This window comes from Nicotiana tabacum, chromosome 24 (genome assembly GCF_000715075.1).
Source record: "Nicotiana tabacum cultivar K326 chromosome 24, ASM71507v2, whole genome shotgun sequence".
NCBI classification, from domain to species: Eukaryota; Viridiplantae; Streptophyta; class Magnoliopsida; order Solanales; family Solanaceae; genus Nicotiana; species Nicotiana tabacum.
Window position 1 is genome coordinate 17,003,303 of NC_134103.1, and position 72,089 is coordinate 17,075,391.

Sequence of the window (72,089 nt, forward strand, 5' to 3'; positions counted from 1 at the left end):
TGATACCCAAGTCATCCCGAGGAGGGGTAGTTTCAAGTATCTTGGGTCTATAATCCAAGGTTATGGGGAGATTGATAATGAGGCCTCCCACCGTATCGGTGCGGGGTGGATGAAATGAATGCTCGCATCCAGTATTTTGTGTGATAAGAAGGTGCCACCAAGACTTAAGGGTAAGTTTTACAGAGCAGTGGTTAGACCTACTATGTTGTATGTGGCTGAGTGTTGGCCAGTTAAGAACTCCCATGTTCAGAGGATAAAAGTATACCGGAGTAAGCCTAGTATTTAACAATCGATAATGAATTGAAAATATTTTTTGGAGGGTGTTAATCATGGAAAACCCTAAATATTTTATTTTCTTGCATGTTTTATGGATAGACAACTAGTAATAATATCTTTGTTCCGGCACGAGATATTATCCAAGAGAAGACATTAGATTTATTTTAAAGTTTATAGAGAGTTACTCTGTTATATTTGGATAAGGTTACTATTTTTAGAGAGTTACTTTAATAGGATAAGGTTATCCAATGTCTTAAAGTTTTACCCTTTTTGAGACTTAAAGTGGTCTTCATAAACTACACTATCCGAGGCTTTTCTCCCTTCGATAAAGTTGATTTGTGTAGGATGAATGATATTGGAAATCAAAAGTTCTATTCTATTAGCAATGATTTGATGATCACTTTGTAGGCAGTATTGCATAGGCTAGTAGGTTTATATTATCGAATAGTTCCAGTATTTTGACATTTAGGAATAAGACAAATGTAGGTATCCTTCATGTCTTCCAACATATTCCCACTTGAAAAGATATCTTTGCAGAAATTGACCAATTGCTTATTAGTTTCATTCCAATAGTTTTGGTTAAAAAAAAAGGGGGAAAGGCCAAATTTAACCCTCTACTTTAGTATATAGTTCGCATTTATCCTTCGTTTCAGTTTGCATCCAAATATGCCCCTACCGTCAACGAAGTAGACATATTCACCCCCAATCCTAACGAAGGTCCATGTAGCATGGGAACATGCGCTTAAAAATGCCAAGTGAATTTGTAATTTGCATGCCCAAGCGATGATGTACATGTGTTATTACCGAACCTTATCTCCTAAAGGATCGTTTGATACATGGGATAAAGATAATAATCTCACGATAGAATTTGAGATTATATTTATCACATATTTAATTATAGACATTAGCTCGTCTTGAGAGAAATTTTATAATAAATGACGGGATTAAGTATCCCTTATAGAAGGTGAGATAACTAATCTCACGGGATATTTCACCCCAAGGGATATCTCACCATTATATCAAGTGATCCCTAAATCTAAGAGGTTCGGTGCCATCTACTTCTAAGTGAGTTGTTACTATTGAATTATACTCCATCAGTTTCAATTATATGGCACTGCTCGAATTTCGAGAGTTACACGAAATTCTTTTGACCCCAATTTTCTTATATGCCTTTCAAAAATATTTTGAATTATTTATTACTATGACTTATAGTACTTTTACTAGTTTTCAAATATATAAATTTTGTTTCAATTTATTTAAAGGTTTTGTATCTGAAATCATCATCAAAATTAAAAAGTTTGACTCTCTAAATGTAAATTGTGCTACATAAATTGGACAGATTATGTTCCCAAGAAACAGTTGGATCTATACATTTTTGAGTTAATAAATAGGGAAAATGTACTAATATATCCCTCTACTGTAAGGCCCCGTAAAATTTTGCAAAAGAAAATAATGTTTCATGGTGCCGGACTAGGCTTACGTGTTTGAGGATGGTAGAAAAATGAACCGAAAAGTAAAGATAAATTTTTGGCAGAAAAATGCATTTTTACGGTCCAGTATGCGACAGCAGAATCACTCTGCGGGCCGCATAATGGCCGCAGAAGTGAGGCATGAGAGGGCCAGTTTGGATGCAATTCTGCAATCGACTATGCGGCCGCATAACTGTTCTGCGGTTCATTATGCGACCGTAGAACAGGTCTACGGGCGGCATAGTGACCGCAAATATAGTGTAACGACCCGGCTGGTCGTTCTGACTATTGCAATCCCGTTCCACCATTTACTGCTCAAATTGTGATTTACAATTGTTATTTGGATTGCCGGGATAATTGGTTTGGGTCCGGTGAGGTTTTGGAATGATTTAGAATACTTAGTTCCAAGGTTTAGAATTTAAGTTGAAAAGGTTGACCAGATGTTGATGTATGTGTAGTGACCCCGGAGAATTTTTGCTAAGGAAATTAATGTTTTATGGTGCCGAGGTAGATCAATTAGTACAACGATTATAGAACAATGCACCGATGTATAAAGAAAACTTTTTGCCGGAAAAAGGGTCATTTCTGCGACCACTATGCGGTCGCAGAATCACTCTGCGTACCGCATAATGGTCGTAGAGTGGATAAGGAGGGGGGCAAGATTTGAGGAAAATATGCGGTGCATTATGCGACCGCACACCTATTCTGCGGTGCATTATGCGACCGCATAACAGGTATGCAGACCGCATAATGACCGCAGACCGGGTCAGTCACGCCCAGTTTTGGAGGCCAAATTATGCGGCCGATATGCGGACCGCATAGGTGTTATGCGATCGCATAACTGCATCGGGGCTTCCATTCTTTCTAATTTTTAACCCGACCCAACTTCGATTTATAGCCCTTGAAGCTCATTATTTAGCCAAAATCTGACATTGTAGAGAGAGGTGAGAGTATTTTAGAGAGAGAAAGTGAAGATTTAGTCATTTATCCATCAATTCTAGTTCAAGGTTTGAAGATTTCACAAGGATCTTGCTAGGGCTTCAAAGAGGTAAGAATTTCTTTCTCCAATTCTTCAATTTCGGGTTTGGAGTAAAGATGGGTAATTAAAAGTATGATTCTTGGGTGTTAGAGTATTATTTATACATACACATACCAATAAGGTTTATGGAAGGATTATTAAGTTCAAATGGGTAAAGATTGGGTTGAAATGGTAGAAATCTTCAAAGATTTTAACTTAAGATTTGAGGGTCGAGTTGATGTCAGAATTTGGTGAAATTTATATGGTTGGACTCGTGGTTAGATGGGCGTTCATATTTTATAACTTTTGTTGGGTTCCGAGACGTGGGCCCCTCAGACAATTTTTGAGTTAATTTCGGATTTTATTGCAAAATTAGTATTTCCTTATGGAATTATTTACAATAATAGGTATTGACTGAATCGAATTAGTTATGGCTAGATACGAGGCTTTCAGAGACCAATTCTCGTGGAAAGGTCATAGCGTAATAAAGAATTACACGGGTTGAAGTGAGTAACAATTTTAAATTTGGTCCTGAGGGTATGAAACCCCGGATTATGTGTTATGTAAGTAGTTTTGAGGTAACGCACATGCTAGGTGACAGGCATGTGAGTGTGCACCGTAGGAATTGTGACTTGGTCAAATTCCTTGGAACAGTGTAGTTGAATTATTTATTGATATCCGTACATTCTCTATGTGACAGGGAAAAATTGAGCCGAGACTCGTATTAAAAATCATGTTTAGACATATGTTGTTATTATTGGTACCCACTTGGGTCATTTATGTGGTTGAATAATATGTTCAAATTGTAATTTTTCACTCAGTCATGTTTATTCATTTTATATCATACCTTAGTCTCTCTTATTTATTATTGATGCATCATATCACTATTTTTGGGCTGCTTATCATAATTTCTGAGAGCCCGAGAGACTGAAGAGGTTGATGACTGAGTGAGGCCGAGGGCCTAATTGTGAGGATATTTATGGATCGGGCTGCACGCCGCAACATGTTTATTGATTTATGCCATGATTGGCTTGATATGGTGCTTGGGCTTAAGGAGCCCCTCCGAAGTCTGTACACACCCCCAGTGAGCACAGGTACCTACTGAGTGCGAGTGTCGAGTGTCAAGTGATGAGTGACTATGAGGAATGAGTGACTGTGAGGAAAGAGTGAATGTGAGGTTGGAGTGAATGTGAGGACTGAGTGATAATTACTCCGAGAGGATGCATTGATTTCATTATCTGCTGCATTTCAGCTGTCATATATCACTATTTTGGAAATTTCGGAAAATATTATTTTCTATTCCGGTCAACCGTGATATGAAATTTTAGTGAAATCTTAAATGTTGAACTGAGAGCATGCCTACTCTTTTATATTGGAAAGTATTGTATTTGGACTTAGGTGTGAAGCTCGTCACTACTTTTAGTTCTTTATTTATTATTATTACTTACTGAGTTGGTTGTACTCATACTACACCCTGCACTTCGTGTGCAGATCCAGGTGATCCCGGATACAATGAGTGTTGATTCTTTCGCAGAGTTGGTTTTTATGGAGATTCAGAGGTAGCTGCCATATTTCGCAGACCTTGTCTCTCCTTCCCTATCCTTTTGTTATTTTATTTGGTCTCATATTATTATTATAGACCAGATTTTTCCCAGACTTATAATGTATAGATGCTCATGTACTCAGTGATAGCAGGTTTTGGGTGTGTGTTTATTTCTAATGTTTGTGGGATTTACTCTTAAACTTAATTATTATGTTTTCAGTATTTAAAATAAATTGTGGGTTATTGATATTGTCGGCTTGCCTAGTATCGAGATAGGCTCCATCACGACGGGTGAGATTTTGGGTCGTGACAAGTCGGTATCAGAGCCTAGGTTACATATGTCTCACGAGTCATGAGCATGTTTAGTAGAGTCTTGCGGATCGGTACAGAGACGTCTGTACTTATCTTTGAGAGGCTATCGAACCCTTAAGAAAATTTCACTTTCTTGTATTCTATCGTGCGAACTTGTTGATTTCGGAAAACTAAAAATTCTACTATTATATTCTCTCACAGATGGTGAGGACACGTACTGCCGGATCAGACGGTCAACCACCAATGCCACCAATTAGGGGTACGAGAGGTCGGGGCCATGGTAGAGGTCGGGGCCAAAGTAGAGGTCGAGGTGTCGCTAGCACAACAGTTGGAGCAGCACCTGTAGCACCACCAGTTGCTCTAGCTCAGGAGCAAATTCTGGATGTAGTCAAGCCGGCGGGACTGCTCAGGCACCAGCTATGCCCATTGAGATTCAAGGCCTACAAGAGGCTTTGACTTAGATATTGACAGTTTGCACTGGCCTTGCTCAGGTGGTTTCGGCTCAGGCCGCACCAGCCACTTCTCAGACCGAGAGAGGTACTCATACCCCTGTTGTCCTTGCTCCAGAGCATGTAGTGCAGGGACTTTAGATACTGGGGGCACTACCAGCCCAGCCGACTGCAGCTGCTCAGGCCCCGGTAGTCCCTGTTATGGTAGATGATGAGCAGAGGAGACTTGAAAGGTTTGGGAGGCTTCTACCTCCATCATTTAGCGGTGCTGAGTCAGAGGATGCTCAGGGATTTCTGGATAAGTGCCAGCGGATGCTGCAAACAGCGGTATTCTGGAGACCAGCGGGGTCTCGTTCACTACTTTTTAGTTTTCTGGGGCTGCCTTCAGATGGTGGGAGGCCTATGAGAGGCGCAGGCCGGTCGGTGCAGTACTACTTACATGGCAGGAATTCTCCGTTCTCTTTTTGGAGAAGGTCATGCCGCAGTCTCGCAAAGAGGAGCTGCGCAAATAATTTGAGTAGTTACGTCAGGATGGCATATCTGTGATGCAGTACGAGATGGGATTTTCTGAGTTGGCTCGTCACACAATTTGGTTGGTTCCCACTGATAGGGAGAGGATTAAGAGGTTCATTGATGGCCTCACATACCGGTTGCGGTTACTTATGACTTGAGAGAGAGAGAGTATCTGATGCTACATTTGATGAGGTAGTTGACATTGCTCGGTAGATAGAGATGGTACGTAGCCAAGAGTGTGGAGAGAGGGAGGCTAAGAGGTCTCGTGGTCCAGGTGATTTTAGCAGTGTTCCTTCCGGGGGTCAGTTTTACCGTGGTAGGGGTCGTCCTTACAGGCACGCTCAAACGAGTCGTCCAGTTCACCGTGGTGCATCATCCATCTAGGGTTCATATAGTTCTCATTAGGGTCATCCATCTCTCGGCGCCCTTCTAGCCCAGAGTTCATCCCGTGCTCCTTCAGTTCAGGGTTCATTTGCACCGGGTGCTTCTAGCAGTTATTCTGGTTCTCGAGGCCCGATTCAGTCCGCACCACCATCAGTACCGGGGAGCTGCTTTGAGTGCGGGGAATTTGGGCATATGTGGAGACAGTGTCCTTGTCGCTCGGGAGGTCCAGTGCAGCAGAGAAGTCAGAGTCAGACTACGACTTCAGCACCAGTTGTTTCACCACCCGCCCAGTCAGCACGGGGTGGGGGTCAGTCAGCTAGGGCCGCCCAAGGGGGGAAGGTCGATCAGGTGGCGGTCAGGCCCGATTCTATGCTTTTTCTGCCAAGCCAGATGTTGTTGCCTCAGATACAGTGATCACATGTATTGTCTCAATGTGCCATAGTGAGGCTTCTATATTATTTGACCCTGGTTCTACTTATTCGTATGTGTCATCGTACTTTACTCATTATCTGGATATGCCCCGTGAGTCCTTAGTTTCACTTGTTCGTTTATCTACGTCGGTGGGCGATACTATTATTGTGAACCGTGTGTATCAGTCATGTGTGGTAACTATTGGGGGACTGGAGACTAGAGTTGATCTTTTATTGCTTAATATGGTTGATTTCGATGTAATTCTGGGTATGGATTGGTTGTCTCCATGTCATGCTATTCTGGACTGTCACGCAAAAATCGTGACGTTGACAATGCCAGGGTTGCCAACGGTTGAATAGAGAGGTTCTCTAGATTATATTCCTAGCTGGGTAATTTCTTATTTGAAAGCCCAATGGATGGTTGGGAATGGTTGTTTGTCATACTTGGCTTTTGTGAGAGATGTTGATGCAGATACTCCTACTATTGATTCAGTACCGGTAGTGAGAGACTTTCCTGATATATTTCCTATAGACCTGCCGGGTATGCCGCCCGACAGGGATATTGATTTCGGTATTGACTTGGTGCAGGGCACTCAGCCCATTTCTATTCATCTGTATCGTATGGCACTAGCTGAGTTAAAGGAATTAAAAGAGAAACTTCAGGAACTTCTTGATAAGGGGTTTATTAGGCCTAGTGTGTCGTCTTGGGGTGCACTGGTTCTATTTGTAAAAAAAAAAGATGGTACTATGCGGATATGTATAGATTACAGGCATTTGAACAAAGTTACAATCAAGAATAAGTATCCTTTGCCGTGTATTGATGATTTATTTGACCAACCTCAGGGAGCGAGGGTATTCTCCAAAATTGATTTGAGATTTGGGTACCACCAGTTGAAAATTCGGGATTCGGATATTCTAAAGATGGCATTCAGGACTCGTTATGGTCACTATGAATTTCTTGTGATGTCATTTGGGCTAAAAAATGCCCCAACAGCATTCATGCACTTGATGAATAGTGTATTCTAACCATATCTTGACTCAATTGTCATAGTATTTATTGATGATATCCTGGTGTACTCACGTAGCCAGGAGGAGCATGCACGACACTTGAGTATTGTACAACAGATACTGAGAGAGGAGAAAGTTTATACCAAATTCTCTAAGTGTGAGTTCTGGCTTAGTTCAGTAGTATTTTTGGGACACATAGTGTCCAGTGAAGGGATTAAAGTGGATCCGAAGAAAATAGAGGCAGTTCAGAGTTGGCCCAGGCCATCTTCAATTACTGAGATTCGGAGTTTTCTCGGATTGGCCAGTTATTATCGTCGTTTCATGGAAGGTTTCTTGTCTATTGCATCTCCTATGACTAAATTGACCCAGAAAGGTGCTCCGTTCAGGTGTTCGGATGAATGTGAAGAGAGCTTTTAGAAGCTCAAGACAGCTTTGACTACAACTCCAGTATTGGTGTTGCCTACAAGTTCAGGATTTTATATTGTGTATTGTGACACGTCGCGTATTGGTCTCGGTACAGTATAGATACAAGACGGTAGGGTGATTGCCTATGCGTCCAGACAGTTAAAGGTACATGAGAAGAATAATCCGGTCCACGACCTCGAGTTAGCAACTATTGTTCATTCCCTAAAACTTTGGCGGCATTATTTGTACGGGGTCTATTGTGAGATTTGCATTGGTTGGAGTTGCTTAAGGATTATGATATCACAATTCTCTATCATCCCGAAAAGGCCAATGTGGTGGCCGATTCCTTGAGTCGTAAAGCGGAGAGTTTGGGCAGATTAGCATATTTATCGGTAGCAGAGAGGCCTTTAGCCTTGGATGTTCAGGCCTTGGCTAACCAGTTTGTTAAATTGGATGTTTCAAAGCCGAGTCTAGTTTTGGCTTGTGTGGTTTCTCGGTCTTCTATATATGATCGCATTAGGGAGCGCCAGTATGATGATCCCCATCTGCTTGTCCTTAAGGACACGGTTCAACACGGTGATGCCAATGAGGTCACTATTGGGGATGACGGTGTATTACGGATGCAGGGCAGGCTATGTGTGCCTAATGTAGATGGTTTGCGTGAGTTGATTTTCCAAGAAGCTCACAGTTCGCGGTACTCCATTCATCCAGGTGCCGTGAAGATGTATCAGGATTTGAGGCAATACTATTGGTGGAGGCGAATGAAGAAAGATATAGTTGGGTTTGTAGCTTGGTGTTTAAATTATCAACAGGTAAAGTACGAGCATCAGAGACCGGGCGAATTACTTCAGAGACTTGAAATTTTGGAATGGAAATAGGAGCGTATTACCATGGACTTCGTAGTTGGGCTTCCACGGACATTGAGGAAGTTTGATGTGGTTTGGGTGATTGTAGATCAATTGACCAAATCCGCACATTTTATTCCAGTTGGTACTAATTATTCTTCAGAGCGGTTGGCTGAGATTTATATCCGCGAGATTGTTCGCTTACACGGTGTGTCGGTGTCCATCATTTCAGATCGAGGCACGCAATGTACATCATAGTTTTGGAGAGCAGTGCAGCGAGAATTGGGCATACAGGTTCAGTTGAGTACAACATTTCACCCTCAGACAGACGGGCAGTCCGAGCGCACTATTCAAATATTGGAGTATATGCTACGTGCTTGTGTTATTGATTTTGGAGGTTCTTGGGATAAATTTCTGCCACTCGTGGAGTTTGCTTACAATAACAGCTACAAGTCGAGTATTCAAATGGCTCCGTATTTGGCATTATATGGGAGATAGTGTCGATCTTTGGTTGGTTGGTTTGAGCCGGGTGAGGCTAGGCTATTGGGTACTGACTTGGTTTAGGATGCTTTGGAGAAGGTTAAAGTGATTCAGGAGCGGCTTCGCACGGCGTAGTCTAGACATAAGAGTTATGTCGACAGGAAGGTCCGTGATGTTGCTTACATGGTTGGGGAAAAGGTTCTGCTCAAAATTTCACCAATGAAGGGTGTGTTGAGGTTCGGGAAGAAGGTCAAGTTGAGCCCTCGGTATATTGGGCCTTTTGAGATACTTAAGAAAATTGGAGAAGTGGCTTATGAACTTGCTTTGCCACCTAGTCTATCAGGTGTTCATCCAGTGTTCTATGTATCCATACTCCGAAAGTATGTCAGGGATCCGTCTCATATTTTAAATTTTAGTACAGTACAACTGGACGGTAATTTAACTTATGATGAGGAGCCGGTGGCCATTTTAGACCGGCAAGTTCGAAAGTTGAGATCAAAGAACATAGCTTCAATGAAGGTGCAGTGGATAGTCCGGCCTAAAGTGAGAGAGAGTGCCCTAGAGTGAGAAGGTGTTCCTCAATAATTGTTCTTCAATTCTTGCTCAAATGTTGGAAGATTAAGAAGGGAAACTCACTAGGTCTTCATACTAGAGGTAAGATTCTACACCCTCACCCCCAATTTCGAAATTATCTGAAAATGGGTAATTAGCAAGATAATTATTGGGCATGAGAGTTGTTTATTTTACACGCATGTGATATCAAGAGGTGTAGGAAAATTATTGAACTAAGCATGGTAAATGTTACGCGGTGCCTTCCTGAAGTTCCTTGGAAGGGCGACGTAAGGCTAAGCAACCGATGTCAGTGCAGTTGCTATGCGCCAACTGAGGTCCTCGCCATACGCTAGACTAGATTGTCAGTGCCGTACGGGAAAACCATTGTCGTGAGCAATTGAGTAGCGGAAAATGAGCAATTGATGATGAAAGTTGATGATTGTATTGATGATGATGAAAGCTATTACAAGATGTAATGCGGTGTCGGGGGGAGAGACACCAGTACAGAGAATTGTTTGAATGCTTGAATATTTGAATGCTTTGGTCCCCCTTAATAATGCTTAAAAAAAATAAATCAAAGTTACATGAGTTGACCTAAGAAAGCTGTTGAAGCACACTGAAAATGAATGAAGTAAAACTACTCTATAATTAAAATGAAAAGGACTTAGTCTTCTATGGAAGCAAGTCCGATGGCAGCAAATTTGTCTTGAGCATCAGGGTCTGCGCGCGCATTGCTGTGGGTGCGCGCGGCACTATTTGGATCTGCCAGCGGCGGGGCGCTGGTGCTTGGCATTGGGTCTGCGCGTGCGGCATTGTCGGTATGCGCGGCGCTGATGGCATTCGCCAGCCACTGGCACTGATTATCGGTGGGGCAACAGAGGCGCATGCTCGCTTGTCACTTGGCACTGCCAGGACCACGGGGCCGACCGTGGCGCTAGGCATTGGGAGGCTTGCTGGGATGCCATGGGACGCGTCCAAGGGGTCATGGGTCGATGATGGAAAGCAGCCCATGACATTCTCCCCCACCTGAGTTGGCGACGTCCTCGAAGCCTTACCTGCCGGATGATGATGATTGGTCAGGCTCTTGTTGGCTGGGAGGTCTGTTCCCCTCGATGTTGTGAGGTGTCTTTCTGAATGATCTTCCATGCATTTCTGAAATTGCCTGAAGCGGCTGACATGGAAGACTGGATGGATTTTCCACCAGGCTGGTGTGTTCAGCTTGTATGTGGATTTTCCGATGCACCTTTCAATGGAAAAAGGCCCGATGTAGCTTTGCAATAGGCGAGGATCTTGGGTCCTCTTTGCAAATAAGTTCTGCCTCGGGGTTATTACCATCACTTTGTCCCCTGCTTGATGTTGGGCAAAGCGACGGTTTTGTTCGGCATACCTCGTTGCCCTCTCTTGGGGTTTGACAAGATAGCTCCGCACTATCTTCAAAGTTTGCTCCCATTCTGTCGAGAAACTGGCAGCTCGATGAGATGATGGCATGTTTGGTGCATTCTCATTTTGTGGGAGTAGCGGTTGCTGTCCGGTAATAATTTCAAAAGCTCTTTTGTTTGTATGGGCGCATTTTTGTGAATTGAAACACAACTGAGCAGTATCCAGAAGCTTCACCCAATGTGTTTGTGACCCGGTTGTAAATTGGCGGAGATATTCCTCCAGCATGTCATTGAACCGGTCTGTTTGATCATATGTTTGCTGATGATGGTGGTTTGAGTTGTAACTCAATTTGGATCCGAGGCAACTGAAGAGTTGGGTCCAAAACTTGCTAGTGAAGCGTGGGTCGCAGTCACTAATGATGTTGCTGGGCATACCCCAATGTTTGACAACATGAGAGAAGAAGAGTCGAGTTGTATCTTCTGCCGATATGTTCTGTGGGGCTACGATGAAGGTAGCATACTTGGAAAATTGGTCTACTACCACCATGATGGTTGCATGATTTCCGACCTTAGGTAATCATGTGATGAAATTTAGGGAAATGCTTTCCCAAGGTCTCTGTGGGACAAGTAGCGGCTCCAAGAGTCCCGCTTGTGCTGAGTGATCCGACTTGTCCTTTTGGAATGCTTGACAAGTCTTCACACAATGAGGGGCGCCATGAGCTGTTGGACCCCGATGATGTGATGTCTGTTTGATGATGTTGAGGGCAGCCGGAACCGTGGGTTCAGGTCTATTGGTTCCCTCCTTAAACTGTATGGCCGTGATGTTTCCAGCGGCCATCTTCTTGGATATGCATGGTATGGTGTGGGATTTGGCCCCTTTGTCTCCCATCATTAGGAGCATGTTGGCATATGGTACCGGGATGGTGTTGGTCTGCCTGAGGAATTCCAATCCCACTATCAGTTCGAAGTCATCGATGATAGCTATGTGTAGGTCGAATATTCCCTTGTATGGGCCAAGCTGGATTGACGCTTCTTTGGCTATTCCACTCACTTGCTGAGATAGAGAGTTGATAGCCTTGACACGACCCTTGCATTTTTACACTGCTAGACCGAGGCGTTGCACCTGAGTTGAGGCTAGGTAGTTGTGGCTAGCACCCGTGTCTATCAATGCCCGAATAGGTCTGCTATTTACTTTTATGTCAACGAATATTAGGGTCCTCTTTATGATGTGGGAGGCCTCACGTCCGCCTTTCCTTTCCCTTTCTTGTCGATTGGGAATATCTTCTTCTTGGGTTGCCAGCACTGGTTCCCGCCAAGGTATCATGAATGGAGCCAACAAATGCGTTGAAGGCCCCTACCTGTTCTTCGCCGACTGAGCCATCCTGATCTGACTCATTATCGTCGACAGTTTGTTGAGCATTGATTTGTGTATTGGGGCATTGATTGTTCCAATGTTCCCCGCCGCAATGACGACATTCTGATGGGGGCTTTCTCCCCTGATTGTTGTTGACTGATGCAGCACTGTTGCTACTTGAAGAGGGAGTCTTAGATTTGGATGCACCTCGATCTCCTCCGTTTCTGTTGGGGCCACCGTTGCTAGGTGGGCTCCCATTATATCCTCCTCGGACAGGTGGCTGGGCCTATCCTTCTAAGTTTCCAATTGATAATCCCCAAGGCACTCTGCAGCTTGAATGGCCTTGGGCAGGGTATCTACCCGTTGTCTTTGCAGTTCCATACGAGCATGAGGTTTCAAACCTTCTATGAATGCGAACAGTTTGTCTTTGTCTCCCATATCCCGTATGTTTAGCATGAGTGCGGAGAATTCACGCACGTAGTCCCACACCGACCTGGTATGGCGGAGTTCACGCAAATTTCTTCTTGCATTGTATTCAACATTTTCGGGGAAGAACTGCAGGCGTATGGCGGCCTTCAGTTCTGCCCATGTCTGGAGAGTATCTTCACTGGCCCTGATGGCTTCGTATTTGACTCGCCACCAGAATTTTGCATCACCTTGAAGATACATGGCAGCAGTTGCTACCTTCTTGGATTCCTCCAACTGTCCAACGGCATCGAAGTATTGTTCGATGTCGAAGATGAAGTTTTCCACTTCTTTAGCATCCCGGGCTCCGTTGTACGGCTTGGGCTCCGGAATTTTCAGCTTTTGTGGCATGGGGGCAATGTTCATGGCACCCCTGATGTGGTTTTCGCCTCCTTTGAGCAGGCTTTGAAGGGCAACATTAACAACATTGAGCTATCCTGTCAAGTTGTCTATGGTTTGCTGCATGACGGTCAGTCAGTCTGCCTCTAGTTCCCGATGGGCTAAATCCTCAGCACGCTCCTGTTGGAGGTCCTCGAATTTTCCATGAATTTTGGTTGCCTCGACGGCAGCCGTTTCCCGGTCTTCCTCAGAGTCTTGACTGATGTTTGCTATGTCAATTTCTACCTGCCGCATTCTGCGGTCTAGGTCATCCAACCTTTGCACTAGGCTGGTTTTTAGATCAGGCAACGTATCCACGATGGGCTGTAATGCGTCAACCGTCTCTTCTAGGGTCGTGATGCGATCCCCGTAATTCACCATGGTCAGAAATGGTGATGATGATGCCAATGAGTTCCCTCGTCCAATGTCGAGCCTAGGCTTTGATACTAACTGTTACGCGGCGCCTTCCTGAAGTTCCTTGGAAGGGCGACGTAAGGCTAAGCAACCAATGTCAGTGCGGTTGCTATGCGCCAACTGAGGTCCTCGCCGTACGCTAGACTAGATTGTCAGTGCAATACGGGAAAACCAATGTCGTGAGAAATTGAGCAGTGGAAAATGAGCAATTGATGATAAAAGCTGATGATTGTATTGATGATGATGAAAGCTATTACAAGATGCAATGCGGTGTCGGAGGGGAGAGACACCAGTACAGAGAATTGTTTGAATGCTTGAATGTTTGAATGCTTGAATGTTTGAATGCTTTGGTCCCCCTTAATAATGCTTAAAAAAAATAAACCAAAGTTATATGAGTTGACCTAAGAAAGTTGTAGAAGCACACTGAAAATGAATGAAGTAAAACTACTCTATAATTATAATGAAAAGGACTTAGTTTTCTATGGAAGCAAGTCCGATGGCAGCAAATTTGTCTTGAGCATCAGGGTCTGCGCGCGCATTGCTGTGGCGCGCGTGACACTATTTGGATCTGCCAGCGGCGGGGCGCTGGTGCTTGGCATTGGGTCTGCGTGTGCGGCATTGTCAGTGCGCGCGGCGCTGATGGCATTCGCCAGCCATTGGGCGCTGGCACTGATTATCGGTGGGGCGACAGAGGCGCATGCTCGCTTGTCACTTGGTGCTGCCGGGACCACGGGACCGACCATGGCGCTAGGCATTAGGAGGATTGCCAGGACGCCACGGGGCACATCCAAGGGGTCATGGGTCGATGATGGAAAGCAGCCCATGACATAAATATTGGGTTGTGGGATGATGGAATCCTCCCTAAAAGGACCTTGAAATCTTATGCACACCTAGTGTTTGATAAAATGCTCAAATGATCTAGAACCATGATCATCTTCCTAATTTTAGTTTAATTTGTTATATTTCTAAAATAGATTGAAGTTGCTAAGAATTATAGAACATTTAGAGTGTAAGGAAGCTCAAGTGAGGCATGTTGGGTAAACTCTTCTTTAAGAATTGGAATTCCCATTATCCTTGTAAGTTCCAAGATGTTGATTACAAATCCAGTATTCCGATAAGTTTTGTGATAAAGATATATGTTCAATTTGTGTTTCAAATGCTCTTATCATATTGCATTATAAATTGAAAATGTGTTTCAAACTATGGATTGTGTATCCACATGTTATAATTTCAAGTCGTGATTTATATAAAGGTTATTATGCCAAGATGTGTAGAGATTGTGATTGTGATACACCTCCACCCGCATATATTGGGGTGAGGCGGCATGACCGCTTTGTGTAGGGATCATGGTATTGTGGGACTGCACCTCTACCCGCATACATTGGGGTGAGGTGGTACGACCACTTTGTGTATATTTTTGGTATTGTTGTGGCACCACAACAATACCAAATGTTATTGGTATTGGTATCGTTGATGCATTTTCACGCGCATACATTGGGGTGAGGTGGCATAGCCGCTTTGTGTAGGTTCTTGGTTCTGTGGTTATACATCCACCCGCATATATTGGGGTGAGGCGGCGGGGCCGCTTGAGTAGAGTTGTGGTATTGTACTTACACCTCCACCTGCATACATCGGATGATGCGGCAGGGCTTCCTTGTGTGAAGATAGTTATAGAGGATCTCATCTTAAATCCTATAAATGTTATTGATAGGTCTTAATAAGCTTGCTCTGGTTTAAACGGTTATCTATATTATTCTATTGTCGCCCTGATTCATCATATTCATATTGTGTTTCTAAATTCTTAAATTGGTGTTTGGTTTTCATACTAGTACTATTCGACGGTACTAATATCCTATTTTGCTGGGGGTGCTGCCACTTTAAATAGATGCAGGCGGTTCCATAGCAGGAAGTATTGATCAGTGATAGCAGTACATCTTCTTCCCAGTTGACTTGGTGAGCCCCACTTCATCCCGGGGTCATGTATCTATTATTTTTTGTGTATTCTGTTTGAGGTATAGCCGGGACCTTGTTGCCGGCATCATCATTGTACTCTTATTTATCTATAGAGGCTCTGTAGATATAGTGTGGGTTGTGTATTGGTGCTAAGAAAGACAAACTATGTTATGTTGTGGTTGTATTACTTATCCCATTTGGGACTTTAAAAATGATGAAAACTATTGGTAATGAATTTGTATTGTAGACATGATCACGTTTTTGTTTAACTAATGAAAATATGTATTATCTTCATTCGTGGATGAGTTTGGGTAGAAGAAAATCTAACAGGCTTGCTCGATCAGGTCCACTCGGTTGAGCGCTGGTCGCGCTCCTCGATTTTGGGACGTGACATCTACTTTGGTAAATAGTACATTTCTCTCCCCCGTTATACTATCAGGCCATTTATAGGCCTACCGTTAGGAAAGTGGGTAAAATTGACCTTATTTTTAACCCCTGTCCAACCAAGCAATTAAAACGCCATATGGAAAGCCACATTGGAAAGATCTGATCCAAGCCCTTTTAATATAACCCGTTCATCAGATGCCTTCTTCTTCCCAATACCACCACAAGCGTAAATTCTAGGGTTCAATTGAAGAGTGAAAATTTCTGCTCATCTATTCTCCTTTCTCGTCGAATGTGAAATGTCTCAAGGAAGCTCTTCATCTCAGATTAAGTGTCATTGTGATATGAAAGCCAGCCACTTAACTTCCACAACTATTTCTAATCCTAGAAGGAAGTTTTATAAATGTCCTAAGCCTGAGGTTAGTTGTTTTTGTTGTAAAGTTTTTTTTTTTCTCATTTGCATATGTTTTAGGCTTTTCAATTGTATAATTTATAAGTTTTTTAGTCTAAATGTAATTTAATGTTATTGACAAGTTTATTCATGCCAATTTTTCTTGTGGGAAGATGAAGTTTTTCCAGATTCACCTATGTATGCAATTAGAGAATTGGGGTCGTCAGTGGATGTTGTTAAGTTGGACATGGAGAAATTGAAGCAAGAAGTAGCTTCCATGGAGGCTAAAAACCATTCTCAAGTGGTTAAAGTTTTAACATTGGAAGAGAAAGTATCAAAGATGTGAATTAGTCTACTGATTTCATCGGCACTGTTTTTGGGATTCATTGCTGCTTTATTGAAGAAATGAATGGCTTAGGAGATGTGTTCATTGTAATGTTAGCTCTAGTTGGGTGTTAACTTGTAGGTGTCTAACTTGCGGGTATCTAATGTTAGGTTGCTTTTTTGCTTTGTATTGTTAAAATTTCCAACTAACAGTAACGTATATATCTTATGTTTTACTGGTTGTTTAAGTATACAGCTTTGTCACAATGTTAGTTCGTTGATATAGTTGTGATTTCCAAATATAACTTGTAGAGTATAATTCAACATTATTCATGAATGGACAATGAATTAGATAGCTGGACAATGAAATAGATAGCTGGACAGTGAATTTCATAGCTGGAAAATATGAATTGACATTAATTTTAGCAACATATCACAGCAATTACATAACTTCATTTATCAACAACATAATTCAACACCATTCAGTTAAAAGGACCCAAAAGGGATACCATTTTATAACCCCAAAAACTAATACCATCCAAGTAATAAAATGACATCAACATTAAATAGTTAAAAGGACCTAACACTTAAGTTAAAAGTACTGTCACGTGCAGTAATTACATCATATAAGATACTAAAAAGTATCACATGTTCAGAACTTGACTAGTTTTGTGAATTACCATTTCCCTTTCTTTACTTCAACTTGGATAGTCGTTGTCTCTCTAGTTCGTTTCCTGTTATGGCAGTTTTTTCTCTCCATGTAAGATTTTTGGGTGAGTAAAGAAATTGTGTTGGCAAACTCACACCATGTTATACCTGATACTTAAGTTAGGACATTTAAGTCATTAGCCTAATAAATAAAAGAAAAAAAATTACATGGGACAAGGCCCATCCTATTAACACATGACGAGAATTAGGGATTGGGAAAGCCAACTCCAAACTTAAAGAAACTAAAAAAGGTGTTGCTGGAACAACTACTTGGACCTCAACATCATTGACAAGCAAGTGAGGAAAAGATAAGTTGTTGGTAATAAAATTTACAATTAAAGGAAGGAGGATTGGACCTATATAACAGCTTCAAGTGAAAACTATTCTTCGGCAAACAAAAAAGGTTAATTTTTCCCTTTCGTTGATTCTTCTTTAGTTCTGTTGGATTCCTTTAAATCCCGATTTCTGTGTTTATGGGATTCTATTGGGTATTGAAAATTTAATACAAAACAGATGTTGTAGACAATAATATTTAAGTTTCAACTTATATACATGATTAAGAAAATTGAATAGTACAGGGAATAAACTATATAATTGCCTTTTTATTTGAAAGATTTTGGACTAATTTAAATTACTCATAGCATGAGTAAATATAATTCGACGAATTGATGATAAAATATAAAACTCGGAGGATTGGGTATTCTAAATTAGTGATGAATTTAGCCAAAATAAGGTAATTAACACGAGATCGATGTTGATGTAGTTATAGATTGATCGAAGAAAGTCGTACGGATCGCTCGATGTGTCGAGTTGGTATTTCATAGTACTGTGAGTAGTAATCTTATCGCAATTTATATTTTTATAACTTGCATGAGTTACACATAATTTTTAATATGAATATGTTACCGATTATTTTGAGTTGCATGTGGGACAAGTCTTTTACTCAATATTATACCAAAATAGTTATTTGAGATGATTATTGTTATTTTAAATATTCCTGTTGTCACTAGATCTGTTTTACCATTACTTGAATTTACTGTTATCGAAATGAATTACATGATTTGATAAGAACCGAAATGCCCTATATTGTTTTAAAATGGGAGTAGACATTGAAGGATCCCGTAGCTAACGGCGGGTTCGTTAGACTTGGTGCACCTTGTAATTATCGATTACCGTTACAGCCCTCACTAGTGAAAAGCTAGAACTAGCATACTGTTACTGATTCCCTCGAGTAGCAACTACCTTTATATTTGACTTCTTGCGAAGAACTTCACAGTTATATCGATTACATTATCCGTTCATTGAAACCTACCAAATATGAATATTGATATTATACGGTGGGTACCGAGCTTATTACTGAATTGTCAATTGTATTATACTACAAGAAAAATATGATGGGACTGAAAATTGTTTATTGTTTATTAAAAGGGCATTTTTATGATATTTTCTATTTAATATACTAACATATTTTCTGACTTGTACACAATAAAAACGGTTGTGGTTAAGTGTTATTACTCACTGAGCTAGCGACTCACTCTTCGCTATTTTTTTTTACCAAGACAGCAGTTGACGCAGACGAGGATTTCGTTAATTAGAGCGCACATGTTAATAGTTCTTGGTGAGCCTCAAACTTGTTCGCATGGACGAAGATTTTATTTATTGTTATAGTCTTTTATTTGAACTCTTAGAGTCACTCCATAGTCATTATTTTAATATCATGAGTATTCTTTTGTTATTATAGACTTATGATGAGTATTGCACTTTTTTATCGAATATGGAGATAAATTGTTATTTCTGATTATTAGTGGGTTGATTAGTAATGGAGGAGATTTGTTTTGGTTAATTGATAAGTTGTTGATTGTTTGGTTTGATTTTAGGATGGTTGGTTATTGATTTTGAGATAGGAAAAGCTTTTGTTGGATAGTCCAAAAATAGGAGAAACTCTGTCCGTTTATTTGAAATATACCGATAAGGCTTTCTTGGGAGAACTTGCTCCTGAGCGTCGGTCATGATCCTAAATTGGGTCGTGATACACCACTGGCATCAGGAACAAAGTTAATAGTCCTTATTCTAGTTGTTGTACCTAGTTTCTCCCCCCTTTGGAGTCTAGTCTTTGCCTCTAACACACGCCTTGGCAATATAGGTGGGTCTGGATTGTATGTTTCTGGATAGTCAAAATCTGCTGATGCATTACTGATGAATTTCTTCCTAGACAAAGATGGTGTTGGCATAAACATGTAATGAGGTCCAGAATTGTTGTTGGCTTGACTGGCTTGTGATGGTGTTAGTTGCAGCTCCTCTTCTAAGGACAGCCCTGCGGTAGCTGGAGATCTGGCCATGGTGTCCTCAACATCCTCATCAACTAGTGTTCTTGGCCTTTTTTTATTTTCTTACCAACTTGTGGCTGCTTTCCCTTGCATTGCTGTCAAAGTAATAAAGTAACAAAATTCGTACTGTATGTTAATTTAGTGAAGTAATATAGTAATGGTGTCAAGTTACCTTTTGACATCCCCTAGCATTATGTCCAGGCTTTCCACATGTAGAACAAGTCATCACCCTGCCTTTTCTGGATTGATACCACTCCCCTTGCCTATTTATTATCTCATTATTTTCTCTAGTCCTCTTCACTTTAGGCCTACCAGCCATATTCACTAGCAGGGGAGGATCCATTGCATGAGCTAGCTCTATCTTTTATAACTTCTCTCCTCTAATTGGTTCTAACTTATGTGCATAAGTGGAGAGATAAGCCTCCTTGGTGAACCACCAATGAATCTCACACAAAGGGTTCATTTATTTTTGTACAGTAATGCTCTAATGGCATGAGGACATGGGATTCCAGTGAGGTCTCATGTTCTGCAAGTGCATTTTTTCAGTAAGATATGCACTCTATGCTTTTCAAAAGTTCCTTCATTCACCTCATAACCATCTTGTCTATTAGAATCAACAATACCTTTTTGTGCACTATTCAAGAATTGATAATATAACTGCATGGTATGAGGACTTACATTTTCAGTCCATGTCATCACATCACCTTCATGCTCTCTCAACATATTCATCACCTTAACTCTTATGTCCTCAAGAATTCTAATAATTGGCTTGTGCATAACATCCAGTATCCATGAGTGTAAGGATTCGTTATTGTCCACTTGTTGGTTCTTGCATACTGTGTCAAAGTATGCTCTACACCATGATTGTGGAGGAAACCTCAACAAGTCTTCAACAGCTTCTTTATCAATTTCCCCCAAGTTTTTCAATTGATCCTTGAAGTCTTCTTCATAACTACTCCATGCACACCACCATAGGTACTTTTTTCTCAAATCTCCAGCACCACATCTTCTACACCAATTAGTCTCTATGTGCCTCACATAATATCTATGGTGTGCATCAGGAACTACTGCCTGAACTGCCTCAATCAAGCCTTACATATAAGAATGCAGAAAATTAAATATTTAAAATAAAAAGGAAATTGTTAATAATTTTAAAAGAATAACATTGAAATGAAATAGTATAAGTACCTTCTGCATGTCTGACATAAATGTGTATCCTCCCCCCAGCTTGAGGTCTAATAAATTGTTCAATAATGTCAAGAACCAGGTCCAGGTGACCTTTGTTTCTTTATCCACAACAGCCCGAGCAATAGGATAAAGATGATTCATTGAATCTAGAGCAACAACAATTAAAAGTTGTCTTTTGGCCTTTCCTTTCAAGAAAGTTCCATCCAAGCCAATAAAGGGTCTCAACCCATTCTTAAACCCCATTTTTAGAGTATGGAAACATATATACATCCAAGAAAATCTTCTTTTTCCTTCAGCAAGTGCATCCTTTTATAAGGTAATTATTACATCACTCCCTGGATTACTCGACCTCAATTCATTAGCATATGCCTCTATCTTATTATACTCATCAGTAAAACTATCAACAAGGGATTCAAGTATCATTCTCTTGGCCCTCTTACACTTTGCATGACTAACATTGATGTTGAATGTGTTTTCAATAGCACTCTCATCTCCTTAACTTTGATCATAGAATTCTCCTGCAGCTTGTTCTTAAAATATTATGCTATAGTATTAAAATCAATAATAGGGTTGTCATATGCAGGGCTACACCTATGTTTTAACTAAAGAGTTTTGATCTTGAGCCCGCTGCCATTCTTATCCTCAGAGATGAGACAAATAAAGGGGCAACCAACCTCACACATGTACCTTAGTCTTCTAGTGTCACTCTTGAGTTGTTTTAAACCATAACAGTTTGCTAAGCAATACAAATTTATTATTTTTCTAGCCTCGGGTATATCTTTGAATGTCATTCCTTTTTACAGTTGTTTGTATTCAATCAACTTATTAGAAATCCCCCTCTTTATTTGTAGTGCAAGTACTTCTAAATATTCAATCATAATCTTAAAAAAACAGTATCATTTTCACTCTCATTTGAACTACAATCAGTTGCAACCTCATAATCAATTGTTTGTGATTCATTGTGGTCGACAATATTAGGAACATTAACCCCATTTCACTATCCTCTACAACAAATACATTAATTATATTGAAATGGTCAGAAGCCATATTTTGCAGAGTCCTAATACCCTCATCCCCTGTTACTTCATTATATCTACCAAAAGGACTACAAACTATCAGTTGTTGAACACCAACATACCCTGTGGTTGAGGAACAATATAATGGAAGTAATATTTGCTACCTTAATTTGCTTTGTTTGGAATCTATATTAGTACTTATTATTTTCTAAAGAATCACACACACACCCAAATACAACTTCTTTTAATCTTTTCAGGCAGAAGCGGGTTTGGGTTAAGGAACAATATAATCTATATTACTATGACTGTGTTTATTTCAATTAGAAAAGCATATCCATCAAAAGTCAACGAGGTTGCCAATTTTGACACACACACACTATATATATATATATATATATATATATATATATATATATATATATATATATATATATATATATATATACACACACACACACACACACACAAGTCTTGCTAACGTACTACATGAAGGTAGTAAGTTAGCTAGATACCCATTTTTGCTTTACCTAAAACATCCCTATTAATTGTCCATCGCCTTGATAAATTTTAAACAAAATTGTCATTTTACTTTCAAGTGAAAAACATGCTACAGACCTGCATTTACAATTGAACTGAATCCCCACATTCCTGATAGCATTCCTGGCTTCCTGTGATCTGTCTGTAACAAGCCTCAAAAGTTTTTGTTTCTTAACGTCTACCTCGCAAACAACTTGCCCAAATAGTAGGTGCCACTGGAAAGTACTTCGGAGCGGAAGCTATTTTTTCTATTTCTCAAAAACTGCTTCTGCTTCTATTTAAACAAACCTTTTTCCTTATAAAAGTTTGGCCAAAGAGCTTTAACTTAGGGAAAAACACAATTTTAGCTCAAAAGAAGCATGGCCAAAGTGGCTATTAATCTCTAAGATAATGAACCGCAGAAAGTCTTATACGTGCAAGTCCATTAGAGCTCCATATTCTGACTATTAGGTATAGAAAGGACTAGGATTTCTCTTCAAAACACCAAGAAAGGAAGGATCTTTATCCTTTCTATTTTCGCTAGCAAATTTCTTTTAAATATTTGAAACACGACTCTGTGCAGCAATGTCAGAACAATATTTGGGTTTACATAAACACTGACATGTTTGCTTATTTGTTTCAACTCTTTCGACACTGATAAGAACTGGCATCCTCAATGGAGTTACCAACTATACCTTGCACTGATCAATAAGTTAGATTTTGTACTTCTTTTGCTACAGATAGAAAGACACATTAATTTCAGAATGAGAAAAAGGAATAAGAAAATAAGGGATCCTCTTCACCTCTAACTCATCTGCTAAAGCAAGTTAATACCAAAAAAAGAAATGAAAAAAGAGACGACTTGACTCAAAAAGGGTGTACAAATTTCATATAACCGGAAGAATCATCCCATTAGCACTCAAAAATAAAATATGCTCCTTGAAATTCAATATGAATTAGAGGAATATTGAGGCTCCAGTGTCACTACCAACTTGGACATTGTCTCTCCCATGTCTTCCACTTCATTTTTTCCAAAACCCCAACTTTGGAGCAATACCATAGGAATGGATTGCACTTCAATAGATCCCCTAGATGAGGAACCTAAAATTGGGGTCTCCAATAGCTCACCGTGTTGGCCAACCATATTGCCAAAGATCGAAGGAAAATGCAACAGTATCGGAAGAGGACAAGTAGCAGCTGATAGGGGTGAGAATTTGTGCATCTCCATTGAACTATCATATGTATCCTGAACTGCATCCTTAACTTCATAAATTGAGGCCCTCTGGTTTCCTGAAAATTAAATGAAAAACTACAGTTAAACTAATCAAGTATATGTGCATAAGCTGTATACAAGAAGGTGTAAAGAGATGCACCATTAAAACTCAATGAATAGCCCAATATGCTATTACATGTGGGCTTTCATTCACTTTACACATCTTAGATTGTCACGAACCAAAATTAACCCCCTGTCATGATGGCGCCTATCGTGGAACTAGGAAAGCCGACTCATTTCCAAAACAAAACGATATTTTCATTTCAAAGATAATTTCAAGGTTATCTAACATAAAAACCTCTATTTAAAGAGTTCAAATCAAAGAAAAACAGAAGTGCGGAAAAGAAAAGTCCGATATCAGGGTGTTACTAGTCATGAGCATCTACTATAATCTGTCTAACAATATCAAGGCTAACTCAGCCTAGAATAATAGCTAAATACTACTAGAATAAGATAAAAGGGAGAAGAGCAGGGGCTGCGATCGCCAAACAGCTACCTTGTTATCTCTAAGAAAATCTGCAACCAGAACACTCAATAACTGCTACCGTGTCCAGCCACACCTGGATCTGCACACAAGGTGCAGGGAGTAACGTGAGTACGCCAACTCAGTAAGTAACAACAATAAATAAAGACTGAGTAGTAGTGATGAGCAATAAAGCATATAACGTTCATATCAGGAAATCTCAGTAAAATACCACATTGCCCTTAAAAATCAGGATTTGAATCAAACATCTCGTTTAAACCCAGTTCCAGTAAAAAGAAAATCATTTAAAAACATCTTTCCAACAGTTTTTCAAACAAAGGCTCAATGCAAGGTGAGCAAAATGATAAAATCATAAACAGCCACTCGGGCAGACCTCACAGTCACTCGTGCCACTCGGGCATACCTCACAATCACTCTTGCCACTCGGGCATACCTCACAATCACTCTTGCCTCCCAGTCACTCAGCACTCGACACTCGCACTCAGTAGGTATCTGCGCTCACTGGGGGTGTGTACAGACTCCGGAGGGGCTCCTTCAGCCCAAGCGCTATAATCTGCACGGACAACTCACGTGCGATAATAATAAAGTATGCTGCAGGCGGGCAGCCCCGATCCACACTCATCCTCACCAATCAGGCCCTCGGCCTCACTCAGTCATAAGTATGCTGCAGGCGGGCAGTCCCGATCCATACTCATCCTCATAAATCAGGCCCTCGGCCTCACTCAGTCATAAGTAACTCAAGTCTCTCGGGCATTTCAGTAAAACAGGGCATTCGGCTCAAAACATTTATATACATCAAAATAGAGTCATAAAACTGAGTTATGCGGTAAATAAGTATAAACATGACTGAGTATAGATTTTCAATCGAAAACAATAAGAGGATGGTAAGAAACAGCCCTTAAGGGTCCAAATAGCATTGGCGCAAGGCCCAAACATGGCATTCAGCCCAATTTACTGAAATTCTTTCTAAAACATATAAGTATCAAATAGTTTCAATAAAGTATGCAACTTTACAGTTGCTACGGGACGGACCAAGTCACAAATCTCCAACAGTGCACGCCCACACGCCCGTCACCTAGTATGTGCGTCACCTCAAAATAATAGAATGATACGAAATCTGTGGTTTCATACCCTCAGGACTAGATTTACAATCGTTACTTACTTCAAACCGGTCAAATCTCTACCCCGCAATGCTCTTGCATCTGGACTCGGCCTCCAAATGCTCCAAATCTATTCACAATCAGTATAATACCATTAATATATGCTAATGGAATGAATTCCACAAGAAAAGCTTCAAAATTAAACCAAAACCCGAAATTGACTCAAAAATTGCCTGTGGGGCCCACGTCTCGGAACCCGAAAAAAGTTATAAAATCCGAAAGCCCATTCAACCATGAGTCTACCCATACCAATTTTACCAAAATACGACCTTAACTCGACCCTCAAATATACAAATCAAATTTCCAAATTTCTAAGTTTCAATCTCTGATTTACACCTCAAAATCATGTAATCTAGTCGGATTAGTCGATGATAATTCACTATTATGGAGTAGAAATGATCACAAGGGATTTACCTTAAGTTTTCCTTGAAAATATAACAAAAATCGCCTCTCCCCAAGCTCCAATTTGTCAAAAATGGCAAATGGGACGAAGTCCCCATTTTTATAATTCTGCCCAGACATCCTCGGTTTTGCCTCGATCTTGGCCTTCGATCGAGGTCCTCGATCCTAGTTCTCGGTCCTGGCCCTCGATTATGTCTTCTTCCCAGCCTTCGACCGTGACCCTCGACCCTGGGCTCGATCATGCCTTCGACTGTGACCCTCGACCCTGGGCTCGATCATGCCTTCGACCGTGACCCTCGACCCTGGGCTCGATTATGCCTTCGATCGTGACCCTCGACCCTAGGCTCGATCATGCCTTCGATCATGACCCTCGACCCTGAGCTCGATCGTGCCTTCGACCGTGACCCTCGACCCTGAGCTCGATCGTGGCCCTCGACCTTGAGCTCGATCTGGGCTTCGATCGTGGCCATCTTCCATGAGTTCGATCTGGGCTTGATTCTGGGCAGAAGCAATTTCCAACAAAAGGAAATTGCAGCAGCTGTTCTAGTTCAATTTTTGATCCGTTAACCATCCGAAACTCACCCGAGGCCCTCGAGACCTCAACCAAATATACCAACAAGTCCTAAAACATCATACGAACTTAGTCAAATCCTCAAATCACCTCAAAAAATGCTAAAACCATGAATTACACCTCAATTCAAGCCTAATGAACTTTGAAATTTCTAATTTCTACAAATAATTCCGGAACCTATCAAATCACGTCCGATTGACCTCAAATTTTGCACACAAGTCCTAAATGACATAACAGAGGTATTCTAATTTTTAGAATCAGATTCCGACCCCGATATCAAAAAGTCAACCTCCCGGTCAAACTTCTCAAAAATAAAACTTTCGGCATTTCAAGCCTAATTCCTCTACGAACTTCCAAATAATATTCCGGACACGCTCCTAAGCCCAAAATCACCATACGGAGCTATTGAAATCATCAAAATTTAAATCCGAGGTCATTTACATATAGGTCCATATCCGGTCCACTTTTCTAACTTAAATTTTTTCAATTATGAGACTAAGTGTCTCATTTCACCCCGAGTTCCTTCCGGACTCGAACTAACTAACCCGATATAACATAATATAGCTGAATAATATAAAAAGAAGTATAAATGGAGAAAACAGGGTTATAACTCTCGAAACGACCGGCCGGGTCATTACATAGATTTACCTCAGTTTCCTCGAAGCAATCTCTCACGAGTTGAAGTTACAAGCACCTTACAACCTACTATTTTATTTGCCATTTGCTTTGTCACAACATCCCAAGCAATAGGATAAAAATGATTCATTGAATCTAGAGCAACAACAACTAAAAGTTGACCTTTGGCCTTTCCTTTCAACAAAGTTCCATCCAAGCCAATAAAGGATCTCAACCCATTCTTAAACCACATTGTTAGAGCATGGAAACATATATACATCCTAGAAAATCTTATTTTTCCTTCAATAAGTGCATCCTTTGATAAGGTAATTATTACATCACTCCCTGGATTACTCAACCTCAATTCATTAGCATATGCCGCTATCTTATTATACTCATCAGTAAAACTACCAACAGGGGATTCAAGTATCATTCTCTTGGCCCTCTTACACTTTGCATGACTAACATTGATGTTGAATGTGTTTTTAATAGCACTCTCGTCTCCTTAACTTTGATCATAGGATTCTCCTTCAGCTTGTTCTTAAAATATTTTGCTATAATATTAAAATCAATCATCTGGTTGTCATATGCAGGGCTACACTTATGTTTTGACTTAAGAGTTTTGATCTTGACCCCGCCACCATTCTTATCCTCAGAAATGAGACAAACACAGGAGCAACCAACCTCACACATGTACCTCAGTCTTCTGGTGTCACTCTTGAGTTGTTTTAAACCATAACAGTTTGCTAAGCAATATAAATTTATCATTTTTCTAGCCCCGGGTATATCTTTGAATGTCATTCCATTATACAGTTCTTTGTATTCAATCAACTTATCAGAAATCTCCCTCTTTTTTTGTAGTGCAAGTACTTCTAAATATTCTGTCATGACCCCAAATCCACTAGTCGTGATAGATTCTAACCCAACCCGCTAGTGTCACGACCCAATTTTTCCCTCCGTTGGGTATCGTGATGGCACCTAGTCTTAGGGACTAGGTAAGACTAACATTAATTGAAACAACAATATTATTTAAATAACATCGAACAATTTGAAACAGAAATCTCTTAAAATTTGCAATTCCCAAAACCGGTAGTACAAGTCATAAGCTCTACAGAGTATTTGCTAGAAAATTTCTAAATACAACTGTCCAGAAATAAGAATAAACAGTACAAAACAAAAACTCTAAGGTAACTCTGAAGCCTACGAACGCAGCAACAAGTTTACCTTAAGTCTCCACAGCAACGGCCCGCACAATTGCTAACGACAAATACCTGGATCTGCACAAAAATGTACAGAAGTGTAGAATGAGCACACCACAGCGGTGCCCAGTAAGTATCAAGACTAACCTCGGTAGAGTAATAACGAGGAACAGTCCAGACACCCGCTGGTTTAATAAACTGAACAAGTATAAGTATATGAAAAACAGAAATATGTTATCTACATAAAGACTATGCAATATGGCTCACAATACAGTAATGACAATAAGAAAGGAAACAACAAGTATCGGCGGAATACCATAAAAATGACACGGGAAAGTGAATGGAACACAACTTAAATTCGGAATCATAAATACAGTAAGGACAAATAATAGCTCAGCAACTACAACCGCTTTTACATAAGGTTTTAGTCATCAAACTCCACAAGGTACCGAACCTCGGACAAATCACAACTCACGGGTCTCAATAACTGAACCCTAACACTTGGCATCATGTGCCCTCATTGCACTTCATAATCGCACTGACGACTCACGTGCCAATAAAGTCATTCTCACATAGAAGGCAAGTAAACAAGGGTGAGCATCTATGCTCAACAATATCAAGAACACCTCTTATCCGATAAGAGTGCTTAACTACGTGTATACTTGTGCAAGTGTCCTAACATAGTCCATACCAGCAAATAAGCATAAGAAAAAAGAACGGACATCACGTAGAATATTTTCTTACAGCTTTCACAAGATAAAGCTCATACAGGTAAGTGTACCACTGCACAAATATCAACAACAAGAATGCCCCCAGGCCATCATAAATCATCACAAATCAATCCCTGACACAACCCACCTTATCTCGATACGTGTGCAATAATAAAGTAAGTGCCCACCTTGTCTCGCCACACGTGCATAACGATATTTTCACCTTGTCTCGTCACATGCGCAACCCTCCCCTCCCTATATATATATATATATATATATATATATATATATATATATATATATATATATATATATATATATATATATATATATATATATATATATATATATATATATATATATATATATATATATATATATATATATATATATATATATATATAACCCCATAACAACAGCTGCACGGCAGAAACCTCGTGCATCACAATAACCATAACCGCACGGCAAAAACCTCGTGCATCACAATAACCACAACCGCGCGGTAAAAACGTCGTGCATCACAATAACAACAACTGCACGGCAAAAACCTCGTGCATCATAATAATAAATACAACAACAACAATGATAATAATACAAGGATACGACAAATACGTCAACTCAAAAATTCCAAAACTCAAGGAAACAGAAGAATTAATTCACAAGGAGTAGCCACAATAGAGAACGCTAGTCATAATAAGAACAGCTCAACAAGAAAGGAAATATTATGTAACAACGGTCCACAATGTACAGTTCGACAACGAGGGAGCTAACACAAGATGAATAATTCCAAATAAGGACAAGTCAACTAAAATATAGGATATCTAACTTCTTTTAAGGTTGGGCAATTAAGAGAGAGATACAACAACTCCAATTAAGGATAAGCAGTATAAGGAATAAGGATAATCATTTGCCTCAATTAAGGATGAACAATTATAGAAGAGATAATTATAATTTCAGATAAAGATAAGCAGTTGGGGAAAAGACAACACGGCAATAGAAGAGATACAATTTCAGTTAAGGCACATATGAATCAAATGAACAACAAGAGTGGCTCATGAAGCAATTAATTCTAATTAAAGCAGGTAGAAGTGAAACTGGAAATTAAGAAACGTAATCATAATGAGAACAACTGCATATTCAATGAATATAAGGACCTAAGAATCCCTAAAGGCCAATTTTCCACAAATAAGTCTGGGCACATACTCGTCACCTCGCGTACACGGACTACAATTAGCATAGAAGACTCAAATCCTAAGGGGTAGTTCCCCCACACGAAGTTAGGCAAGATACTTACCTCAAAGAAGACAGACCGATACTCAAAAATGAACTTATCGGGCGAAATGACCTCTGGACGGCTCAAATCTAACCAAAATAACTTCAACGCACAAATAAAATTCATAAGAAACTATTTCGGACCATAAAACCTCGATATTTATCAAAATCTAAAAATCTGTCCAAACGTCGACCCCCGGGACCACACCTCGGAACCCGACAAATTTTATAAAACCCGAACACACATTCTGATATGAGTTCAACCATACTAAAATTATCAAATTATGATACCAATTCGTCCCTCAAATCATGAGTTTTTATTTTGGAAATTTTCTTCAAAAACCTCATTTTTCCCCAACTCAAAGTACAAATTAAATGATAAAAATAAAGACAAAATTATGTAATATAATAAATTCTAGGTGAAGAAAATCTACCCAATCGATTTGATTGAAAAACCCACAAGGAATCGCTCAAACCGAGCTCTACAAGTCAACATATGATGAAAATGGCCTAACTCTCGATTTGAAGATCTTATATTTTGCCATGGTCTGAAAGCATCGTGAACGCAGAGTAAGGATCGCGTTCGCGAAGAAGAAAAATGTAGGCTGCCAAGATAACCCTACGCGAACGCGAGCAAAGGGGCACGAACGCGAAGAGTAAGAAACAGAACTTACGCGAACGCGGGAAGAATGACGCGAACGCGAAGAACTTGCATATGTTTTAGGCTTTTCAATTGTATAATTTATAAGGTTTTTAGTCTAAATGTAATTTAATGTTATTGACAAGTTTATTCATGTCGGTTTTTCTTGTGGGAAGATGAAGTTTTCCCAGATTCACCTATGAATGCTATTAGAGAATTGGGGTCGTCAGTGGATATTGTTAAGTTGGACATGGAGAAATTGAAGCAAGAAGTAGCTTCCATGGAGGCTAAAAACCATTCTCAAATGGTTAAAGTTTTAACATTGGAAGAGAAAGTATCAAAGATGTGGATCATTCTACTGATTTCATCGGCACTGTTTTTGGGGATTATTGCTGCTTTAATGAAGAAATGAATGGCTAAGGAGATGTGTTCATTATAATGTTAGCTCTAGTTGGGTGTTAACTTGCGGGTATCTAATGTTAGGTTGCTTTGCTGCTTTGTATTGTTAAAGTTTCCAACTAACAGTAACGTATATATTTTATGTTTTACTGGTTGTTTAAGTATACAGCTTTGTCACAATGTTAGTTCGTTGATATAGTTGTGATTTCCAAATATAACTTGTAGAGTATAATTCAACATTATTCATGAATGGACAATGAATTAGATAGCAGTACAATGAAATAAATAGCTGGACAATATGAATTGACATTAAATTTTAGCAACATATCACAAAAATTACATAACTTCATTTATCAACATAATTCAACATCATTCAGTTAAAAGGACCCAAAAGGGATGTCACTTTATAACCCCAAAAACTGATACCACCCAAGTAATAAAATGACATCCACGTTAAATAGTTAAAAGGACCTAACACTTAAGTTAAAAGTACTATCACATGCAGTAATTACATCATATAAGATACTAAAAACTATCACATGTTCATAACTTGACTAGTTCTGTGAATTGCCATTTCCCTTTCTTGACTTCAACTTGGATAGTCGTTGTCTCTCTTATCTGTTTCCTGTTATGGCAGCTTATCCTCTCCATGTAAGATTTTTGGGTGAGTAAAGAAGTTGTGTTGGCAAACTCACACCATGTTATACCTGATACTTAAGTTAGGACATTTAAGCCAGTAGCCTAATAAATAAATAAAAAAATTACATGGGCCAAGGCCCACCCTATTAACACATGACGGGAATTAGGGATTGGGAAAGCCAACTCCAAGCTTAAAGAAACAAAAAAAGGTATTGTTGGAACAACTACTTGGACCTCAACATCATTGACAAGCAAGTGAGGAAAAGATAAGTTGTTGGTAGTAAGATTTACAATTAAAGGAAGGAGGATTGGACCTATATAACAGCTTCAAGTGAAAACTATTCTTCGGCAAAAAAAAAGGTTAATTTTTCCCTTTCGCTGATTCTTCTTTAGTTCTGTTGGATTCCTTTAAATCTCGATTTCTGTGTTTATGGGATTCTATCGGGTATTGAAAATTTAATACAAAAAAGATGTTGTAGACAATAATATTTAAGTTTCAACTTATATACATGATTAAGGAAATTGAATAGTACATGGAATAAACTATATAATTGCCTTTTTATTTGAAAGATTTTGGACTAATTTAAATTACTCATAGCATGAGTAAATATAATTCGGCAAATTGATGATAAAATATAAAATTCGGAGGATTGGGTATTCTAAATTAGTGATGAATTTAGCCTAAATGAGGCAATTAACACGAGATCGATGTTGATGTGGTTATAGATTGATCGAAGAAAGTCGTACGGATCGCTCGATGTGTCGAGTTGGTATTTCATAGTACTGTGAGTAGTAATCTTATCGCAATTTGTGTTTTCATAACTTGCATGAGTTACACATGATTTTTAATATGAATATGTTACCGATTATTTTGTGTTGCATGTGGGATAAGTCTTTTACTCAATATTATACCAAAATAGTTATTTGAGATGATTATTGTTATTTTAAATATTCCCGTTGTCACTAGATCTATTTTACCATTACTTGAATTTACTGTTATCGAAATGAATTACATGATTTGATAAGAACCAAAATGCCCTATATTATTTTAAAATGAGAGTAGACATTGAAGGATCTCGTAGCTAACGGCGGGTTCGTTAGACTTGGTGCACCTTGTAATTACCGATTACTGTTACAGCCCTCGCTAGTGGGAAGCTAGAACTAGCATACTGTTACTGATTTCCCTCGAGTAGCGACTACCTTTATAAATTGTAATAAATTCCCTCGAGGATTACAATATATTGGAGCGCACATGTTAATAGTTCTTGGTGAGCCTCACACTTGTTCGCATGAGCGGAGATTTTATTTATTGTAATGGTCTTTTCTTTGAACTCTTAGAGTCTCTCCATAGTCATTCTTTTAATATCATGAGTATTCTTTTGTTATTATAGACTTATGATGAGTATTGCACTTTCTTATCAAATTTGGTGATAAATTAGTATTTTTAATTGTTAGTGGGTTGATTAGTAATGGCGGAGACTTATTTTGGTTAATTGATAAGTTATTGATTGTTTGGTCTAATTTTAGGATTATTGGTTGGTCCTTCCCCCAGCTTGAGGTCTAATGAATTGTTCAACAATGTCAAGAACCAGGTCCAGGTGACCTTTGTTTCTTTATCCACAACAGCCCAAGCAATAGGATAAAGATGATTTATTGAATCTAGAGCAACAACAACTAAAAGTTATCTTTTGGCCTTTCCTTTCAAGAAAATTCAGTCCAAGCCAATAAAGGGTCTCAGCCCATTCTTAAACCCTATTTTTAGAGTTTGAAAACATATATACATCCAAGAAAATCTTCTTTTTCCTTCAGCAAGTGCATCCTTTGATAAGGTAATTATTACATCACTCCCTGGATTATTCGACCTCAATTCATTAGCATATGCCTCTATCTTATTATACTCATAAGTAAAACTACCAACAAAGGATTCAAGTATCATTCTTGTGGCCCTCTTACACTTTGCATGACTAACATTGATGTTGAATGTGTTTTTAATAGCACTCTCATCTCCTTAACTTTGATCATAGGATTCTCCTACAGCTTGTTCTTAAAATATTCTGCTATAGTATTAAAATCGATCATAGGGTTGTCATACACTTATGAATGCCATTCCTTTATACAGTTCTTTGTATTCAATCAACATATCAGAAATTCCCCTCTTTATTTGTAGTGCAAGTACTTCTAAATCTTCAGTCATAATCTAAAAAAATAGTATCATCTTCACTCTCATTTGAACTACAATCAGTTACAACCTCATAATCTATTGTTTGTGATTCATTGTGGTCGACAATATTAGGAACATTAACCCCCTTTTCACTATCCTATACAGCAAATACATTAGTTATATTAAAACGGTGAGAAGCCATATTTTGCAGAGTCCTAATACCCTCATCCCCTGTTACTTCATTATATCTACCAGAAGGACTACAAACTATCAGTTGTTGAACACCAACATACCCTAGAATTGAGGAACAATATAATGGAGGTAATATTTGCTAGCTTAATTTGCTTTGTTTGGAATCTATATTAGTACTTATTATTTTCTAAAGAAACACACACACACCCAAATACAACTTTTTAAAATCTTTTCATGCAGAATCAGGTTTGGGTTAAGGAACAATATAATCTATATTAGTATGACCGTGTTTATTTCAATTAGAAAAGCATATCCACCAAAAGTAAATAAGGTTGCCAATTTTGATACACACACACCTCCCCCCTCCCTCCCCCCCCCCCCACATATATATGTATATGAGTCTTGCTAACATACTACATGAAGGTAGTAAATTAGCAAGAAATCCATTTTTACTTTACCTAAAACACCCCTATTAATTGTCCATCACCTTGATAAATTTTAAATAAAATTGTCATTTTACTTTCAAGTGAAAAATATGCTACAGACCTGCATTTATAATTGAACTGAATCCCCACATTCCTGACAGCATTCCTGGCTTCCTGTGATCTGTCTGTAACAAGCCTCAAAAGTTTTTGTTTCTTAACGTCTACCTCACAAACAACTTGCCCAAATAGTATGAGCCACTGGAAAGTACTTCTGAGCGGAAGCTATTTTTTCTACTTCTAAAAACTGCTTCTACTTCTATTTAAACAAACCTTTTTCCTTATAAAAGTTTGGCCAAAGAGCTTTAACTTAGGAAAAAAAATACTTTTAGCTCAAAAGAAGCTTGGCCAAAGTGGCTATTAGTCTCTAAGATAATGAACCGTAGAAAGTCTTATACGTGCAAGTCAATTAGAGCTCCATATTCTGACTATTAGGTACAGAAAGGACTAGGATTTCTCTTCAAAACACCAAAAAAGGAAGGATCTTTATCCTTTCCATTTTTGCTAGCAAATGTCTTTTAAATATTTGTAACACGACTCTATGCAGCAATGTCAGAACAATATTTGGGTTTACATAAACACTGACATATTTTCTTATTTGTTTCAACTCTTTTGGCACTGATAAGAACTGGCATCCTCAATGGAGTTACCAACTATACCTTGCACTGATCAATAAGTTAGATTTTGTACTTCTTTTGCTACAGATAGAAAGACACATTAATTTCAGAATGAGAAAAAGGAATAAGAAATTAAGGGATCCTCTTCACCTCTAACTCATCTACTAAAGCAAGTCAACACCCAAAAAAAAGCAATAAAAAAGAGACGACTTGACTCAAAAAGGGTGTACAAATTACATATACCCGGAAGAATAATCCCATTAGCACTCAAAAATAAAATATGCTCCTTGAAATTCAATCTGAATTTGAGGAATATTGAGGCTCCGGTGTCACTACCAACTTGGACATTGTCTCTCTCATGTCTTCCACTTCATTTTTCCAAAACCCCAACTTTGGAGCAATGGCGCCCCAAGGGCTCCTCGGTCAATGCCAAACTTATGAAAGTTTCTAAGTTTACTTTCCAAAAGGGCAAAATAGCAGTGCTTGAATGTAATCTTGCTACCATAGGAATGGATTGGACTTCCATAGATCCCCTAGATGAGGAACCTGAAATTGGGGTCTCCAATAGCTCACCGTGTTGGCGAACCATATTGCCAAAGATCGAAGGGAAATACAAGGGTATCGGAAGAGGACAAGTAGCAGCTGATAGGGGTGAGAATTTGGGCATCGCCATTGAACTATCATATGCAGCTGCATCCTTAACTTCATAAACTGAGGCCCTTTGGTTTCCTAAAAATTAAATGGGAAACTACAGTTAAACTAATCAAGTATATGTGCATAATCTGTATACAAGAAGGTGTAAATAGATGCACCATTAAAACTCATTGAATAGCCCAATATGATTTTATATGTGGGCATTCATTCACTTCACACATCTTCGATTTACCTCAGTTTCCTCGAAGCAATCTCTCACGAGTTGAAGTTACAAGCACCTTACAAACTACTATTTTATTTGTCATTTGCTTTGTCACAATATCCCAAGCAATAGGATAAAAATGATTCATTGAATCTATAGAAACAACAACTAAAAGTTGACCTTTGGCCTTTTTTTTCAAAGAAAGTTTCATCCAAGCCAATAAAGGGTCTCAACCCATTCTTAAATCATATTTTTATAGCATGGGGTAATGACCCGACTTGTCGTTTTAAGAATTAACGCCCCATTCAGTGACTTAAGGTCTCGAGAAGCTTCGAAATACGTATTATGACCCGCGTGTGTGGTCGTGTTTGGTTTTCAAAAAATTCGGAATTTAATTTAAAGAAAAATTCTCATTTTGAGGCTTAAATGGAAAGAGTTGACAGGGGAGTTGACCTTTGAGCAAACGACTCGGAATGAAATTTTGATTATGGAAATAGTTTCGTATGATGATTTTGGACTTAGGCGTATGTTCGTATTTGGATTTGGAAGTCCGGACAATTCAACATATTTTGGCGAAAGTTGAAAAATATAAGATTTTGGAAAAGTCCGACCGAAGGGTAAATTTTTGATAACGAGGTCGGATTTCGATTCCGAAAATAGGAATATCTCCCTTACATCAAATATGACTTGTGTGCAAAATTTGAAGTCATTTCGGATTGATTTGATACGTTTCGGTGCAAAATATAGAAGTTGGAAGAATTGAAAAACTTATAATTCGATTCGATACACGATTCGTAATTTTGGCATTGTTTGACATGGTTTGAAGCCTCTACTAAGCTCATATTGTATTTTGGGGCATGTTGGTATAATTGGTTGAGGTCCCGGGGGCCTCGGACGAGTTTCAGATGGTTAAATAGACCAAAATTGTGCTTGAAGGAATTTTGGAATTTTCCAGTTCTTGTACCATTGCACCTGCGATGGAAATGGTCGTAGGTGCACGACCGCAAAAGTGACATAATGGTCGCAGATGCGGCCTGGAGCGAGAAGGGCAAAGGTCGTAGGTACGAAGCATTTTTTCGAGGGCAGTGGTCACTGGGCATCACAGAAGCGAGAATTTTCTCGCAAAAGCGAGCTCACGGGTACTAAAATGTCCGCAGGTTTGAAACTGGTCAGAAACATAAGGATTGAACTTGGTCATTTTTGGCATTTCGTTTTGGAATTTTTGGAGCTCGGATTTGGGCGATTCTGGAGGGATTCTTCACAAGCTTGGTTGGGGTAAGTGTTCTATATCCTAAAGTGATTATATTTCATGAATCTATGATTATATTCATCGTTTAATTCGGATTTAAATGGAAGAAATAAATATTTTTACAAAATCTTCCAAAAACAAAAATTTAAGATTTGGAGGTCGAGTTATTATTGGAATTCGATAAAATTAGTATGGTTGAACTCGTATCGGAATGGGTGTTTGTATTTCATAAAAATTATGTCAGGTTTTGAGGGGCGGGCCCTATGTTAACTTTTGTTGACTTTTTGGAATAAAGTGTTAAGTCGACGTATTATTATCCGGAATTATTTTCGATGAATTTTAATGAAATTATACAATTAATTTGGATAGATTTGAGCTGTCCGGAGGCCAATTCAAGCAAAAAGGCTATTTTGGAATATGGGCCTAACTTCAAAAAGGTAAGTGTCTTACTTAACCTCGAGTGGGGGAAATTACCCCTTAGGCATTGAGTCTTATGTGCAATTTATGAAATGTAAAAAGCCGTGTACGTGAGGTGACGAGTACGTACTCGGGCTTATACGTGCAAAATTCATTGAAATAAAGTCTTAGGCATTATTGCGTAGTAAATTGGAAAATTATGAAAAATTATTAAATCATCTGTTTGCCATGCCTAAATCCTTACTGGTGAATTTGTTTTTATATGATAATTTGATGTGATTGTTACTTGAAATATTTATGAAATTTTGTGAGTATTGTTGGTTTAATATTTCTTGGAAATTAATTCCAATATGAATCTTCTTATGTAAATAATTAATTTAAGCGAGCTTAAGAATAAGTATTAATATAATTATCTAAATTTGCTTTAATGGAGGTTTTGCTTTATGCTGAGTAATTTCTATCTCTATTGATTATTTTTGGGTGTTATATACATTGTGTGGAGCCTTGGGCTATTTGTTGTGAAATTAATTGATTTTGTTATATCTTTGGAATTTGGTTGTGGCCATTGGACAAATTGTGGTATGAATTGATTTTATTATATTGCCGTGTTAATTTCCCGTGTAAATTATTGTGTTGTGTGAGTTACTATTTTGGGGAGATAAGGGTGGCATTTCACCGTTGATATTATGTGGGTATAAAGGTGGCATTTCACTATTGTTGTATTTTTTGAAATATTGTCTGGGCGAAGCGATAAGGGTGACTATAGGAGTGACAAAGGTGGCAATAGGAGCGATAAGGGTGACTATAGGATTGATAAGGGTAGCAATAGGAGCGATAAGGGTGGCTATTGTTAGGAACGATATGTGATGTTGTGGGGTTGTGGTGTTGATAATTTTCATGTGATGTTGTGATTTTTTTGTGTTTATTTTTATACCTTGTGTAACTTGTCTTGTTGTTGGTAAATTGATAACAATCTGATTTATGTTGAAATTGAGAGCATGTGACTATTGCCAGGCGGATTATAAAATAAAATGCGGGCACGAGGTGCCGTGAGTAAATAATGAAAATATTTGGCACGTAAATTGTCCGTGCAGTTGTGATATGAAATGTGGGCACGAGGTGCTGTGATGAAATGATAATGATAATTGGCACGTGAATTGTCCATGCAGTTGTGATATGAAATGAGGGCACGAGGTGCCGGAAAATATGATGATTTAATTATGGGCACGAGGTGCCGTGAAAATATGAAAATGGGCTGAGACCCGTGTTTATGAAAAATATAAAAATGGGCTGAGACCCGTATTTTTATGATTATGAAATGAGGTGTCACATGGTGACTTTTTAATTGAAAGAATTATATTCAAAATATTTATTTGGAAGGATTTTTACTTAGAAAGTATTATATGAAAGAATTTTATTTGAAAGATATTTATTTGAGGAAATTATATTTGAAAAGATATATTGAAAGAAATATATTTGAAAAATAATTATTTGAGAAAATTATATTTGAAAGAGAGTTATTTGGAAGAATTATATGTGAAAGACATTTATTTGAAGAACTTGATTTAATTGGGTATACTTGTGTTTATTAATTGTTGAGTGATATTAATGGTATTCTTGTTGTATGTTGTGTATATCACTGGTTGTTCCATGTTATCCTATTGTTATTTGTTTCCTATTATTTTGTATATTATATTGCACAGGTTATTAGACTAGTGAGTGTCTTGACTGTACCTCGTCTCTACTCCATTGAGGTTAGTTTTGATACTTACTGGGTACCGACCGTGGCGTACTCATACTACACTTCTGCACATTTTTGTGCAGAGCCAGGTATTGAAGATATCGGACTTGAGCAGAGTCAAAGCGCGACCATAAGGATTCAAGGTAGAGTTTCTTGGCCGTCGCAGTCCTTTGGAGTCTTTTCATTTCATTGTACTGTTAATTTGTAATCAAACAGTATTGTATATTCGGTCCTCGTGATCATTCCATGTATTCATTTAGAGTTCGTGACTCAGAACTACCAGTCTTGGGAGGTTGTGTATTGCAATTATTTTCGATGTTAGATTTTAATTCAAAAAACAATGTGCTTCAAAATGTAATAGAAATCGGCTTACCTAGTCTTAGAGACTAGGTGCCATCACGACGCCTGTGGTGGGATTTTGGGTCGTGACAAGTTGGTATCAGAGCTCTAGGTTCATAGGTTCTACAAGTCATGAACGAGTCTTGTAGAGTCTTGCGGATCGGTACGGAGACGTCTGTACTTATCTTCGAGGGGCTACAGAACTGCTAGGAAATTTCCAATTCTTTCATTCCTGTCGTGCGAAATTTGTTGAATTTGGAATTTGAGCCTTTGGATCTCTATTCTCTCACAGATGGTGAGGACACGTGCTACCAGGTTAACTGAGCTGGTATCCGCTCATATTGCTAGGGATAGAGGCTAGGGTCGAGATAGAGGCCGAGGTAGAGGTCGAGGAAGGGCACGTGCTACGACTAGAGCACCTGTCAGAACAACAATTGAGAAGCCACTAGTAGCTCCAGTTGGGGGACAGGTACCAGAAGCACCTGTTGTTACCCCCGGACTTCAGGAGACTTTAGCACAGTTCCTGAGTATGTTTGGTACATTAACTCAGGCGGGATTGATCTATGTTGCACCAAACATTCCGCAGATTGGGGGAGTAGCTCAGACTCCTACCACAACTCCCGAGTAACAGGTTCCCATTGGTCAGGTTCCTGGTGTAGTACCGGTACAACCTGTTATTCCGGTTTGACCTGAGGTCAGGCCAAAGGCATCAGAAGAAGAACAAAAGAGACTAGAAAGGTTTAAGAAATATGATCCACTAACTTTTAGTGGCGCAGCCACAGAGGATGCCAAAGAATTTATGGAAAATTTTCACCGTATTCTCCGCACCATGTGTATTGTGGACGTGAGCGGAGTTGCCTTTACTACATTTCAACTGTCAGGCGCAACGTATCAGTGGTGGCAAATCTATGAAGAAGGTAGACTAGCCGATACAACACTACCAACTTGGACTCAATTTTCGAAAATGTTCTTGAAAGCGTTTGTTCCCCAGACTCTCCGAGATGTGTGGCGCACGGAGTTTGAACGGTTGCGTTAGGGTACTATGACAGTGTCAGAATATGCTATCAGGTTCAATGAGTTAGCTCGTCATGCACCTATCTTAGTTCCTACAATCAGAGAACGGGTCCACAGATTCATTGAGGGGCTCGATTATGATATTAAAATATGCATGGCTAGAGAGTTGCAAACTGATGTTCCATTTCAACAAGTAGTGGAGATTGCAAGGAAGATTGAGGGTGTTTTAGGCGAGGAAAGGGAGTCTAAGGAGGCCAAAAGGTCTCGAAGATCTGGAGGGTTTAGTGGGTTTTACTCTTTAGCTAGAACCCATTATAGGGGAGGCTCGAGCAGTCGGTCAGCTCAGTCCGCACATCAAATTACTCGGAGTGCTCCACTTTACAGTGCACCACCGACACGAGATTCTTACAGTGGTTATTCCAGTTATTCGGCACAGACTTAGTACGAGCAGTCGCGACCTCAGAAGGGTTGTTATGAGTGTGGTGATACTAGGCATATCATGAGAGATTGTCCAGACTTGGGAGGGATGGATTTCATCTGAACACTCCAGCCACAAGCTTTATTCCAGTTGATACTCCACGTGCACAGTCAGCTAGAGGTGGAGGACAGGCGGGTAGTGGGTGCCTAAGAGGTGGAGGCCCAACCCGTTAATATAATCACTATGATTTGGCTGGAGCCAATACACCAGATGGTATCATTACAGGTACGATCCTGATTTGATTATAAAAGGATATTTTCCTTAATTTGATTCGGTTCTGAATATTGAGGTGAGCCCTCCTATTATGCTCCACTTATGGGTGAGCTTCGTAAAATTATGTCCCACTTATATGTTTATCCCTGTTGGGAGATTTAAATATGTGAACCTGTGTCTGTCATTTTATTTTTGTACACCATTGAGGGCTATAAGCCCAAAAGGTAATTTTTATTATTCATTACAGCGGGTTTAATGTATTTCGGATTAATTAATCCCAATTTTTATGAATTATATGCCCTACCGGTATGAGGGTTCATTATGTGTTATGAAAACTGTTTATGAAATTTATTGAAAAGAAGAAAGAAAGGAAATTGAAATTTCATTTGGCACAATGTGCAAAATACTTGTGATTCGGAGTTGAGGACAAGATCCTCGCATTTTATAAAATATTTAAACCGGGCTGCAAGCCGCGATGGAAGTTATGTAAGGACGAGGTCCTTGTGGTGAAATATTTATGAGTTTAAAAAAATATTCCCTTTGATAAATTTAATTGTACAATAGTATTAATAGGGAGTCATGCTTGTTAAGCTTATTTAATAATTCTTGTATATTTTCTGTGCATATTCAGCCATTTTGGTGCTGTAAACATTGAGTTTTAACCTATGAGATGAGTGCCCAGGTGACGTTAAATGTGACTCATTAATTCAAGTAAGCAATCATGAGGTCTTCATGCCTCATATTCTGTTATAAGTGTTGTGAAAATTCGGAAATAGGTGGTAGTTAATATGAGATTAATTGATGATGTTGGAATTAATTATGAGTAGCTTTTAAGACCAGAGATGTGGTGATGAGCATACATATGATGTGCTTCATGTCCTGATATCATTATGATAATGCAGTGTTTGTAACGCTGAGATTGTGTTATTGATATATACATTGTGGATGTGTTATTAGGAGTTGTTTTGGTGTTACTCTGGCAGGTGGATAGGCCCAATTACAGGGGAGACTCTGCCGAAATTTCTGAAAATAAATTGGGAGTTAGTAAAATTTGGAGGATTGAGATTTGCAAAGTAAGAGATAAGTTATGTTATGTGTTTGAGGGCGAAGGACCCTAAGCAGGGAAGAATGAAACACCAAAAAAAAAATTGAAGTACTTCAACACTATCAAGATAGTTGATGTATGCATAGGCACGAGTTCTTATAGCCTGTTGAGACTAATACCGTGCGTCGAAGTAAAAAAAATCAGGCATTTTGGAAATGATTGGAGGGTTAGGGATTTTGCTCTAAAGCTTATAAGAATGGAGAAAAGAAATAATCTTAATTGAGATGGTGTTGTCGGACCTTTGTTAAATTACGGGAATGTAGAGTTACCCACAAGTATGTGTGCAAGAATATACTCAGTAATTTAAAGTCCTCGGGAAGATTCTTAGCACGTTTGAGGACGAACGTTTGTTTAAGAGCTGGAGAATGTAACGATCTGACTTGTCGTTTTAAGAATTAATGTCTCGTTCAGTGACTTAAGGTCTCGAGAAGCTTCGCAATATGTGTTATGACCCACGTGTGTGGTCGAGTTTGGTTTTCGGAAGATTCGAAATTTAATTTAAAGAAAAATTCTCATTTTGAGGCCTAAATGGAAAGAGTTGACCGGGGAGTTGACTTTTGAGCGAATGACCCAGAATGGAATTTTGATGATGGAAATAGCTTCGTATGATGATTTCGGACTTAGCGTATGTTCGGATTTGGATTTGGAAGTCCGTAGGACAATTCGACATATTTTGGCGAAAGTTGGAAAATATAAGATTTTGAAAAAGTCCGACCGAAGGATGAATTTTCGATAACGAGGTCAGATTTCGATTCCGAAAATGGAAATAGATCCCTTACGTCAATTATGACTTATGTGCAAAATTTAAAGTCATTCCAGATTGATTTGATACGTTTCGGCGCAAAATATAAAAGTTGGAAGAATTGAAAATCTTATAATTTGATTCGATGCGCGATTCGTAATTTCGGCGTTGTTTGGCATGGTTTGAAGCCTCGACTAAGTTTGTATTGTATTTTGGGGCATGTTGGTATAATTGGTTGAGGTCTTGGGGGCCTCGGGCGAGTTTTGGATGGTTAAACAGACCAAAATTGTGCTTAAAGGAATTCTGGAATTTTTCCAGTTCTGGTACCATTGCACCTGCGATGGAAATGGTCGCAGGTGCATGACCGCAAAAGCGACAAAATGGTCGTAGATGCGGCCTGGATCGAGAAGGGCAAAGGTCGCAGGTGCGAAGCATTTTTTCGCACCTGCGTGAGCGCAGAAGCGGAAGCTCTTCCGCAGGTGCGAGGGCAGTGGTCTCTGGGCATCGCAGAAGCGAGAATTTTCTCGCAAAAGCGAGCTCGCAGGTGCGACTAAAATGTCCGTAGGTGCGAAACTGTAATGACCCGGCCGGTCGTTTTGAGAATTTGAGCCCTGATCCCCTAATAATTATTTTTCCCACTTTGTTTTCGCTATTGAGACTTGTTGGAGTGATTGGCTATGGAATTCAGAGAGTTTTGGGATACTTAGTCCCTAGTTGTGAGTTTAAGCCTTAGAGTTTGGATCGTAGTCGGAACTGTATGAAGACGGATTCGGAATGGAATTTCGTCGACTCCGTTAGCTCTGTTGAGTGATTTTGGGGTTAGGAGCGCGTCCGAAATGTATTTTGGAGGTCTGTAGTAGATTTAGGCTTGAAATGGCGAAAGTTAGTTTTTCGGCGATTTCGGCCGATAGTGGAAATTTTGATATCGAGCTCAATGGAATTCCGAAGGTGTCTGTAGGTTCGTAGTGTCATTTGTGACTTTTGTGTAAAATTTGAGGTCATTCGGACTAGATTTGATGTGGTTCGGCATCGTTTGTAGACTTTGGAAAATTTTAAATTCTTAGGCTTGAATCCGTGCTAAATTCATGATTTTGGTATTGTTCGATGTGGTTTGAAGGCTCGGCTAAGTTCGTATGGTGTTATAAGATTGGTTTGTAGGTTTGGTTGAGGTCCCGGAGGCCTCGGGTGTATTTCGGATGCTTAACGGAATGAATTTGGACTTAGGAAAAATCTGGTGCTTTTGTTAGTTCTGCTGTAATCGCACCTGCGCAAGGCTGCCCGCAGGTGCGAGAAAATTGGTGCAGAAGCGGAGTTGGGTGGATTGGTCAAGGGTTGCAAGTGCGTGGGAAAAGACTGCATCTGCGATGCCCGCAAAATGCGCAAGACTGTTCGCAAGTGCGCAAGTTACGCAGAAGCGGAGGGGATTTCCGCAGGTGCGGCCCTTTCGTCGCAGGTGCGAAGGCAGATGGGGCAAGTGAATTGTGCAGATGCGCACTTTTTCCACACAAGCACACCCGCAGGTGCGAGCCCAGGTTCCGCAGGTGCGGAAATACCTGAGCAGTGGTTAAAACCGAAGGGCTTCGCGATTTTTGTCATTTTTGACTTTGCAAACTCGTTTTGGGGTGATATTTGAGAGCATTTTCGAGGCATTTCTTGAGGTAAATCTCTTGTGCTTATTTTTGATAAATAATCTTGCTTTGCCATATTTTTTCCCACCTAGTTAGTGTGTATTTAAGGTAGAAATTGGAAGTTGGAGGCTAGGGATTTGGAAGTTTGATTTTTGGATTTGGAGGACCATTTGGTGTCGGATTTTAGTAAATTTGATATGGTTAGACTCGTGAGTGAATGGGTATTCAAAATTTGTATTTTTACCCGATTCCTAGACGTGGGTCCGGGGAGACATTTTGGGCGTTTTCCCTAATTTCACGCTTTAGCTTCGAATTAATTAGTTAAATTTGTTACTTGTAGTATTATTTACATTATGCAATTAATTTGAATAGATTTGGGCCATTTGTAGTCAGATACTCGTGGCAAGAACGTGATATCGAGTTGATTTGAGCGGTTCGAGGTAAGTGGCTTGCCTAACCTTGTGTTGGAGACTTTTCTCTTAAGATGTTTGATATTAATTGATGTGTGGGCGCCATGTACGTGAGGTGACGAGTACATACACGGGCTATTATTGCAAAAAATCCCGTTTTTCCTTTCTAAATCATAAACTGTTTTTCCTTATTAAATTGCAATAATACGTTTAATTGTTAAAATTAGACTAGAGAAGCATGCTTACGTGTTTTAACTGCCTATTTGATATTTTTGCGCCATGCTTAGTTAAGTCCCTATTTTCCTTATCTGTGTTCAGTATAAACTGTATAACTCAATGCCATACCTGCCATTTCATCTTGCATTGCATATTTAAATTGGGACTACAGACGTATTCCGGGAGATCCCCCTGTCTTGCATATTTATTTTGGGACTACGGACGTATTCCGGGAGATCCCCTAGCACTGCATATTTACTTTGGGACTACGGATGTATTCCGGGAGATCCCCCAGCACTGCATATTTACTTTGGGACTACGGACGTATTCCGGAAGATCCCCCTGTACTGCATATTCATTCGGAACTACGAGACGTTATCCCGGGAGATTCCCCATTGTGTCTACCTTGTTCTGAGCCGAGAGCTCCCTAAACTGTTATATTTTTGAGAATTTCTTTAACTATGTTACCGTAAACTTTACTTATATCTTTTACTGTTTAATTTATTATATTTACTCCGGTATGGCCTTGACCCGACCTCGTCACTACTCGACCGAGGTTAGGCTTGGCACTTACTGGGTACCATTGTGGTGTACTCATGCCCGTTCCTGCACATGTTTTCGTGTGCAGATCCGAGTACGAGCTATCAGCCTTGGGGTTAGTGCGTGCTGCTGATTCTAGGAGACTTCAAGGTACTTCTGCTTGCGTCCGCAGATCTTCGGAGTCCCCTTCTACTCCCTCGCCTAGAGACTTTCTTTATTATCTTCAGACCTTTGTATAGAGCTACATAGATTATAGAAGCTTGTGACTTAGTGATATTCCGAGTCTTGGTAAAATTATTTTGTATATGCCGAGTGGTACTACTCTTGGCTATTCACAATATGTTGTTTATCTTTAAAATATTGTGTTTTCTTTATATTTTTCGTAATATTAGGCTTACCTAGTCGTAAAGACTAAGTGCTATCACGACACCTTACGGAGGATTAATTTGGGTCGTAACAAGTTGGTATCAGAGCACTAGGTTCATAGGAGTCGCGAGTCACAAGCCAGTTTATTAGAGTCTCGCGGATTGGTGTGGAGACGTCCGTACTTATCTTCGGGAGGCTATGTAACTGTTAAGAACAATCATACTTCTTTGATTTCCTTGTCGTGCGAGTTATTGAAATCAAAAAACTCTAAGATTCTATTCTATTCTTTCTCATAGATGGTGAGGACCCGTACCGGGAGGACCGACGATCAGGCACCCGAGCCCCCTGCTAGAGCCACCAGAGGCCGGGGTCGGGGTAGAGGATGACCATGCGGTGCAGCCCGAGCACCTGCGAGAGCTACGTCAGAGGAGCCCCCAGTAGCATGTTCAGCACTCTGGCTTAGGCTGGACTATTTCCGATAGCTCCCGCTACATCTCAGGCCGGGGGAGGGGCACAAACTCCTGCAGCCCGCACTCCTGAGCAAGGGGTCCAGGTTGATCAGGCCCCAGAGTATATTCCGATGCCCCCAGTGGCTCCGGTTCAGCATGAGACTAGGGTAGCTGCTTCTGAGGCAGAGCAGCTCAGACTTGAGAGGTACAAGAAGTACCACCCACCTACTTTCAGCGGACTAGCTTCAGATGATTTCTGGGTTTTCTTGAGGAGTGTCATCGTATTCTCTGCACTATGAGCATTTTGGAGACGAGTGGAGTTTCTTTCACTGCTTTCCAGCTGAGGGGAGTGGCATATCAGTAGTGGCATGCCTATGAGTTGAGTAGTCCGGACAAGGCAGCCTCACTCACTTAGACTCAGTTTTCAGAGATGTTCTTGTGTGAGTATGTTCCTCAGAGCCTTAGGGATGCTTGGCACACAGAGTTTGAGCAGCTACGTCAGGGTGCTATGACTGTGTCGGAATATTCAGTCTATTTCAGTGAGTTAGCTCGCCATGCACCGGCTCTGGTTGCTACAGTCAGAGATAGGGTTCGTCGCTTCATTGAGGGACTCCACCCCAGTATTCGGACTAGCATGGCTAGGGAGTTGGAGATGGACATCACTTATCAGCAGTCAGTGAGCATTGCCAGGAGAGTGGAGGGCATGTTTGCCCGGGACAGAGAGGGGAGAGAGGCCAAGAGGTCTCGAGAGATTGGTCATTATTCAGGAGCTCGTACGCCAGCAGCACGCTATGCTAGGGGTTTTGTGAGTCGCCCTATTCATTCAACTCTTCCAGCGGCCAGCGGTGTTCCAGCTCCTCCTAGACCTCAGGAGCCCTATTATGCACCGCTAGTATCCAGTATGCATCATACTCGATGTGCTATTACCGGCCAGTCCAGCAGGTCAGGTCCGAGTCAGTATCAGCCACCGCGTCCTCCGAGGGGTTGTTTTAAGTGTGGTGACACTCGTCACTTGGTTAGAGATTTCCCAGAGCCAGGAGGGGTGTACCTCCATAGACTTATCAGCCTCCACGTGCTCCACCGTGTCCTCTGGCCATTCTTCCAGCACCAGCTGCCACCTCACCTCCTCAGCCAACTCGAGGTGGAGGTCGGGGAGGTTGAGGTCTCCCTAGAGGGGGAGGGCAGGCCAGGTACTATGCCATTCCAGCTCGTTCAGAGGCCGTCGCTTCAGATTCAGTCATCACAGGTATTGTCCCTATCTATCATAGGGATGCATCAGTATTATTTGACCTAAGCTCTACGTATTCATATGTGTCTTCTTATTTTGTTCCACATTTGGGGATATCTCGATATTCTTTGAGTTCCCCTGTTTATGTATCTACTCTCGTGGGAGATTCTCTCGTTGTGGACTGCGTATATTGGTCTTGTTTGATTGCTCTTAGTGGTTTCGAGACCAAAGACGATTTGTTATTACTCAGTATGGTAGATTTTGATGTTATCTTGGGCATGGACTGGTTGTCGCCTCATTATGCTATTCTTGATTATCACACTAAGACCGTGACGCTAGCTATGCCAGGCTTGTCGAGATTAGAGTGGAGAGGTACCTTAGAGTATACTCTCTGTAGGGGCATTTCATTTATTAAGGCTCAGCGAATGGTTGAGAAGGGGTGTGATGCGTATTTGGCCTATGTGAGAGATGTCAGTATTGATACCCCTACAGTCGAGTCAGTTCTAGTAGTGAGGGACTTTTCAGATGTGTTTCCAGCTGATCTTCCGGGCATGCCGCCCGACAGAGATATTGATTTTGGCGTTGATTTATTGCCGAGCACTCAGCCCATTTCTATTCCTCCCTACCGTATGGCTACTCCTGAGTTGAAGGAGTTAAAGGGGAAGTTGCAGGAGTTGCTTGATAAGGGTTTCATCAGGACCATTGTATCACCTTGGGGTGCTCCGGTCTTATTTGTGAAGAAGAATGATGGTTCTATGCGTATGTGTATTGATTATCGGGAGTTGAACAAGGTTACAGTGAAGATGTTCACTCTATGCTTTTTAAAAGATCCTTCATTCACCTCATAACCATCTTGTCCATTAGAAACAACGGTACATTTTTGTGCACTATTCAAGAATTGATAATATAACTGCATGGTATGAGGACTTACATTTTCAGTCCATGTCACCACATCGCCTTCATGCTCTCTCAACATAATCATCACCTTAACTCTTATGTCCTCAAGCATTCTAATAATTGGCTTGTGCATAACATCCAGTATCCATGAGTTTAAGGATTCATTATTGACCACTTGTTAGTTCTTGCATACTGTGTCAAAGTATGCTCTACACCATGATTGTGGAGGAAACCTCAACAAGTCTTCAACAGCTTCTTTATCAATTTCCCTCAAGTTTTTCAATTGGTCCTTGAAGTCTTCTTCATAGCTACTCCATGCACACCACCATAGGTACTTTTTCTTCAAATTCCCAGCACCACATCTTCTACACCAATTAGCCTCTATGTGCCTCACACAATATCTGTGGTGTGCATCAGGAACTACGGCCTGAACTGCCTTAATCAAGTCCTACATATAAGAATGCAGAAAATTAAACATTTAAAATAAAAAAGGAAATTGTCAATAATTTTAAAAGAATAACATTGAAATGAAATAGTATAAGTACCTTATGCATGTCTAACATAAATGTGTATCCTTCCCCCAGCTTGAGGTCTAATGAATTGTTCAACAATGTCAAGAACCAGGTCCAGGTGACCTTTGTTTCTTTATCCACAGCAGCCCAAGCAATAGGATAAAGATGATTCATTGAATCTAGAGCAACAACAACTAAATGTTGTATTTTGACCTTTCCTTTCAAGAAAATTCAGTCCAAGCCAATAAAGGTCTCAACCCATTCTTAAACCTCATTTTTAGAGTATGGAAACATATATACATACAAGAAATCTTCTTTTTCCTTCAGCAAGTACATACTTTGATAAGGTAATTATTACATCACTCCCTGGATTACTCGACCTCAATTCATTAGCATATGCCTCTATCTTATTATACTAGTCAGTAAAACTACCAACAAGGGATTCATGTATCATTCTCTTGGCTCTCTTACAATTTGCATGACTAACATTGATGTTGAATGTGTTTTTAATAGCACTCTCATCTCCTTGACTTTGATCATAGAATTCTCCTGCAGCTTGTTCTTTAAATATTCTTCTATAGTAATAAAATCAATCATAGGGTTGTCATATGCAGGGCTACACTTATGTTTTGACTTAAGAGTTTTGATCTTGAACCCGCTGCCATTCTTATCCTCAGAAATGAGACAAACAAAGGGGCAACCAACCTGACACATGTACCTCAGTCTTCTGGTGTCACTCTTGAGTTGTTTTAAACCATAACAGTTTGCTAAGCAATACAAATTTATCATTTTTCTAGCCTCGGGTATATCTTTGAATGTCATTCCTTTATATAGTTCTTTGTATTCAATCAACTTATCAGAAATCCCCATCGCCTTGACAAATTTTAAACCAAATTGTCATTTTACTTTCAAGTGAAAAACATGCTACAGACCTGCATTTACAATTGAACTGAATCCCCACATTCCTGATAGCATTCCTGGCTTCCTGTGATCTGTCTGTAACAAGCCTCAAAAGTTTTTGTTTCTTAACGTCTACCTCACAAACAACTTGCCCAAATAGTAGGAGCCACTGGAAAGTACTTCTGAGCGGAAGCTATTTTTCCTACTTCTCAAAACTACTTCCGCTTCTATTTAAACAAACCTTTTTCCTTATAAAAGTTTGGTCAAAGAGCTTTAACTTAGGGAAAAAACACTTTTAGCTCAAAAGAAGATTGGCCAAAGTGGCTATTAGTCTCTAAGATAATAAACCGCAGAAAGTCTTATACGTGCAAGTCAATTAGAGCTCCATATTCTGACTATTAGGTACAGAAAGGACTAGGATTTCTCTTCAAAACACCAAGAAAGGAAGGATCTTTATCCCTTCCATTTTCGCTCGCAAATTTCTTTTAAATATTTGAAACACAACTCTGTTCAACAATGTCAGAATAATATTTGGGTTTACATAAACGCTGACATGTTTGCTTATTTGTTTCAACTCTTTCGGCACTGATAAGAACCGGCATCCTCAATGGAGTTACCAACTATAGCTCGCACTGATCAATAAGTTAGATTTTGTACTTCTTTTGCTACAGATAGAAAGACACATTAATTTTAGAATAAGAAAAAGGAATAAGAAAATAAGGGATCCTCTTCACCTTTAACTCATCTGCTAAAGCAAGTCAACACCCAAAAAAAAGCAATGAAAAAAGAGACGACTTGACTCAAAAAGGATGTACAAATTGCATATACTCGGAAGAATCATCCCATTAGCACTCAAAAATAAAATATGCTCCTTGAAATTCAATCTGAATTAGAGGAATATTGAGGCTCCAGTGTCGCTACCAACTTGGACATTGTCTCTCCCATGTCTTCCACTTTATTTTTTCCAAAACCGCAACTTTGGAGCAATGGCGCCCCAAGGGCTCCTCGGTCAATGCCAAACTTATGAAGGTTTCCAAGTTTACTTTCCAAAAAGGACAAAACAGCAGTGCTTGAATGTAATCTTATTACCATAGGAATGGATTGGAGTCTCCAATAGCACACCGTGTTGGCCAACCATATTGCCAAAGATCGAAGAGAAATACAAGGGTGGTATCGGAAGAGGACAAGTAGCAGCTGATAGGGGTGAGAATTTGGGCATCGCCATTGAACTATCATATGCAGCTGCATCCTTAACTTCATAAACTGAGGCCCTTTGGTTTCCTAAAAATTAAATGGGAAACAACAGTTAAACTAATCAAGTATATGTGCATAAGCTGTATACAAGAAGGTGTAAATAGATGCACCATTAAAACTCATTGAATAGCCCAATATGATTTTACATGTGGGCATTCATTCACTTCACACATCTTAGATTTACCTCAGTTTCCTCGAAGCAATCTCTCACGAGTTGAAGTTACAAGCACCTTACAAACTACTATTTTATTTGCCATTTGCTTGGTCCCAAATCTACTCCACTATTTAGGTAGGTTTTAACTTTGACATTAGTCCACATGGAACTAAAAATTGACCTTTGGCATTTCCTCTCAAGAAAGTTCCATCCAAGCCAATAAAGGGTCTCAACCCATTCTTAAACCACATTTTTATAGCATGGTGTAACGACCCGACTTGTTTTTTTAAGAATTAACACCACGTTCAGTGACTTAAGGTCTCGAGAAGTTTCGCAATATGTATTATGACCTGCGTGTGTGGTCGAGTTTGGTTTTCGGAAGATTCTGAATTTAATTTAAAGAAAAATTCTCATTTTGAGGCTTAAATGGAAAGAGAGTATCGGGGAGTTGACTTTTGAGCAAACGACCTGGAATGGAATTTTGATAATAGCAATAGTTTCGTATGATGATTTCGGACTTAGGAGTATGTTCGGATTTGGATTTGGAAGTCCGTAGGATAATTCGACATATTTTGGCGAAAGTTGGAAAATATAAGATTTTGGAAAAGTCCGGCCGAAGGGTGAATTTTTGATAACGAGGTCGGATTTCGATTCCGGAAATGGGAATAGCTCCCTTACGTCAATTATGACTTGTGTGCAAAATTTAAAGTTATTCCGGATTGATTTGTTATGTTTCGACACAAAATATAGAAATTGGAAGAATTAAAAAACTTATAATTCGATTTGATGCGTGATTCGTAATTTTGGCGTTGTTTGATGTGGTTTGAAGCCTCGACTAAGTTCGTATTATATTTTGGGGCATGTTGGTATAACTGGTTGAGGTCCCGGGGGCCTCGGGCGAGTTTCGGATAGTTAAACGGACCAAAATTGTGCTTGAAGGAATTTTGGAATTTTTCCAGTTCTGGTACCATCGCACCTGCGATGGAAATGGTCGCAGGTGCGCGACCGCAAAGCGACAAAATGGTCGCAGATGCGGCCTGGAGCGAGAAGGGCAAAGGTCGAAGGTGCGATGCATTTTTCCAGACTTGCGTGAGCACAGAAGCGAAAGCTCTTCCGCAGGTGGGAGGGCAGTGGTTACTGGGCATCGAGAAGCGAGAATTTTCTCGCAAAAGCGAGCTCACAGGTGCGACTAAAATGTCTGCAGGTGCGAAACTGGGCAGAAACATAAGGATTGAACTTGGTCATTTTTGACATTTCGTTTTGGAATTTTTGGAGCTCGGATTTAGGCGATTCTGGAGGGATTATTCACAAGCTTAGTTGGGGTAAGTGTTCTATAACCTAAAGTGATTATATTTTATGAAACTATGATTATATTCATCGTTTAATTCGGAATTAATTGAAAGAAATCAAGATTTTTACAAAATCTTCCAAAAACAAAAATTTAAGATTTGAAGGTCGAGTTATTATTGGAATTCAATAAAATTGGTATGGGTGAACTCGTATCGGAATGGGTGTTCAGATTTCATGCAAAATTATGTCGGGTTCCGAGGGGCGGGCCCCGCGTTAACTTTTGTTGACTTTTTGGAATAAAATTTTAAGTCAACGTATTATTATCCGAAATTATTTTCGACGAATTATTGAAGTTATACAATTAATTTGGATAGATTAGAGTTTTCCGGAGGCCAATTCAAGCAAGAAGGCTATTTTGGAATATTGGCCTAACTTCAAAAAGGTAAGTGTCTTGCTTAACCTCGAGTCGTGGAAATTACCCCTTAGGCATTGAGTCTTATATGCCATTTGTGAAATGTGAAAAGTTGTGTACGCGAGGTGACGAGTACATACTCGGGCTTATACGTGTAAAATTCATTAAAATAAAGTCTTAGGCATTATTGCGTAGTAAATTGGAAAATTGTGGAAAATTATTAAATCATCTGTTTGCCATGCCAAAATCCTTATTGTTGAATTTGTTTTTATATGATAATTTGATGTGATTGTTACTTGAAATATTTATAAAATTTTGTGAGTATTGTTGGTTTAATATTTCTTGAAAATTAATTCCAATATGAATCTTCTTATCCAAATAATTAATTTAAGCGAGCTTAAGAATAAGTGTTAATATAATTATCTAAATTTGCATTAATGAAGGTTTTGCTTTATGCAGAGTAATTTCTATCTCTATTGATTGTTTTTGGGTGTTATATACATTGTGTGGAGCCTTGAGCTATTTGTTGTGAAATTAATTAATTTTGTTATATCTTTGGAATTTGGTTGTGGCCATTGGGCAAATTGTGATATGAATTGATTTTATTATATTGTCGTGTTAATTTTTTGTGTAAATTGTTGTGTTTTGTGAGTTACTATTTTGGGGAGATAAGGGTGGCATTTCACTGTTAATATTATGTGGGTATAAGGGTGACATTTCACTGTTGTTGTGTTTGTTTGAATATTATTTGGGCGGAGCGATAAGGGTGGCTATAAGAGCGATAAGGGTGGCAATAAGAACGATAAGGGTGGCTATTGATATTGTTTGGGCGGAGCGATAAGGGTGGCTATAGGAGTGATAAGGGTGGCAATAGGAGCGATAAGGGTGGCTATTGCCAGGGACGATATGTGATGTTGTGGGGTTGTGGTGTTGATAATTTTTATGGGATGTTGTGATTTTCTTGTGTTTATTTCTATACCTTGTGCAACTTGTCTTGTTGTTGGTAAATTGATAACAATCTGATTTATGTTAAAATTGAGAGCATGTGGCTATTGCCAGGCGGATTATAAAATAAAATGTGGGCACGAGGTGCCATGAGTAAATAATGAGAATATTTGGCACGTGAATTGTCCGTGTAGTTGTGATATGAAATGTGGGCACGAGGTGCTGTGATAAAATGATAATGATAATTGGCACGTGAATTGTCCGTGCAGTTGTGATATGAAATGAGGGCACGAGGTGCCGGAAAAATATGATGATTTAATTATGAGCACGAGGTGCCATGAAAATATAAAAATGGGCTGAGACCCGTGTTTACGAAAAATATGAAAATGGGCTGAGACCCGTATTTTTATGATTATGAAATGAGGTGTCACATGGTGACTTTTTAATTGAAAGAATTATATTCAAAATATTTATTTGGAAGAATTTTTACTTAGAAAGTATTATATAAAAGAATTTTATTTGAAAGATATTTATTTGAGGAAATTATATTTGAAAAAATTTATTGAAAGAATTATATTTGAAAAATAATTATTTGAGAAAATTATAGTTGAAAGAGAGTTATCTGGAAGAATTATATGTGAAAGACATTTATTTGAAGGACTTGATTTAATTGGGTGTACTTGTGTTTATTAATTGTTGAGTGATATTAATGGTATTCTTGTTGTCTGTTGTGCATATCACTGGTTTTTCCATGTTGTCCTATTATTATTTGTTTCCTATTATTTTGTATATTATATTGCACAGGTTATTAGACTAGTGAGTGTCTTGATTGTACCTCGCCTCTACTTCATTGAGGTTAGTTTTGATACTTACTGGGTACCGACCGTGGCGTACTCATACTACACTTCTGCACATTTTTGTGCAGAGCCGGGTATTGAAGATATCAGATTTGAGCAGAGTCAAAGCGCGATCATAAGGATTCAAGGTAGAGCTGCTTGGCCGTCGCAGTCCCTTGGAGTCTTTTCATTTTATTGTATTGTTAATTTATAATCAAATAGTATTGTATATTCGGTCCTCGTGATCATTCTATGTATTCAGTTAGAGTTCGTGACTCAGTACTACCAGTCTTGGGAAGTTGTGTATTGTAATTATTTCCGCTGTTAGATTTTAATTCAAAAAAAAAATGACTTCAAAATGTAATAGAAATCGGCTTACCTAGTCTTAGAGACTAGGTGTCATCACGACGCCTGTGGTGGGATTTTGGGTCGTGACACTAAATCCAAGAAAATCTTCTTTTTCCTTCAGCAAGTGCATCCTTTGATAAGGTAATTATTACATCACTCCCTGGATTACTCAACGTCAATTCATTAGCATATGCCGTTATCTTATTATACTCATCAGTAAAACTACCAACAGAGGATTCAAGTATCATTCTCTTGGCCCTCTTACACTTTGCATGACTAACATTGATGTTGTATGTGTTTTTAATAGCACTCTCATCTCCTTAACTTTGATCATAGGATTCTCCTTCAGCTTGTTCTTAAAATATTCTGCTATAGTATTAAAATCAATCATAGGGTTGTCATATGCAGGGTTACACTTATGTTTTGACTTAAGAGTTTTGATCTTGACCCCGCCACCATTCTTATCCTCAGAAATGAGACATACAAAGGAGCAACCAACCTCACACATGTACCTCAGTCTTCTAGTGTCGTTCTTGAGTTGTTTTAAACCATAACAGTTTGCTAAGCAATACAAATTTATCATTTTTCTAGCCTCGGGTATATCTTTGAATGTCATTCCATTATACAGTTCTTTGTATTCAATCAACTTATCAGAAATCTCCCTCTTTTTTTGTAGTGCAAGTACTTCTAAATCTTCTGTCACGAACCCAAATCCACTAGTCGTGATAGCACCTAACCCAACCCGCTAGTGTCACGACCCAATTTTCCCTCCGTTTGGGTATCGTGATGGCACCTAGTCCCTAGCCTAACATTAATTGAAACAACAACGTTATTTAAATAACATCGAATAATTTGAAATAGAAATCTCTTAAAATTTGCAATTCCCAAAACCAGCAATACAAGTCATAAACTCTACAGAGTGTTTGCTAGAAAACTTCTAAATACAACTATCCAGAAATAAGAATAAACAGTGCAAAACAAAAATTTGAAGGTGACTCTTAAGCCTGCGAATGCAGCAGCAGGTTTACCTTGAGTCTCCATAGCAATGACCCACACAGTTGCTAACGACAAATACCTGAATCTGCACAAAAATGTGCAGAAGTGTAGAATAAGCACATACAGCGGTGCCCAGAAAGTATCAAGACTGACCTCGGTAGAGTAATGATGAGGAACAGTCCAGACACCCACTGGTCTAATAAACTGAACAAGTATAAGTATATGAAAAATAGAAATATGATATCTACATAAAGACTATGCAATATGGCTCACATTACAGTAATGGCAATAAGAAAGAAAATAACAAGTATCAGCGGAATACCATAAAAATGACACAGGAAAGTGAATGGAACACAACCTAAATCCGAAATCACAAATACAGCAAGGACAAGTAATAACTCAGCAACTACAATCGCTTTTACATCAGGTTTTAGTCATCAAACTCCACGAGGTACCGAACCTCGGACAAATCACAACTCATGGGTCTCAATACCTGAACCCTAACACTTGGCATCCTGTGCCCTCATTGCACTTCATAACCGCACTGATGACTCACGTGCTAATAGAGTCGTTCTCAAATAGAAGGCAAATAAACAAGGGTGAGCATCTATGCTCAATAATATCAAAAACACCTCTTATCCGATAAGAGTGCTTAACTACATGTATGCTTGTGCAAGTGTCCTAACATAGTCCATACCAGCAAATAGGCATAAGGAAAAAGAATGGACAGCACGTAGAATATTTTCTCACAACTTTCACAAGATAAAGCTCACACAGGTAAGTGTACCACTACACAAATATCAACAACAAGAATGCCCCCAGGCCATCACAAATCAATCCCTGACACAACCCACCTTGTCTCGCCACGTGTGCAATAATAAAGTAAGTGCCTGCCTTGTCTCGCCACACGTGTATAACAATGTTCCCACCTTGTCTCGCCACATGCGCAACCCACATATATATATGTATATATATATATATATATATATATATCCTGCCTTGTCATGCCGCATGTGCAAATATCAGTAGTAACAATAGCACGACAGAAACCTCGTACAACCCCATAACAACAGCCGCACGGCAGAAACCTCGTGCATTACAATAACCATAATCGCACGGCAAAAACCTCGTGCATCACAATAACCATAACCGCACAGCAAAAACCTCGTGCATCACAATAACAACAACCGCATGGCAAAAATCTCGTACATCACAATAATAAATACAACAGCAACAATGATAATAATACAAGGATACGACAAATATGTCAAATCAGAAATTCCAGAACTCAAGGAAACGAAAGAACTAATTCACAAGGAGTAGCCACAATAGAGAATGCTAGTCATAATAAGAACAGCTCAACAAGAAAGGAAATATTATGTAACAACGGTCCACAATGTACAGTTCGACAACGAGGGATCTAACACAAGACGAATAATTCCAAATAAGGACAAGTCAACTAAAATACAGGATATCTAACTTCTTTTAAGGTTGGGCAATTAAGAGAGAGATACAACAACTCCAATTAAGGATAAGCAGCATAAGGAATAATGATAATCATTTGCCTCAATTAAGGATGAACAATTACATAAGAGATAATTATAATTTCAGATAAAGATAAGTAGTTGGGGAAAAGACAACACGACAATAGAAGAGATACAATTTCAGTTAAGGCACATATGAATCAAATGAACAACAAGAGTGGCTCATGAAGCAATTAATTCCAATTAAAGCAGGTAGAAGTGAAACTGGAAATTAAGAAACGTAATCATAATGAGAACAAATGCATATTCAATGAATATAAGGACCTAAGAATCCCTAAAAGGCCAATTTTCCACAAATAAGTCTGGGCACGTACTCGTCACCTCGCGTACACGGACTACAATTAGCATAGAAGACTCAAATCTTAAGGGGTAGTTCCTCCAGACGAAGTTAAGCAAGATACTTACTTCAAAGAAGACAGACCGATACTCAAAAATGAACTTATCGGGCGAAATGACCTCCGGACGGCTCAAATCTAACCAAAATAACTTCAACACACAAATAAAACTCATAAGAAACTATTCCGGACCATAAAGCCTCAATCTTTATCAAAATCTAAAAATCTGTCCAAAAGTCGACCCCCGGGCTCACACCTCGGAACCCAACAAATTTCACAAAAGCCGAACACAAAATCCGATTTGAGTTCAACTATACTAAAATTATCAAATTATGATACCAATTCGTCCCTCAAATCATGATTTTTCATTTTGGAAATTTTCTACAAAAACCTCCTTTTTCCCCAACTCAAAGCACAAATTAAATGATAAAAATAAATATAAAATTATGGAATATAATAGATTCTAGGTGAAGAACACTTACCCAATTGATTTTCTTGAAAAACCCACAAGGAATCGCTCAAATCCGGGCTCTACAAGTCAACATATGATGAAAATGGCCTTACCCTCGATTTGAAGATCTTATATGCTGCCCAGGTCTGAAAGCATCGCGAACGCAGAGTAAGGATCGCGTTCGCGAAGAAGAAAAATGTAGGATGCCAAGATAACCCTACGCGAACGCGAGCGAAGGGGCACGAACGTGAAGGGTAAGAAACAGAACTTACGCGAACGCGGGAAGAATGACGCGAACGCGAAGAAGAAATAGCCAACAACCCCCAACTCTCAATTTCTACTACACGAACGCGAGGAAACATATGCAAACGCGAAGAAGGAGAAAGCAGACTTTCGCGATCGCGAACATGATCATGCGAATGCGAAGAACAATGAATTCCTTCTCCAAAATTACTCTTTGCGAACGCAAAGGAAGGGACGCGAACGTGATTAAGGAAACCAAATGACAAAAAATAGCAGTTCAAAAATAGAAGGAAATGGCTCGTAGGCCATCCGAAACACACCCGAGGCCCCCGAGACCCCGTCTAAACATACCAACAAGTTCCATAACCTAACATGGACTCGCTCAGGGTCTCAAATCACATCAAACAATGCCGGAAATACAAATTGCACCACGAATCGAATTATGAACTTTCAAAACTTCCAACTTCGAAAACTTGTGCCGAAACCAATCTAACTAACCCGGAATGACGTCAAATTTTGCAGGCAAGTCCCAAATAACATAATGGAGTTGTTCCAACTCTCGGAATCGCATTCCGACCCCGATATCAAAAATTCCACTTCCGGTCAAAATCTCTAAAAATTTAACTTTTGCTATTTCAAGCCTAAATGAGCTACAGACCTCCAAAATACAATTCGGACACGCCCCTAAGTCCAAAATCACCCAACGGAGCTAACGGAACTGACGAAACTCAATTCCGGAGTTGTCTTCACAAAGTTCCGACTACGGTCAAAATCCTAAGACTTAAGCTTCTGTTTTAAGGACTAACTGTCCCAAATCACTCTGAATCATCCAGTAACTGAACTCGACAATGCACGCAAGTCAATACATATAAAACGAAGTTGCTCAGGGCCTTATGCCGCCGATCGAGACTTAAATTATCAAAATGACTGGTCGGGTTGTTACAGCTAGGTAAGTCGATTAACCTCTAACCAATTCCAATAACAATTAAATAAGCGATTAAATAAAGAAATATCTAAATCTTATACATTCCCCAAGGATTGGTAGTACAAATCATGGGCTTCTAAGAATAGAGATTACAAGGCGGAAATGAAATAAATACAAAGTCCGTTATAAAAATACAGAAGCAGAGTTTTATAGATCTAAAGCTACCACGAACAAGAGGTAGCTTCAACCGGGGCGTAGGTGCATCTTTAATCCAGCTCCCATCGAACATAGCAACATCAACAACCAACATCTGCATGCAAGATGCAGAAGTGTAGTGTGACTACAACCGACCCCATGTACTCAATAAGTAACAACATAATCTTAGGTTGAAAGTAGTGACGAGCTAACAGAAAGGTCGGGTCCAATACCAATATTCCATAACAGTTCATAACGGCATAGTACACGTAACAAAAGAGTATCTTGAAAATAAAAGACTCAGTCCGTATGCAGTTCCAGAAAAATAGGCATTTCTTTTCAAGTATCTCAGTGAAAATCCAAATCTTTTACCGAAAAAGCCAAAATACGAGTAAGTTTGAAAATTGTGATTTTTCCCAAAACTCCTTTCAACAAATAGTAAGATGTTTCATTTTCATGTAGCATGAGGAAAATACTTATCTATGCCTACATGTCAAGATACAGGTAAAATCATAAATGTCCCCAAAACTGGGTAGCAGAAGGAAATGCATCTCTACGCATGTATCTCAAGTACGCATGACAAACGCAATGCATCTCAATGATGAGATCATGTACTCACACTCTCAGAGTACTCAATCTTATTGTCTCGCATTCTCTCTAACTATGTTCAATGCTCAGCATACTCAATCACTCAGCGTTGTACAATACCTATTGCGGCGTGTAGCCTGATCCATATATGACCATAAGGCCTGTTGCGGCATGCAACCCGATCCACATATATATAGTCGGTTGCGCTCACTGGGGGTTTGCAGACTCCAGAGGGCTCCTTTAGCCCAAGCGCTATGTTATTGCGACATGCAGCCCGATCCAATATTGTTGCGGTGTGCAGCCCAATCCAATATTTTTGCGGCTTATATATACCAAAGGCTCGTTGCGACGTACAATCCGATCCATAAGAAATATAATCAATATCATATGTTGTGGTGTACAGCCCGATCCCAAAATGTCACTCTCACTCAAGCCCTCGGCCTCACTCAATCATCAATCTCTCCAGTCTCACTCACGGGCTCACAATATCATAAAACTAGCTCGACAACAATAATATGATGTATCAATAAATAATATCTAAGATAGAGATATGGTATGAATGCATGAATATGACTGAGTACGAAATATCAATGAAATCAGTGAGATGACCGTAAGAAACGACCACTATGGGTCCAAACAATTTCGGCATATAGCCTAAACATGATATCTAGCATGATTGACAGCTCAATTACTTTATCACATGGTGAAAACACGGATATCAACAAAATAGGGCCACTATTCAGTGCCAAGGAAATAACAGAGTCCCAATTCACATGGTGCATGCCCACACGCCCATCACCTAGCATATGCGTCACCTCAACACAAATCATATAACATGTATTTCGGGTTTTCATACCCTCAACACTAAGATTAGAAAAGTTACTTACTTCGAACAAGCCAATTTCAACACTGAGCAAGCCAAGCGATGCTCCAAAATACCATTCCGCATGTGCCGACCTCCGAACGGCTCAAAAACTAACCAAAAATAACTCAAATACATCAAATAATGCTAAAGGAACCAATCCCGATAGAAAAAGATCAAATCTTGAATCAAAAATCCCAAAATCGGCCAAAAACCCAATTCGGGTTCGCACCTCGGAACCCGACAAAATTTACGAAATCCAATAACTCATTCAATTACGAGTCTAACTACACTAGTTTCACTCAAATCTGACACCAATTCAATGTTCAAAACTCAAATATTCACATTATGAAACTTTAGTCCCAAACCCCCAATTTCCTCTTTAAAATTCACAATCATATTACCAAAAACGAAGATAGATTCATGAAATATAACCAAAACCGAGTAGAGAACACTTACCCCAATTTATATGGTGAAAATTGCTTCAAGAATCGCCTCAATCCGGGCTCCATAGCTCCCAAAATGTAAAAATGGTCGAAACCCTCAAAATAGAGTACTTTAAACTTCTGCCCGGGCATCCTCTTACGCGAACGCGGCAATACCATCATGTTCGCAATGAACAAAATAATTTGCCACCATAATACAGTTCGCGTTCTCGGTAAAACCCTCGCGAACGCGACTCACAACTGGCTCAGACCTTCGCAAACGCAGCTCCAACTATGCGAACGCGATGAAGACGGCCTCCGGCTCCTAGTTCAACCCTACGCGTCCGCGATCCATCATACGCGAACGCGAGACTTGCCCCAACACTACGCGAACGCGGACCATTACTCACGAACGCGATGAAAAAATGCTACTGCCATCCAAATACACTATGCGTTCGCGACACTTGCCACGCAAACGTGATGAAGAACTGAGACACCAGAAAACAGCAGGACACAGTAGTACCAAAATGAAGAAAAATGATCTGAAATCAATTTGAAACACGCCCGAGCTCCTCGGGACCCCGTCCAAACATACCAACAAGTCCCATAACATAACACGGACCTACTCGAGGCCTCAAAACACACATAACAACATCGGAACGATGAATCGAACCTCAATTCGAATTCAATGAACTTTGAAACTTCAAACTTCCACAACCGATGCCGAAACCTATCAAATCACGTCTGATTGACCTCAAATTTTGCACACAAGTCACATTCGACATTACGGACCTGCTCCAATTTCCGGAATCAGAATCCTATCCCGATATCAAAAAGTCCATTCCCGATCAACCTTTTCCAAAATTTCAACTTTCGCCATTTCGAGCCAAATTCAACCACGGACCTCCAAATCACAATCCAGACACGCTCATAAGTCTGAAATCACCCAACAGAGCTAATGGAACAATCAAAACTCCGTTCAGGGTTCAAATTCACAAAAAGTCAAATTTGGTCAACTCTTTCAAATTTAAAGCTTCTAGCTGAGAATCATTCTTTCAAATCAATTCCGAATAACCTGAAAACCAAAACCGACGATTCACATAAGTCATATTATATCATACAGAGCTACTCATGCCCTCAAACAACCGAGCGAAGTGTAAATACTCAAAACGACCGGTCGGGTCGTTATATCCTACCCCACTTAAACATACGTTTGTCCTCGAACGTGTCCAAAGTTGTTCTCAAAGCCATCAAACCGATGTATAACCTTACTATGCACATACCCGGGGGTGATCTCACGTCACCATATCCCATATAGGCCCGACAATACAACATAACTGTAGTTCTTAATTCAACCTAGCCCATAAACTTTATAATCCAATTTTCAACATCCACAATTTCTATAAGATCAGAATCTCGTATCTACACACTGTATAAGTCTGAACAAGTTGTATCAAGCCATATCTATAACCCAAGATGCAATCACATAATGTACCACATAACTCAAATACTCATAGCAAAAATTTCAAATCACAGTAGCTGCTCAAAACAACCCAATATCGGTAATAGACCTCATATCAAACAAAGCATCGCTCTAAAACCTTCGCACACTACCGATGATGAAAGAAACATGCATAACTCATAACCATTATCAGATCAACCAGTCATGGACTCTCTCTCATTCGACAAGAACCATAGCCAATTCTAAGTCGACTTTCGATATTATCCTTCCAAACATACTGTAATCAAATCCGATAGTATCCATCCTAGGTCCAATGACCTCATCTCATCCAACACGACCACTCTAGTGACATGACACATCAATACAATCTACAATCACAACCTGTGCAATCCGTGCACCAAATAGCAACATTCCAAATATACTCAATCATGGAAAAATGACTTAAACAAGAGAACCGTCCCCCAAGCTCAACAAGTACCACCACAACGAAATGCTTAAACCCATCACACACCATAGAATCATAACACACAACTCTAATACAAAGGATCATATTTCCACATCACTCTGTTGCAATGAGCGACCCTATCCAAATACTGGTCTATATAAAATACCTCAGCCATCATGCTCAAAATCAATAACCACGCGTAATCCGACATCAAGTACTCAAAGTGCATTACCATAACCACGGAGAAGCTAATGACACAATGCCACCCAAAACTCGAAAGGACATAACCAATACGCAATCAATCATGCAATACCCAACTACTCATCTCGCTCAAATTTTGCTATAAGACCACAATAGAACCGCACCATGTGTGCCTAAAACCAACGAATCACAACTCCTCGTAGCATAGAAGAGTAACTCATAGAAATTCCAGAACACGAATAATCTCAACAACAACCGAATGGCACATCCCTCAACAATAGCAGTATGGAGCCAACCAAAATGGCTCGGTGTAGAATATACATCCTAATTGGTCCTACCAATGGACCCCCAAATCAACTCCGGAAACCCACAAATAGATAAATAACCCTCCAAAAGCCCACAATGACTGAATCATAACACATACTATCATCTGGCTAGCTTCGGCCATGACTTCACAGTTCACAACCATGAGACAAGCTGCTCTTGAGAACTCTCAGTCTCCAAATCCATAGAATACATGAATCACCATATCTGATTCCATCTCCACTGCCCGAATGTCTAACACACCTCTCATACACGATCATCCCACGAGGAATACTTCTAAAAATTTTCCGCGCCACATAGCAAAATTTGAATATCAGCAGTCGATCAACCAGGAGAATGTCGCAATACCAATGAAGTATCCATAAATAAAAACACATTGCCCCTTCTGAAATGTATACTCTCATCAAGCCATACCGATTAGTAATATCAGTTACCTAGTTATCTGAAATTGTCCATGCTGCCTACGAATCTATGCCATTCCCTTTCAAACTGACCTCTGACCTTACACATGCAAATCAAATCCCACACAACACTGCATCTACTATGCCATCCTGCGAAGAGTACAAGAATCTCGCAATTAACTCTGAGTCACAAGCAGAATACATACTCGATCAGTCATAAACCTTCCATTTGATCTCACCCCGGAGAAAATTTCAATACGCAACATATTCCTCATGCCGGTAGGAACTATACTCCTCGAACCGTGGTAAAAATTATCGAGAACTCTTCGAAACCCATTTGCACACAACCAAGTTATCTTAACCGAATCTCTCTAACTCATAGCATTGTTCATGTTAAAAATACATCTGCAAAGTCATTAAAAGAAGCAATTTATTCTTTGCTTTTGGGACATTCATTGAGTAAATATCAAATACGGGGACAAGGTTATCATGGAGCTAGTAACATGCAGGGAGAAATTAATGGTCTTAAAACTTTGATTATGAATGATACTCCTTCAGCATATTGCATACATTGTTTTGCTCATCAATTGCAATTGACTCTTGTAGCTGTTGCAAAAAAATATTATGAGACCGAATAATTTTTTGATATTCTTGCAAATGTTTTAAATATTGTTGGGGGTTCTTTTAAGCGTATGGAGATGCTTCGAGATAATCAAGCAGAAAAATAAGAGGAACTACTAGTGTTTGGTGAAGTTCATACAGGAAGCGGTTTAAATCAATAACTTGGACTTCAAAGGGCAGGTGATACTCGGTGGGGTTCTTATTTTAAGACAGTGCATAATTTTATTAGTTTATTCTCATCAATTGTTCATGTACTTGGAGTTCTTGCAATTGACAGTTCAAATTATCATGAGAGATCAATGGCAAAAAGTCTAGTGGATAACATAAGATCCTATGACTTTGTGTATATGTTACATTTAATGTTGAAAGTATTGGCACTTACATATGATTTAAATATAGCTTTGCAAAAAAAAAGATCAAGATATTGCAAGTGCAATGAAGCTTGTTGGTTTCGCAAAGAGACAATTGCAAGATATGAGAGATTCTAGATGGAATTCTTTGATAAGAGACGTCTCTTTATTTTATGTCAAACATGGTATTGTGATCCCCGAAATGGATATGAATTATGTTCGTGGAAATTCAAAGCGTAAGAAATCAAGTGTTACATATTCTTATCATTTGCGTGTAGAGGTTTTCTATGCTATTATTGATTTGCAACTTTCGGAGCTTAACAATCGTTTCAATGAAGTGAATACTGATCTACTTTTTGGTATGGCTAGTTTGAGTTCAGATAATTCTTTTGCAAATTATGATAAAGACAAGATTATGAAACTTGCTACACACTACCCGAATGAGTTCACTGATTCTATGCTTGAGGATCTTAGTTTTAAGCTTGACATCTATATTGACTGTGCGAGAGGCGGGCAATGAATTATCTAACTTGAAAAGACTTGGAGATCTTTCAAAGACATTGGTTAAAACAAATTTGCACATGACTTGGAGACTTGTTTATTTGCTTGTGAAGTTAAGTCTGATATTGCATGTCGCTACTGCAACGGTAGAAAGAGCTTTTTCTTCGATGAAGTACGTTAAAAATGACTTGCGAAGCAGAATTGGTGATGAATTTTTTAATGATTGTTTAGTTTGTTATATAGAGGATGAAGTATTTGAAAGTGTACCTAATGATCCGATCATTGATCGTTTTCAAAACATGACAAGTCGTCGAGTACAATTGTAATGATAATGTTTATATTCATATATTGTCTTTAAGTGTTTTGTTATTTTCTAAATATATGTTGGATATTGATACTCGTTCCTTAATTCGGTTATTGTAATATATTGACTTAAAATTGCGGTAGAAACCCATACACTTCAATTTCTAGATCCGCCTCTGGTAGTTGTCCCCGTTCTTAAAGTCAACTGCCAACTTTCGTTGTTTTTTCATACTTCTAATTGATGAAATAACTGTTAATAAACGCTTCTGATTGTTGATTATACTTATAGTATTTTAAAATAAAAATCATCACATTAACATACCTCATTAACGTGATTGGCATGCACCTTGGCTACATCAGTCATGCTGTCGTTAGATAAGCACGATCAATGGTCAAATATCTTTGTTAATAGTCATTCCGTCAAATAGAGGTGTTAAAATGTAAAAACTGGGAGTTAGGGGACCGACTTAAAAACATGTACAAGTATCAAAAGCCAAAAGAATTTCTTACCGGGGCAAAAGAAAAACAAAACGAAACAAAACGTGAAAGTTCAGCGCTTTGGAGCTCGGTGGTGCTCTTCCTCTCTGATTTTCGGTATGAACTATTAAATTCCGCTGATTTACGCATTATTTAACAACCCCTTTAATGTTTAAACCACCAATAACATCATTATAACTTTTATCCATCTTAATTTCTTTTAAAATTAACAATCTCATGCTTGTTCACAAACTGTTTGTAAAAATGTCTCAATCATATTTTCCTTATCATTTGGCGAATCATGCTTGTAAATAGATATATTTTGGCGGGTCCTTGAAGTTCATGTAATTGTTTCGTGGAAATTAAGGATTTTGATTTCAAATTTTTTGTTTCCTGGTTAATTTTTTAATTTATTTTTAATGACGGTAGTGTAGGGCAAACTTGTGCACACTTTGACGATTTTACCGGGTACTTACTGCCTCCCTCCAGCACAGGAAGCGGTAACTCTACCCACCAAGTCGTAGGCAGATGGGATGAATCACCTAGTGTTTTTTGCCTCTTTTGAACCTGAGACTTCATGGTTCTCATTCCACTTTTGACCACTAGGCCATATTCTAGGGTGTGTTTCAGAGTTCAGTTGTTTGTTTTTCAGAATTGGGTTGTTGCAATGATAGAAAGGAGTGGTATCATTCGGTTGAAAGGGTGGCAGCAGGCTGCAGTTGCAGTTGGTTCTGCAGTTGGGGCATTGCTAGATCCTCGAAGAGCAGATCTTATCGCTGCTTTGGGTGAGACAACAGGGAAACCAGCTTTTGATAGGGTTCTTGAAAGGATGAAGAAGAGCCCTGAAGGCAGAGTAAGACCTTTTTTACTTTATTTATTTCAGCTCATTTTTCAGTTGAATGCAATGGCTTGCTCGTTGTTTATATATTCGGTTTGTAATAATTGTAAATAATATTTCTTGTAAGGGTGATTTTAGGGAAGGGAGATTGGTGCATGTTGCCACATTAGGCTGAGTTAGCAAGTGATAGGCATTGATCTTTGGTTGCTCTAGAACCAAATCAGAATCGATATCTTGCCTATATGAAATTTGGTTTACTATGTGTTGATGCTCACTTGTGAACCTTGGTGAGTGGTGACAACTGAAGTCATCATGAACTCACGAAGAGCACCAGTTTTGAGCATCTTCCACTCTATTCTTACTTTGTACTTACTGATAGCTAATAAGGAAATAAATTCCCAAAACAGAATGAAATAGGTCCAACTGGTTTCTGATAAATGAAGGCAGTTCCTTCAGACTTCTACCATTTAAAAGCAGCTCATTGAAGCTAAATTCCCAGAATTATGAGAAGACTGATCACCTAGTTCTTCAAGTTCCAATTTTGTGATGTCTACTTGGCTCAATTGACTGAGAAATACTGCAGGTTGTAGTCCTTACTATTTGCTGCAATTTATTGAGCTATTTTTAGCAGGTTTAGGTTGCATCATGCATCACTCAGTGTTTAAGAAAAGCGATCGCTTCGTCGCTTTAAGCGCGAAGCGACGCGACGCGACCCAGTGTCGCTTCTAGCTGCCTGAGGCGACTCGACCGAGGGAAGCGCACTCTTCAATGGAGGAATCGACGAAGCGAGGAAAGCGATGAAGCGATCGCTTCTGTTAGAAAATCGCAGAGGGCCCTTTTTTAAAAAAAAAAAAAAACTTTGGGTCTGTTTTTTTATCATACAAAACGGACCCCTAAATCGACAAAAAGACCCCTTCGACAAAACAGAACCCTTCGACAAAACAAAGACATCGACAAAACCTAGGGTTCTCGCCATTGCTGACCCCTTCTCTCTCGCTCTCGCTCGACCCCTTCTCCCTTCTCGCTCGCGGCTCGACCTACTGACCATTTCTCCAGTCCAGCTGTCCAGGTAATTCTTCTCATTTTTTTCTTTTTTCTTTCTTCTGCTTTCTTCTTCAGGTCTTCTCATTTTTTTCTTTTTCTTGTATTTTTCAGTATATAAAATTAATTATTATATATATGTTATGTTTTCAGTTTATTTGATTAATTTTATATGTATTTCATTTTAGAAAATTATATATGTTATATTTTAGTTTATTTGATTTTTTTAATGTGTATTTCGGTTTATAAAATTAATTATTATATATATTATATGTATTTTCAGTTTATTTGATTATGTATTTTCTTATATCTTAATAGGGATTTTAAAATGTCTCAAAGATCGAAAGAGAAAGACCCGGCTTGGCGATATGGCGATAGAGTTAATGAGAAGAATACAAATGTTGTATGCAAGTTTTGTAACAAGATTACAACGGGTGAAATTTATCACTTTAAATTTCATCTTATTGGTGGCGATAGAAACGTCACAAGTTATCCAAAATGCCCACCGGAGGTGGGATGAAATAAAGAATTTTGTTGAGAAGGAGGAGCAAAAATATCAAATTAGTCATCAACCACCAATCTTGATGATGATGATGATATTGAAGAATTGTCACTTCCAACAAAACGGGGAAGAGATGCAATCTCTTCAAGCCATGGATCGACGGGTACGAGTAGGACTAAAGGTCCTATAGATTGCTATTTCCCAAAGAAGCCGGAAGGAAAGAGCGGTGGAAAAGATGTACAAAAAATTGCTAAGGACATTTTGAGGGATCGTGCAGTTAGAGCTTTTGCACGATGGGTCTATGATGCTGGGCTCCCCTTCAATTGTGTCAACTATACTGACACTTTTGGAGACTTTATTGAGGCCGTTGGTCAATACGGACCTGGAATGAAGCCTCCCACTTATCATGAAATCAGAGGTCCTTATCTAAATAAGGAAGTGGAGGAGACTAATAAAATTGTGGAGGAACATAAAGTTGCGTGGAACAAGTATGGCTGCTCCATTATGATGGATAAGTGGACGGCAAGAACTGGGAAAATGATTATTAATGTGTTGGTGAATTCTCCCAAGGGAAGTTTGTTTCTTGAGTCCATTGATGCTAGCGACTCATCCATTGACCACATCAAAATGTTTACCTTGTTTCAGAACACCATTGAAAAGATTGGCCCAAGCAAAGTTGTTCAAGTGGTCACTGATAATGCGAGTGAAAATGTGAAAGCATGTGGCACGGTGGAAGGAGCGTACAAGAATGTCTATTGGACTCCACGTGCGGCTCATTGTATTAACTTAATATTCGCGGACATTTTCAAGGAAAAACCCTTCTCTACAGTTTTTGACCAGGGCGTTAGGGTACATTCTTATATTTCTCAGCAGCCCTTGTTATTGAATATGATGAGAAGATTCACCAGACAAAAAAATTTGGTGAAACCGGGCAAGACAAGGTTCGCCACTGCTTTCTTGACTTTGCATAGTATCCACTTGCAAAAAGCCAATTTGAGAAAGTTGTTTACTTCAGAGGAATGGAGCAAGAGTAAATTTGCAAAGGAACATGCGGGGAAAGATGTTGCACGCATTATTCTTTCTTATTCTTTTTGGAATAATGTCCTTTATGCTCTTAAAATTGGTGGCCTTTTGGTTAAAGTACTCCGTTTGGTGGATGGGGAGCAAAAACCACCAATGGGCTACCTCCATGAAGCTATGAATAGGGCCAAGGAGGCTATTCAAGCATCATTCACTGATGAGCAGAAATATGCAAAGGTCTTTCAGATCATTGATGCAAGATGGAGTGAGCAACTTCATAGACCTTTGCATGCAGCTGGACTTATCCTGAACCTGTCACTCTTTTATGATCAGCATGAGAATATTTCATTGGCTAGAGAAATGTGGACAGGATTCCATGAGGTTGTTATCAAGTTGACCCCAGATGAAGACTTGCAAGAAAATATAGTAGATCAGCTTGCTATTTACAAGGCAGTTGAAGGACTTTTTAAGCTCCGACTTGGTATTAAACAAAGAAAGACGAAGTCGCTAGGTGACCAAGTGCTTCTATATTTTATAGCTCTAACTTTAATGTATTTTTTATACTTATTAACTTTTGAATATTTTTTTTCACTTCTATAGTTGAGTGGTGGGACCAATATAGTGTAGACTCCGGATTTATTTTTTTCACTTCTATAGTTGAGTGGTGGGACCAATATGGTGTAGACTCCGGATTTACAGACTTTCGCCATCAGAGTTCTAAGTTTAACTTGTAGCTCATCCAGATGTGAAAGGAACTAGAGCGTTTTTGAACTCGTGAGAAATAAAAAGAATTATTTCGTGTTTTGAGATAAAGTAAATTATATCTCAATTGTCCCAACTCCTACTAATTAGTTGACACATCTTGTTTGCAGATTCATATAAAGAAGAGGAATCGACTAACCTTGAAGCGCCTCCATAATCTAGTGTTCATAAAATACAATAGAGCATTGAGGCGTCGCTACAACCACCGCAATCTAATTGATCCAATTCTTTTGGACAATATTGATGAGGCTAATGAGTGGCTAACCGGAGTCCCCGAAAATTGTGAAGATGAAGAAGTATTTGAAGGCGACTCTAATTTCACTTGGGGTGATGTTGCGGTTGCTAGTGGAGTTGGGGAGAATCCTTATGGTTTAAGGGGGAATACTTCAAGTTCAAGCTCGATTAGGAAGGGAAAAAGTGTGGCTACTACAAGTCGATCCCTATCCCTAATTGATGAAGAT

At 39.3% G+C, this 72,089-nt stretch overlaps 3 protein-coding genes across 6 annotated transcripts in view; 2 read left to right on the forward strand and 1 right to left on the reverse strand.

The window, feature by feature from the left end:
* Positions 1-20,260: 20,260 nt before the first annotated feature.
* LOC107791995 (uncharacterized) lies at positions 20,261-21,172 on the reverse strand. The gene is made up of 2 exons (XM_016614169.1): positions 20,930-21,172; positions 20,261-20,812 (listed from the first exon to the last, which is right to left on the reverse strand). Exons 1-2 carry the CDS (start codon positions 21,170-21,172, stop codon positions 20,261-20,263), a joined length of 795 nt encoding a protein of 264 aa, XP_016469655.1.
* A 45,097-nt stretch (positions 21,173-66,269) lies between these two features.
* Positions 66,270-66,704, forward strand: LOC142178037 (uncharacterized). Its single transcript, XM_075247356.1, has one exon. The coding sequence runs from the start codon at positions 66,270-66,272 to the stop codon at positions 66,702-66,704; it is 435 nt and encodes a 144-aa protein (XP_075103457.1).
* A 721-nt stretch (positions 66,705-67,425) lies between these two features.
* The window catches only part of LOC107787771 (ubiquinone biosynthesis protein COQ4 homolog, mitochondrial), a 7,723-nt gene continuing 3,059 nt past the window's right edge, over positions 67,426-72,089 (forward strand). The window contains exons 1-3 of one of the 4 annotated variants that reach the window (XM_016609379.2): positions 67,426-67,582; positions 68,118-68,318; positions 71,739-72,089. The exon at positions 71,739-72,089 is cut by the window's right edge and continues 3,059 nt beyond it. In XM_016609379.2, the coding sequence (XP_016464865.2) occupies positions 68,133-68,318; positions 71,739-72,089 (537 nt within the window). In that variant the 5' untranslated portion in view covers positions 67,426-67,582; positions 68,118-68,132. Of the gene's footprint in view, positions 67,583-67,894; positions 68,319-69,455; positions 71,378-71,738 lie in introns of those variants that run through there. The other 3 variants (XM_016609378.2, XM_075248019.1, XM_075248018.1) reach the window with 3 other exon arrangements.

Bases quoted from the DNA above. Each gene is read 5' to 3' on its own strand.
- LOC107791995 (XM_016614169.1), bottom strand. From the start codon at position 21,172: ATGGGGTTTAAGAATGGGTTGAGACCCTTTATTGGCTTGGATGGAACT. The intron at 20,813-20,929 runs GTACTTATACTA...GAGGCAGTTCAG, and splicing joins TTATGTCAGACATGCAGAAG to GCAGTAGTTCCTGATGCACA.
- LOC142178037 (XM_075247356.1), top strand. From the start codon at position 66,270: ATGAAGCTTGTTGGTTTCGCAAAGAGACAATTGCAAGATATGAGAGAT.